The sequence below is a fragment of the Aegilops tauschii genome, chromosome 3, assembly GCF_002575655.3.
Source record: "Aegilops tauschii subsp. strangulata cultivar AL8/78 chromosome 3, Aet v6.0, whole genome shotgun sequence".
Lineage (NCBI taxonomy): Eukaryota > Viridiplantae > Streptophyta > Magnoliopsida > Poales > Poaceae > Aegilops > Aegilops tauschii.
Window position 1 is genome coordinate 367,220,418 of NC_053037.3, and position 71,392 is coordinate 367,291,809.

General features: G+C 45.3%; 4 protein-coding genes across 5 annotated transcripts; 1 reads left to right on the plus strand and 3 right to left on the minus strand.

Moving 5' to 3' along the window:
* Window positions 1–16,892: 16,892 nt before the first annotated feature.
* LOC109785310 (myb-related protein Hv33) lies at window positions 16,893–18,440 on the plus strand. Its single transcript, XM_020343907.4, has 3 exons — window positions 16,893–17,210; window positions 17,331–17,460; window positions 17,551–18,440. Exons 1-3 carry the CDS (start codon window positions 17,063–17,065, stop codon window positions 18,128–18,130), a joined length of 858 nt encoding a protein of 285 aa, XP_020199496.1. The 5' UTR covers window positions 16,893–17,062; the 3' UTR covers window positions 18,131–18,440.
* Window positions 18,441–22,723: 4,283 nt separating this feature from the next.
* On the minus strand, window positions 22,724–23,798 carry LOC109785304 (dehydrin Rab25-like). The gene is made up of 2 exons (XM_020343900.4): window positions 23,313–23,798; window positions 22,724–23,187 (listed from the first exon to the last, which is right to left on the minus strand). Exons 1-2 carry the CDS (start codon window positions 23,760–23,762, stop codon window positions 22,990–22,992), a joined length of 648 nt encoding a protein of 215 aa, XP_020199489.1. The 5' UTR covers window positions 23,763–23,798; the 3' UTR covers window positions 22,724–22,989.
* Window positions 23,799–24,001: 203 nt separating this feature from the next.
* On the minus strand, window positions 24,002–29,365 carry LOC109785305 (chaperone protein dnaJ 10-like). Of its 2 annotated transcripts, XM_020343902.3 has the most exons (9): window positions 28,663–29,086; window positions 28,519–28,578; window positions 28,131–28,213; window positions 27,791–27,953; window positions 27,575–27,704; window positions 27,170–27,328; window positions 26,910–27,082; window positions 26,684–26,764; window positions 24,002–24,350 (listed from the first exon to the last, which is right to left on the minus strand). In XM_020343902.3, the coding sequence occupies exons 1-9, from the start codon at window positions 28,747–28,749 to the stop codon at window positions 24,273–24,275; spliced, it is 1,014 nt and encodes a 337-aa protein (XP_020199491.1). In that variant the 5' UTR covers window positions 28,750–29,086; the 3' UTR covers window positions 24,002–24,272. The 2 variants fall into 2 exon arrangements, with proteins under 2 accessions (XP_020199491.1, XP_045090801.1); XM_045234866.2 differs by having other exon boundaries at window positions 26,910–27,328; window positions 28,663–29,365.
* Window positions 29,366–29,388: 23 nt separating this feature from the next.
* On the minus strand, window positions 29,389–44,300 carry LOC109785316 (uncharacterized). The gene is made up of 13 exons (XM_073511866.1): window positions 44,136–44,300; window positions 37,407–37,490; window positions 37,238–37,341; window positions 36,834–36,942; window positions 36,146–36,579; window positions 35,367–35,451; window positions 35,028–35,210; window positions 34,906–34,959; window positions 31,034–31,126; window positions 30,881–30,946; window positions 30,724–30,770; window positions 29,922–30,593; window positions 29,389–29,775 (listed from the first exon to the last, which is right to left on the minus strand). The coding sequence occupies exons 1-13, from the start codon at window positions 44,298–44,300 to the stop codon at window positions 29,391–29,393; spliced, it is 2,481 nt and encodes an 826-aa protein (XP_073367967.1). The 3' UTR covers window positions 29,389–29,390.
* Window positions 44,301–71,392: the final 27,092 nt, after the last annotated feature.

Below are 71,392 nucleotides of genomic sequence, written 5' to 3' on the forward strand. Positions count from 1 at the left end.
GGATAAAAAGATGGGGTTTATATCATATTGCTTGAGTTTATCCCTCTACATCATGTCATTTTGCCTAATGCGTTACTCTGTTCTTATGAACTTAATACTCTAGATGCATGCTGGATAGCGGTCGATGTGTGGAGTAATAGTAGTAGATGCAGAATCGTTTCGGTCTACTTGACACGGACGTGATGCCTATGTTCATGATCATGCCTAGATATTCTCAAAACTATGCGCTTTTCTATCAATTGCTCGGCAGTAATTTGTTCACCCACCGTAATATATGCTATCTTGAGAGAAGGCACTAGTGAAACCTATGGCCCCCGGGTCTACTTTACATCATATAAGTTTCCAATCTATATTTCTAGTTTAGTATTTATTTTGCAATCTTTACTTTTCAATCTATACAACAAAAATACCAAAAATATTTATCTTATTATCTTTTATCAGATCTCACTTTTGCAAGTGGTCGTGAAGGGATTGACAACCCCTTTATCACGTTGGTTGCAAGGTTCTTGATTGTTTGTGCAGGTACTAGGCGATTTGTGTGTAGTCTCCTACTGGATTGATACCTTGGTTCTCAAAAACTGAGGGAAATACTTACGCTACTTTGCTGCATCACCCTTTCCTCTTCAAGGGAAAACCAACGCATGCTCAAGAGGTAGCACCTTAGCAAAGGAATCCAGATTTCACAAGAGAACTAAACACATCAGGAGATGCTTCAACTCCATCCGCGATCAAGTCAAGGAGGGAGACATAGAGATTTGCAAAATACATACGGTTCTGAATGTTGCAGACCCGTTGACTAAGCCTCTTCCACGAGCAAAACATGATCAGCACCAAGACTCCATGGGGGTTAGAATCATTACAATGTAATCTAGATTATTGACTCTAGTGCAAGTAGGAGACTGAAGGAAATATGCCCTAGAGGCAATAATAAAGTTGTTATTTATATTTCCTTATATCATGATAAATGTTTATTATTCATGCTAGAATTGTATTAACCGGAAACTTGATACAGGTGTGAATACATAGACAAAACAAAGTGTCCCTAGTATGCCTCTACTTGACTAGCTCGTTAATCAAAGATGGTTAAGTTTCCTAACCATAGACATGTGTTGTCATTTGATGAACGGGATCACATCATTAGGAGAATGATGTGATGGACAAGACCCATCCGTTAGCTTAGCATAATGATCGTTAAGTTTTACTGCTATTGCTTTCTTCATGACTTATACATGTTCCTCTGACTATGAGATTATGCAACTCCCGAATACCGGAGGAACACCTTGTGTGATATCAAACGTCACAACGTAACTGGGTGATTACAAAGATGCTCTACAGGTGTCTCCGAAGGTGTTTGTTGGGTTGGCATAGATTGAGATTAGGATTTGTCACTCCGAGTATTGGAGAGGTATCTCTGGGCCCTCTCGGTAATGCACATCATGATAAGCCTTGCAAGCAATGTGACTAATGAGTTAGTTACGAGATGATGCATTATGGAACGAATAAAGAGACTTGCCGGTAACGAGATTGAACTAGGTATGAGGATACCGACGATCGAATCTCGGGCAAGTAACATACCGATGACAAAGGGAATAACGTATGCTGTCATTGTGGTTTGACCGATAAAGATCTCCGTAGAATATGTAGGAACCAATATGAACATCTAGGTTCCGCTATTGGTTATTGACCGGAGATGTGTCTCGGTCATGTCTACATAGTTCTCGAACCCGTAGGGTCCGCACGCTTAACGTTCGATGATGATTTGTATTATGAGTTATGTGTTTTGGTTACCAAAGATTGTTTGGAGTCCCTGATGAGATCACGGACATGACGAGGAGTCTCGAAATGGTCGAGAGGTAAAGATTGATATATTGGACGATAGTATTTGACGCCGGAATGCTTTCGGAACGTTTTGGATATTTATCGGAGTACCGAGGGGTTACCGGAACCCCAAGGGATAGTAATGGGCCTACATGGGCCATAGAGGAGAGGGGGAGGCAGCCCACAAGGGGTGGCCGCGCCCCCTTCCCGTAGGGAGTCCGAATTGGACTAGGGGAGGGGGCGCGTGCCCCTTTCCTTCTCCTCTTCCCTCTCCCTTCCCTCTTTCCCCCCTCCATGAGAAGGAAACAAAGGGGGGGGGGCGAATCCTACTAGGACTGGAGTCCTAGTAGGACTCCCCTCTCCTTGGCGCGCCCTTGGTGGCCGGCCTCCTCCTCTCCCTCTTTTATATACGTGGGCAGGGCACCCCTTGGAGACACACCAATTGTTCCAAGCCGTGTGCAGCCACTAGTAGAAAAAGGGTCAAATGTCAAGCACATTAGTGCCGGCTTGCTTTTGAGCCGGCACTAATGTGTGCATTAGTGCCGGTTCCAATGGCTAGCCGGCCGCTTTCATTAGTACCGGTTCGTGGCCGACCTTTAGCACCGGTTCGTGCCACGGACCGGTACTAAAGTGAGTGGTGGCAGGATGTTGTCAGTCTGGGGCCCCTCCAGCACCTTTACTACCGGTTCGTGGCACGAACCGGTGCTAAAGGTCGTCCTACATAAACCCTTCGTCCAACCGAGCTCGCTCTGTTCTTCCCCTTTCCCCTCTCCTCTCTGTTCTTCCCCTCTTCCTCTCGAGCTCATCACACATTTTGCCCAAAATTTGTCAAGATTTGAAGGCCCCCATCCATTCAAATGATCACAAAGGTTAGCAACTTTGTCCTTTCATCTCTCATTGCTAGATTAGCTCTTGCAATGCTTTGTATAGTGATTAATTTATGAGTTTAGTAATTTGGGAGGAAATATATGTGCTAGTATTTGATTTATATGCAATTTGAGGTAAAAAAATAACACTTAGTTTGCATATGTAGGTGTGTTTACTTAGTGCCATCTAAATTTCCATCGTAACCACAGTCGATCGCCCGCACCGTTCCGTCGCCGGCACCACCTTGTGGTGAGCCTCTTGTTCATGAATGTTTTACATTACCAAATTGATGTTTGTGTGGTTTGGATATATAGTTACTCGTATAATTATCTTACCCGCACGTTGTTTGTTATACATAGTGCCATGGTTTTGATATCCGCCCCCGTCGGCCCTCGTCCTTGTTATGATTCGGATGTGGTATATTCTCTTTTAAAACTAGTTGTTGCATTTCGTGTTTATGACAAATTATGCCCATCAAGTTGACATAGATATTTTTGTCTAGGAGGTTTGTGAACCAGAAATTCCAACCGACCCTATTGTCGAGAGGTTAAATTTAGTTGAAAGAGAAAATGAGTATTTGAAAGAAAAATTGAAAAGAATTGAGGGGGAGAAGATGGAATTGGAGTTGCATGTTGCCGATGTCGTCGATGATCACAAGATCAAGATGGAGAAAATGCGCTTGAAGATTAGAAAGATTAGAAAATGTGCCATTGATAGTGAGGCTTGGTATCATTATGTTGTTGGATCAATTGTTACCTTAGTTGCGATCTTGATCGCATTTGTTGTTGCATTTAAATTCTTTAGTTAGAGAGTTATTTGTTTGTTGCATTTAAGTCTTGTATGAACTTTATGTATGAAATTTATGTATGAACTTGTATTAATTTGGTCTTTTCGGTGTTGTGTAATGAAGATGAGCCGACAATGGATGTACGATGACCGATGCTCTCCCGAGTTCATTAATGGCGTGCAAACTTTTCTGCTTGCGGCTGAGGCAAACAAGCGGGCGGATGGTTTTATGCCTTGTCCATGTTTAGTCTGTAAGAATGATCACAATTACTCTACGTCAAGAACCATTCACGTCCACCTGTTTAAGTCCGGTTTCATGCCCCACTATAATGTTTGGACCAAGCACGGAGAAAGAGGGGTTATGATGGAAGACAATGAAGAAGAAGAGGACGACGACAGCTATCCTGGCCATGGGTTCCCTGAATACGATGATACAACAATGGGGGAAGAAGATGAGCCGGCAATGCGGGAAGAAGCTAAAGAAGAGGCATCAGATGAGCCCGCTGATGATCTAGGTCGGGCCATTGCCGATGCAAAGAGAAATTGCGCAAGTGATTTGGAGAAGAAGAAGTTGCAGCGCATGTTAGAGGATCACAAGAAATTGTTGTACCCGAATTGCGAAGCTGATAAGAAAAAGTTGGGCACCACACTGGAATTGGTGCAATGGAAGGCAGAGAATGGTGTATCTGACAAGGGATTTGGAAAGTTGCTGGTAATGATAAAGAATATGCTTCCAAAGGACAACGAATTGCCCGAGAGTACGTAGGAAGCAAAGAAGGCTGTCTGCCCTCTAGGGTTAGAGGTGCAGAAGATACATGCATGCCCTAATGACTGCATCCTCTACCGCGGTGAGTACGAGGATTTGAACGCTTGCCCGGTATGCGGTGCATTGCGCTATAAGATCAGGTGCGATGACCCTGATGATGTCGAGGGCGAGCGCCCCAAGAAGAAGATTCCTGCCAAGGTGATGTGGTATGCTCCTATAATACCACGGTTGAAACGTTTGTTCCAAAACAAAGAGCATGCCAAGGTGGTGCGATGGCATAGAGAAGACCGTAAGAAAGATGGAAAGTTGAGAGTACCCGCTGACGGGTCGCAGTGGAGAAAAATCGAGAGAAAGCATGGGAAGGAGTTTGCAGATGACGCAAGGAACGTATGGTTTGGTCTAAGCGCAGATGGCATTAATCCTTTTGGGGAGCAGAGCAGCAACCATAGCACCTGGCATGTGACTCTATGTTTCTATAACCTTCCTCCTTGGTTGTGCATGAAGCGGAAGTTCATTATGATGCCAGTGCTCATCCAAGGCCCTAAGCAACCCGGCAACGACATTGATGTGTACCTAAGGCCATTAGTTGAAGAACTCTTACAGCTGTGGAATGGAACAGGTGTACGTGCGTGGGATGAGCACATGGGGGGAGAATTTGACCTAAAGGCCTTGCTGTTCGTGACCATCAATGATTGGCCTGCTCTCAGTAACCTTTCAGGACAGACAAACAAGGGATACCGCGCATGCACGCACTGTTTGGATGATATCGACAGTATATATTTGGACAATTGTAGGAAGAATGTGTACCTGGGACATCGTCGATTTCTTCCGAGCAGGCATCCCGTAAGAAAGAAAGGCAAGCATTTCAAAGGTGAGGCGGATCACCGGACGAAGCCTCGCCACCGTACTGGTCCTGTACATGATATGGTCAGGGATTTGAAGGTAGTCTTTGGAAAGGGTCCTGGCGGACAACCTGTTTCGAATGACGCTGACGGACGCGCACCCATGTGGAAGAAGAAATCTATATTTTGGGACCTGCCCTATTGGAAAGACCTAGAGGTCCGCTCTGCAATCGACGTGATGCACGTGACGAAGAATCTTTGCGTGACCCTGCTTGGCTTCTTGGGCGTGTATGGGAAGACAAAAGATACACCTGAGGCACGGGAGGACCAGCAAGGTATGCATGGAAAAGACGGCATACATCAGGGTCATGCCAGCTACGCTCTTACCAAAGAAGAGAAGGAAATCTTCTTTGAATGCCTGCTCAGTATTAAGGTACCGTCTGGCTTCTCGTCGAATATAAAGGGAATAATAAACATGGTAGAGAAAAAGTTCCAGAATCTAAAGTCTCATGACTGCCACGTGATTATGACGCAACTGCTTCCGGTTGCATTGAGGGGGCTTCTACCGGATAACGTTCGATTAGCCATTGTGAAGCTATGTGCATTCCTCATTGCAATCTCTCAGAAGGTAATCAATCCAGAAATCATACCAAGGTTAGAGAATGATTTGGTGCAATGTCTTGTCAGTTTCGAGTTGGTGTTCCCACCATCCTTCTTCAACATCATGAGCACATCCTAGTTCACCTATGCGAAGAGATTAACGTTTTGGGTCCTATATTTCTACACAATATGTTCCCCTTTGAGAGGTTCATGAGAGTCTTAAAGAAATATGTTCATAACCGTGCTAGGCCAGAAGGAAGCATCTCCAAGGGCCATGAAAATGAGGAGGTCATTGAGTTTTGTATTGACTTTATTCCTGACCTTAAGCCGATTGGTGTTCCTGAATCGCGGCATAAGGGTAGACTGGATGGAAAAGGCATGCTAGGAGGGAATCAAAAAATATGTATGGACGGACATTCTCTCACTGAAGCACACTACACAGTTCTACAGAATTCCACCTTGGTGGCTCCGTATATGGACGAACACAAGAATTTTCTACGCTCCAAACACCCGGAGTGGTCTGATGACTGGATTACACGTGAACAAACCAGGAGTTTCGCCGGCTGGATGCAGACACGTACCATGCATGACGCCTCTATTGAAGATGACCTGTACTCGCTGTCCCAGTTACCATCTTCGAATATAATGACTTTCAAAGGGTACGAGATAAATGCTAATAAATTTTACACGATCGCCCAAGATAAGAAGATCACCAACCAAAACAGTGGTGTCCGCTTTGATGCAACAACCAAAACGGGAAAGGAAACATATTATGGTTACATAGAGGACATATGGGAACTTGACTATGGACGTGGTTTGAAGGTCCCTTTGTTTCGGTGCAAATGGGTCAATATGACACGAGGCGGGGCCACGGAAGACCCGCAGTACGGAATGACAACAGTGGATCTCAACAATCTTGCGTATGCAGACGAACCATTCGTCCTAGCCAATGATGTGGCACAGGTTTTCTATGTGAAGGACATGTCTACCAAGCCGAGAAAAAGAAAAGATAAGGAAGCGAATGCATCATACGATGAGCCAAAGCGCCACATAGTTCTTTCTGGGAAGAGAAACATCGTGGGAGTGGATGACAAGACAGACATGTCAGAAGATTATGAAAAGTTTGATGAAATTCCTCCATTCACAGTGAATATTGACCCGAGCATCCAGTTAAATGATGAAGATTTTCCATGGCTACGGCGCAAAGGGACACACGCGAAGAAAAAGTTTCACACCCAAAGATCTGGGATGTGATCGGCTTCACTATCATCACTTTCTTCTGTGTTTCACACCCAGGAGGGAATCTCTGTAATAGTTAGGGTAGTTATGTGTTTTGGCATTTGAAACGCGAAGAAATTTTATGTGCAAACAAATTCTTTCATGCATTTACTGATTTTTTCAGCTAAATGACCCTGAAATTGAAAAGCATTTCAAATGAACTCAGAAAAGGTTGAAAGTTGGCATGGTATCATAATTTCACCCACATAGCATGTGCAAAAAAGTAGATAGGGTTACCGCAAAAACTGGATGCACTTCGTGTATAAAATGGACAATCTCTTTCGAAGTATCAGGGTTTCGGACGAAAACCCATCTGTTACAAAGGCATTTCATTTTTTAAATAACCTAAGCATTACCAAATTGAATATAATGATAAAACACACTAATATTAAACATAAGAAAAAAGAATCACTGAAAAATCTATTTTCAAAGTTAAGTTATTCACAAACTAGTGATTCACACAAATTTCAAATAATTCAAAATTTAAACTATTCAAATTTGAAAACTACCGGCACTAACAGAAAGTTTGTAATTTTTTGTACCTAAAGCAAAAATATTCACAAAGAAACTCTAAATACAGCAAAAAACAACTCAAAAACAAATAAACCAAAAATAAATAAAGCAAAAAATAAGAAAATAAAAAAGCCCACCTACTGGGCCAGAGCGGCCTGCATACGACTAGAAACCCAACCTGTAGTTGGGCCAGGATGCAGGCCCGCAAGCCTAGTAGGCCCACAGGCAGAGTAGGAGAGGTAGGCCCAGAAGGCCTGCTTTTGAGAGGAGCTCAATGCAGTGCCCGCGCCGGGGCTTATAAACTGGTCTTGGCGCTCCTCAACTAGCAAGGTGGGACTAAACTTCTGCGCCCCTCGCCTGGCAGTGCACCCCCTTTAGTACCGGGCCATGGCTCCAACCGGTACTAAAGGGGGGTCTTTAGTACCGGTTGGTGCCACCACCCGGTACTAAAGGGGGGCGCTTCCCGCCGCTTGGCCTGGCCAAAACAGACCTTTAGTACCGGTTGGTGGCTCCAACCGGTACTAAAGGGTTGTTCTATATAAGAAAATACTTCAAAAAATTTCAGTTTCTCATCTCTCCCTCTGCTTCTTTCTCCCGTGCCCCGTCGCCGCCGCCCCTCGTCGCCACCCCCGTCGACGTCCCCGTCGCTGCGCCCCGCCCCGTCGCCGCGTCGCACCCGCCCGGCCCGGCCCCGTCCCCGTCGTCGCCGCCCCGTCCCCATCCCCGTCGTCACCGCCCGTCTCCGTCCCCGTTGCCGCCCCCCGTCGCCGCGCCTCGCCGGTGAGCTCCTACCCCGGCCGCCGTGTCCACACACACACACACACATTGTTTTTTAGTTTTTTAGTTATAAATTTTAGTTATAGAAATTTTTCTGTTTTTTAGTTATAGAAATATTAGAAATGTTAGTTATATAGAAATGTTATAAATTTTTCTGTTTTTTAGTTATAGAAATATTTATAGAAATGTTAGCAATTTTTCTGTTTTTTAGTTATAGAAATATTAGAAATGTTATAGAAATGTTAGTTATATATATAGAAATGTTAGAAATTTTAGAATTAGTTTTAGCTAGATGAATTAGATTAATGTCAAATTGTTAGAATTTGCATATAGAATTTTAGTTATCACAATCCAATCATTTAAAAATGTTACTTTTTGCGGGCATATAGTATTTGTTCTCGACGATGCCCGGCCCGCATCCTCGCCGTCGACCCGTTCGCGACGACGTCCGGCTGACCCATGTCCGGGATTGGGCTCCACCGGGCTGGCACTGGGAGGTGCTACCTGGAGGGGCGCGCCGCTTAGTGAGGAACCCGGCCTCGGGTCCCGTCGTCGACCCTGATCTCCTTTGGTGGCGTTCGCGTGGGCAACATTCGGTGCAGAGGAAGCCGGCCCCGCCGGAGGTGGTGCATCGTCGTGTCAGGGAGGAGGGCGAGCACGTCCATCGCTACATGGCTGCTATGGACGTCAGGTTCTCCAATACCTGGCAGGTTCTTTGGGCAGATGACCGGAGATATGATCCTGTGATGGTTCCTTGTCTTTGGGTGTCCACCGCCCGCGCCCCAGGAACCGCGAGTGGCCTAGATTCTTCTATAGTATTCGATCTTTATTAGCTACCTAGCCAGTGATGTATTCGAGATTATATATTATTCGAGACGATGTATTCGAGATTATATATTATTCGAGATGATGCATATTATGTACTATATGATTCAGTTTTTCCTTATTGATTGCATCCATGCATTGTAATTTGAATACTAAATTGTTTTATATTTCTTCTGTATTAGTTAAATAAAAGCTATGGCGGACAATACCGGCAGAGAGGGAGAAGAGGCCCTGTTCGAGACCATACGCAGCCCTAACAGGCCAGATGATCTAAATGAAGCAAATGACGGCTCCCAATATCTGAACAATACCGGGGAGGGTGATGATAAGATATTCGATCTCGACGAGCGAGCTGATGAAGTCATGAACTATGATTATGATTATGATGATGCAGACAATGATTATGATGACGAATACAATGTTGATCTTGAAATAACAAAGACTACCGGCGAGGTATATTTATATAAGCAGGCATCTTTTGATCATCACATGTTTTTTTATTTGAAGATATATTAACGAATTGATTTTTCTTCTTTCGGCCCTCCAGATCGAGCAAATCTGCTTCTACAGATAGCAGGACAAAGCGCGGCCTGGGCAAAAAGTTGAAGGAGGGTGTAAAGTAAAACATCGATTCCATCAAAGCTAGTGGCGAACCCCTCACGCCTAAGAACATTGCGAACAAGTTCGTTCGTCAGTGCGGAGTTCTTGTGAAGGACCAACTCCCGATCTCCATTCAAGAATGGAAAGAGCCAAAAATTAAACGCCCAGATGTTACTTGGGTCGACGACAGAGCAAAACAAAAGCTTTGGGAATCTCTGATGGAACATTTCACCCTACCAGATTATTTCACTGATGCAGATGTGCAGAAAGTCAAGGACGCTGCTCTTAAGAAGATGGCAATTGCATTCAACACCCACAAGAAAACTATATGGGCCAACTACCTCGCTGCAGAAAGGAAGACTCCAGAATTCAAGGGAACACTGGAGAAGCAAAGAGAACACTGGCCCGCTTTCGTGAAATTCAAGGAATCGGAATTATCTAAGGAACGGTCAAGAAAAAACAAGGCCAATGCCGCAAAAAAGACGCAGTTCCATAGGATGGGTCCAGGTGGCTACGCGGTGGCAATGCCTAAGTGGGATAAGTCTGAGCAAGAGATGGAGGATGCAGGGGTCACTCCGGTAACTAGGAGCTGGCCCCCCAAGTGCAGAACTTGGTTCTATGCGCATGGGGGCGTTGGCCCCGAAGACAGGCCTGGTTTCGAAGAAGGCAAGTCTAAAAGGAGCAGAACAAAAGTTACTTGACGCAATAGAAGATGCTCGAAAGGGGGTGTTCACGCCCAACAGAGAGAACGACGAGCTTACGCGCGCCCTGGGAAATCCTGAACACCCGGGAAGAACACGAGGCAAGGGCGTTATTCCCTGGTATGAGGGCTTTTCGGAATGGAACGACGACTACAGGACCCGTGCAAGAAAGAAGATGGAGGAGGAGAAGAAGAGGAAGCTGGAGGAGGAGCAGAGGAAGCAGGACGCGGAACGCCTTCAAGGCCTAGAAGCAAGGCACGCGGACTTGGCACTCAAATTCCAACAGCAGCAGCAGCAGATCGACTCACTTAGCCAGGAAAGGGGGTCTCAGCAGCGGCAGTAGCAAGCGAATGATCATCCAGCATTGGATAGCACCGTCCCATCCATGCCGAGAAGCAGCGTTGGTTCCGCCCCGGGCGACGCACTGCTGGATACATACCCTGTAGATGACATCATAGAGAACACTAACTGTGAGCTACACTTCAAAATGAAGAACATATCCATGAAGGTGGCGGACGCCGTTGCTTTTACAATTACCCCCAAAGCAACCTTCCATTGCGCCCCGATTCCAGTGGGCTATGCTCGTGTCTTGGTTGATGAGGTGGTGGACCCATATTCGGGGCTAGAGCTTGACATTCCTGGAGGTGACAACGAGCACACACTGGGAGAGGCCATACATCGTATCATCCTATGGAGAAAGGATTGCATCATCTTTCGAAGTCCCCCGACACCGCGTCTGCCGACTCCTCCTCGAAGTCCGCCACCGTGTCAGCAGACTCCCGCTCCTCCAAGTCCACGAACGCGTGAGCAGACTCCTGCTTCAAGTCCGGCACAGCGTCAGGCCACTCCTCCTGTTTCAAGTCCGACACCGTGTCAGGCCACAACTCCTGCTTCAAGTCCGGCACAGCGTCAGGCCACACCTCCTGCTTCAAGTCCGACACCGTGTCAGGCCACACCTCCTACTTCAAGTCCGGCACAGCGTCAGGCCACTCCTCCTGCTCCAACTAAGCCACGTCAGCCGTCTCCGCCGCCTAAGCAATCGCAGAAGAGACACGCCGCAGCTATGGTGCGTAGCGGTACGAGTCGAGGTAGTACAGGAAGTACAGGCGGAGACAAGCGATATAAATATGGTCCAAGCAGCCTCGCTCCTCTTCCTCAGAGGCCTTACGACATGACCGAGGAGCAAAACGATGCAATAGTGCGGGCCGAAGTGGACGCTCATTTTGGACCGAAACCGGCAACGCCGCCGAGGGAGAAAGTGCCTGAGGAAAAGATTGACCACTTCATTCGTATGGCTAGACCACCAGCTCCCAAGCCTATTGACTCAGACTATGAGCGCCAAATCAGGAAGGCACATCGAGCACGACTACAGAAAGAAGCGAGCTCGAGCTCGAGCCAACAAGCAGCTGTCAAAAAATGCGGGAAAACTGTTCCCCAGCTGGGACAACAGGCGGTGCAATCGACCCCCCCCCCCGCTTGTTGTGCCAACAACACATGAGAGTACGTGCGCCCAATATTATTGTGGGCAAACCGTTTACGTTCTCGAGCTGGGCGATGTGGTAATAACTGAGGAGCATATAATGCAGGCTGAAATGCTCAAGATCACTATTGGACAACTCCTCGATATCGAGCCCGTGTCTCCGCTTAGAGAGGAGGAAATAAAACGGAAATATGTCTGGGGCCAACCTTTGGTCGAGCCCGAGGAGGTCAAGAACCTCCCAACGAGAATGTATGAATTGCATGATTGGTACATGAAAATTACCAAGATTTCCAATCGAGGGTCCCTCATGGTGCAAGTCGAGGAAGATCATTACTTCAATAAGAAAGCTCTGTCCATTGAGTATTCAGAACTATTTCAGTTATTCAATCAAGATGCACTCGACAAATCTATCGTCAGTTGCTATTGTCTGTAAGTGATTTCTTTCTGTAATTTAAGTCTCAAGCTAGCTCTAGTGCTCATTGATTGATCATTAATTACCTGTAATTATATATCCTCACTATATATTCTTTTCTGTGGTATTATGCAGGATGAAGATGTATGAAATGAAAAAAGCTGGACGCTATGGCATTGGGTTCATTGACCCAAATATCGTTAATGAATACACATGGAAATTGGAATGGTGTAGACAAGATGTAGAGAAAAACATGGTAGAGTTCTTGAAGCGCCTCAATAGCAATGAAGATATACTACTTCCTTACAACTTCGAGTGAGTCACACTGTCTTGTACTACAAATTCTGTTTTTGCTTACTAGCTAGATGTTAATAAGTGTATAGGGTTTAGGGTTGTAGTTGATTAGTGTTATGCACATGCCCGCTTAATTTATACATGCAAACGTATGCGCATGCAGCTTCCACTGGATCTTGTTAGACATTAAAGTTGACGAAGGAAAAGTTGAAGTACTGGACTCACTACTTAAAAAAGATAGTGACTATAGCATCGTGAAGGGGATAGTCAACAGGTAATTTCAATCATTATTAACTATATCTCGACCTATTTAGTTCATCATTTCCTGATATGAACTATTTTTAATAACCCCTTTATTAATTTTCTTTGACGGCGGGCAGGGCTTGGGCAAAGTACATCAAGGTGACTCCAGGAAAATGACGACAAAAACTATGTTGGTATCGACCCAAGGTAAGTAATTAAGTAGTACTAGCTAGCTAGCTACCATCTCTTTAATTCTTGTTTCAATACCATTAATTAATTAACATGCTTGATTAATTATTATTTGATTAAATTCTATTCTCGTAAAGGCCCTGAAGCAAGCGCCGGGGACTGAAGTGTGTGCACACTATGTTTGCGAGAACATTCGCATGATGGCGTCCGAAAGGAGCAGATCTGATAGACAGGACTAGGTACGTTTGCCAGAACACTATTCACAAATCTTATATGATTGTCGATATCTAGTCACACAACTAATACACATGCATATTGATCTCCTTCTTAACAGTTCAAAGAGGTGCGGGACCAGCTCCTACCAGAGTAGCGCATACGAGCACTTCAAGAGGAAATAGCGGGATTTTTGCTCGACCAGGTCATAGATCCTAAAGGAGAATACTATTACCCGCTACCGCCCCCATGAACCACTTGTCATCATGCTCCGAAGGCACCAAGGCAACATGTAGGAGAAATTGTATATATATACATGTGTATGTGTGAATAATTAATGGTGGTTGTGAGACATTTGATTATATATATATGATCAGTTTTATGAGAAAATCTATTTATATATATGCATAACGTGTACAATATGTAGTATCGTAAAATACCAACAAACAAAAAAGAATTAAATGGAAAACGCAAAATTAATGGAAAAATAAAAATTAAAACCAAACCCCCCCCCCAAACATTTAGTACCGGTTGGTGCTACCAACCGGTACTAATGGTCTACCAGCACCCGGGCCTGGCTCGTGCTACGTGGTGTCACTTTAGCGCCGGTTCGTGCCGAACCGGTAGTAAGGGGGGGCTTTAGTCTCCACTCTTTAGTGCCGGTTGCAGAACCGGCACTAAAGGCCCTTACGAACCGGCGCTAAAGCCCGGTTCTGCACTAGTGAGCGTCTCCCTCCACGGTTTACTCCTCTGGTCATATTCACGTAGTGCTTAGGCGAAGCCCTGCACGGATCACATCACCATCACCATCACCGTCACCACGCCGTCGTTCTGACGAATCTCTCCTTTGACCCTCTGCTGGATCAAGAGTTCGAGGGACGTCATCGAGCTGAACGTGTGCCGAACTCGGAGGTGTCGTACGTTCGGTACTTGATCGGTTGGATCGCGAAGACGTTAGACTACATCAACCGCGTTAAACTAACGCTTCCACTTTCGGTCTACGAGGGTACGTGGACACACTCTCCCCCTCTCGTTGCTATGCATCTTCTAGATAGATCTTGCGTGATCGTAGGAAATTTTGAAATTGCATGTTACGTTCCCCAACATTGTCTACATAAGTGTTTTGAGAAACAGAAATACTATAATCGAATGCCACATTTGAGTAGTCTAGTCGTAGCCCCCCTCTCTCACCCAAGTAGGAGAGCCTTTCCGCAGACGTACCCATTAGGTTCTTGATTTTGGTTTTAAGTCTTTAATCCTAGCTCACCTCATTATCCAAAGAAGACATATTTAATTCGTAAGCAGTAAAGTCTACTACAATAGTAAAAAAATTGAACTTATGATACCCGTTCATTGTGTTTGGAGACACACAAAACCACTGGTGTATGCACAACCAATGGTTTTGACTAGCTATCTCAGGTCCCACGGTTGTACAAAATTGCTCTGGCTTGCGCATCGGAGTTGGTCATCAATAGTTGTATTGGTACATGTTTGGAATCAGCATATACTTATGCACTACCTTAACGATTGTTGCTCAAAGCAGAAGAAAAAACTATGCATCGATATTGCCTCAGTGGTAGAACTTAGCAAAAAAGTGCTTTCAACAGGCAGCTAGACAGATACTAGGTGTCTTCAACTCACAACTAGGATATATACTAGGCGCTTTTAGCCACTATCCTCAAAAGTGCAGCAACAACATCGACACACACAGACACCATGTTTTAACGTGAAGAACCCCCTATGCGGGTTAAAACATGGGTCGGTGCCACACCTAGGCATTCTTCCACAATTACCAAAATATGGGATACATCAAGTCTTCTTTAGGTAGCATTAGAGGCTCTTACGCATCAAAATTTCACATTGATAATAGTGAGATTTGAGGCTGCAAGATTTAGAGATTGGAACTCACTAATTATTGTACAGCCACAATTGAAGGATACAAGATGGTGGATCTGAACTTCACAATCTTGGAACAAACTCACTTTTCTTGATGGAGGGTTTCTTCTTTCAGTCACCCTTGTTTTGTTTTATTTTCTTTTTTGGTGGAGGCTAACCTAATTTTTTTTGTCACACGTCTTACTAGTTGTTGGATGGAGGCTAAACATTCTCTTCTCTTGAGTGCAAACTCCAAAATACCATAAGGTCATAACGTTAATGAGTAGGGAGCTCTTGTACATATTTGGATATCTATAAGACTTTAAAGTCATCTTCTCATGCCCCACATAAGAAGGATATCGTACAGTATGAGTGATAGTCAATTATAGAAAAATGGTTTAAAAATTTATTATGATGTATGCCAGAAAAATCATGCATATGCATGCCGCCGCCTTCTCATTCTCGTTAGAGGGAAACTGATGCATATCAGTTTTGTTGTTTACTCCATTGATCCTTGACACCATTGTCACGGTTTTACTTCTCGAAAGGAGGCTCCTTCGTATAGCACCTTGTGGACATAGGCTAACAGGGTCCTCTGCAGTTAAAGATGTGACCACCGACACTTCTATTCCATCACCGCAAATGAGTTTTAGGGATAGTGAGCCGGTTAATATCATCCAAGAAATATCAAAACACCTATGTGTCAGGTGCTTGAAACACTTTTGCTTTCGGTCCATTCTTTGAGTTGTTGGATTGAAATCCAATTACGCTAGTTCATGTTCCTCCACCAGCCCTACCTCTTCCCGGTTGCTCCGCCTCCCACCCGAACCGGTAAAGCTTGTTCCTCCTCTTCGGTGGTGACATGATAGCAAGCCACGTTGTCCCCGCCCCCGATGAGGTCCTGGTTAGCCCTCGTTGGTGCCACCACGACGCCCCCGGCTTGCGTTTGTGGTTGCGCTACTCTTTTCTCTCCAAAATTGACTGATTTAATTTGTTTCCCAATTGCATGATGAATTACACGGGCTAATACGACCTCTGCTACAAAAAAGAAATTCCCTATGACGATGTGCCGCCACCTTTTCGACCCTAACTAAGCTTATCGTCAGTTTGTCACAGTTAACGAGCGTAGGGAGGCACGATGGGATCATCCATTTACAAATCAAGATGGATAGATGGAACGCGGAAGTCGGCAAAGGGTGTTGGTGTATGTCACGCATGGTTGGTGCGATTAGTGAATAATCTAAGCACAATTATACATCTAGCCTGTTAATTCAGTTTGGCATTATGGTGGCTTTTGTAAACCACTTATCATGAATAGCAGAGAGCACAGATGTTGGGTTTTTCTATAGCTTGCATTGTCGCAACAGTCCCCCTAGGTGATTAATACTGTACCCGTTCCCTATAATCATGCACTAATGAGAAAAATCTCAAGCCATACCTCCAATCCAACTAACCCAACTTTTGGCCCCTCATTTTCCATCCTGTAGCGTTGGGCCCTAGTCGATTCCTATCCCCGGCCGTGTCTCTGCCTCCTTTGCTGTTACTAGTACAACAGTAGAAGCTGCTCCTCTTCCTTGCGCCCGCACGCACCCAACTATTAGGAGTACTTCATTTTGATTAGTACGAAAATCCTAAGCCTACGGAGCACAAGTAAACGGGATGTATCTTGAGCTCCAATCCATTGCAGCGCAAGCACCTCAAAGCGCACACACACTTACACACGTCCTACTCCTCGGCTAGGTTGCTTGAGACCTACTACTTGATTGCTGCGTCGTCTTCCCCTCCCCGGCCCCCGTACGTGCGCAGCTCTTGGCACGCACGCTTCCCCATATATACCACGGCCAGCCTTCCCGACCGAGATAGATAGATACACAGGCAACGAACCAACAACCATCACACTGACGAGGTAGCTCGCCGGTTGCTCGGTCGTTTGTTCGTTCGTCCCTTGAGCCGGCCGCGCGCGCGTGCCGGGCGGGCGGGAGAATGGGACGGCACGCGGGCACCGGCGGCGGCGGCGGCGTCCAGCAGAAGCTGCGCAAGGGGCTGTGGTCTCCCGAGGAGGACGAGAAGCTCTACAACCACATCATCCGCTACGGCGTCGGGTGCTGGAGCTCCGTGCCCAAGCTCGCCGGTACGCTCCCCGCGCGCGCACACACACTTCTCTCCCCTCTTCTGTTTACCTGCATGTGTGCTGCTGCATCGTTCTAATCTAACAACCGTTGGCGCTTAATGCGTGTGCTGAATGATCCAGGTCTGCAGAGGTGCGGCAAGAGCTGTCGGCTGCGGTGGATCAACTACCTGCGCCCCGACCTCAAGCGGGGAAGCTTCTCGCAGCAGGAGGAGGACGCCATCGTCGGCCTGCATGAGATCCTGGGGAACAGGTACATACATTACGCCTTCCTTTTTTTTTTTGAAATTTTAGCAGTGTGACATCTTGCGAATTGCTGACGAACGGGACGGGATCAATGCAGGTGGTCGCAGATAGCGTCTCACTTGCCGGGCCGGACGGACAACGAGATCAAGAACTTTTGGAACAGCTGCCTCAAGAAGAAGCTGCGGCAGCGCGGCATCGACCCCAGCACCCACAAGCCCATCTCCGGCGTGGCGGGGTTGGAACCCGACCAGGCGTCCAAAGACGAGAGGCCGCAGGCGGCCGACGGTCTCGCCCTGAAGCAGCAGCAGCAGCAGCAGCAGGTGTTCGACCCTTTCCCGGTGGCCGACACCTTCGGCGCCGGCTTCGACGGGGCAGGCATGCCGCTGTACGACCACCTCGGCGGCAAGGACGCGGCCGGGTTCGTGGACTACAGCAGCGTGCTGGACGTGTCGGAGAACCTGGGCTACGGCGAGAGCTCCAGCAACAGCAGCAACTGGAACAGCGCTCCGGAGGCGAGCAATGCGCTGGAGGGCGAGGCGCTGCATTGGGCCTCGGAGAGCAAGGTGGAGCCTTTCGCCGGCTACGCCGGCGACGAGGACGACAAGTTCGCGCTGCCCTGCCACGGCCAGCAAGAGCACAGCATGGCGCATTTTGACTTCAACCTCGAGTACTTCTGAGGCCTTTTCTGATCTAGCCATCGTCGTATATATTGTTTTTACACACGGGCACGGGCAAGACCAACCAACCGGGAGATTAGCGACTGTACTTTGTCATTTTTTTCTAGTCTTTATTACTCCTTTTAACACTGTTTCTTTTCTTTTCACCGTCTGTTTATGGTTCTTATATATATATGGCTGAAATAAGAGGTATAGAAACGTGAACACTCTGTAATTTACCATGAGATTCTGCTCTCTTTTTATTTTTTGTAAAGATAAGGAATAAGATTCTTACTCTTTTGCTCGGTAAGTTGCTACTTATTACCTGGAAGATTGTGTGTTGTGTATTCCTGAAGGAGAAACTATCATGGCTCGTGCTAATTTATCTGGCAGGTCGCCGTCCTGTATTAGCTTCTTTTTTCCCTTGATTTGTGTCTAACGAAAGCAATGAGAAAGAAAGATGCTGCTGTTACAGTACTATAAGTTGGAATTAGGAGCAGCTGCCGTACGTGCGAGTCAATTTCAGTGATTAGTTTGGGAGCAGTACTGCGTGCACTGTTGTTGCACAGCCATTTCGTGGCATTATTAATGCTGGTGTTAGCTTGTAACCCAATTTTTCTCAAAAGGGTCCCTTTTGCTAAAAGGTGTGTTTGAATTACTCCCGTGACAACATGGCTCCAATAATCTAGCGGTGTTGGTGGAGAAAAGAAAAGAGAGAGACGAGTGGAACTAAAGAAAGACGCTAACCACCTTGCCGCCCGTTTGGGATTCCTTTCTACGGAACCGACCGAACGTGCCAGTTTCTTCTTCTTTGTTCTTGCGCCGGCGATTCGCGGACCGTAATTTATTTTGTTTACAAATGTGATGTGATGGCGCGCAGAGCCATGATATGATGCCAAGACTCTGACCGCGGCTGGCCTGGCGGCAGAAGCACTGCACATGATGGCTGGGAACATCCATCCATCATCGTCCTTCAAATCCAATGTGGATTTTCAGGGGGCTGTAAAAAGGTGCCAAAACGGAGGGGCCAGCCATCGGGTTGCGTGTTCCAAAGAAGGGCCGTGTCCGGTGTATGAATCATCGCCCCATTGAGGGGATGACCCACGGGATCAACGACGACAGGATCGAGCACCATACATGCTAGTGGTACTTGGTAAACTGCTAGGCACGTTCGTCAGTTGTTGCTGGCATCGTTCCATCCCCTCAGGAGCTCGGGACCAGGTTAGTATTGGTTCATCAAAGGTACTAGTACTAGTATAACAGCAGACCACCAGACACCTGATCTGACGTTCTGAGATCATACCTGTCATGCACCGGGATGATGAGCAGCAACCAGTGGACGTGGACCAGGCGGAGGGAGCATTATGGCGAGAGACCACGAGGAATAAACCAGTCGCGGTGTTGCCTTGCCGCGGGGCCGGGGCCAACCGGTCGGAGCGACGTGGCTCGGCTGCTCGCCGGGCGTCGCCACGAGCACGGAGCCAAGGCGTCGCGCGCTCTTCTGCCGCAGGGTACGGCGTTTGGCGGGAACAGAAGCTGCACTGGCCGCGCTCTGTAAGCCGCTCGATCTCGTGCGTACGTACTGTTCCGGGTCCAAGCAGCCGGAACGACATGGGCGATGTACGTGCGCCAGTGCCGCTTCTGTGCTCGGATCCTTTCGTGCGCGGGCAAGCACGCGCTCGGAAACTTTGCGGCAGCCCGTTTCAGCCTTTCAGGTGAAAAAAACTAGCGGCAGCGTAATGTAACTAACACGCCTCTAAACCTTATGGATGATACTGAACGGCCATGCGTGAGCTGCGACTGTGATGCAGCTGCGCGTCCGGTCGTCCCTTGTCGCCGGACAAGCTGGCTGCAGACGAGTTTGGATCAAAGAGCCGCGGGCATGGCTACAGGCCACTCTCTATCTCTAAGGAACGAGCATTCTTTTTTCCCTTTTGAGGGAATGTGGAACGAGCATTCTGTTTCACGCTGATTGGGGTGTGTATTTATTTGCAAGCCGGGCAATATCACCCTTTCTAAAAAAATTGCCACTGATTCATTCATCACAAGTGGCGATACAACGCACAAACGTGGATAGTAAGGTCTTTCCAAACCTAGCCGCCATGGTCAAATCTAGGTGAAGGAGATTTGAAAATTGCTCATGAATGAAAAAAATGTCCATCTATTAGAAAACTGTTCACAACTTTTATTTTTTAAACATAGATTCCGAATATTTCATGAATTTGAAAAAAAGTACCCATGTACTTAAAAAAGTTCGCGAGTTCAAAAACTACTAGAGAATTTAAAATAGGATCATGCCGAATTCTAAAAATATTTACGTATTCAAACAATGTTCATGGATTAAAAAATATACATGAATTTAAAATTTGTTCGTGAATTCAAATTATTATCACGGTGAATTCAAAAATATTCGTCAATAAAAAAATCACGTATTACAAAAATACTCAGGAAAATTGAAATTTTTTTTTTCATAAATTCAAAAAATGATCGTGAACTAAAAAGTGTTAGCGAGTTAAAAATATAATCACATTGAATTCAAAAAATGTTGATGATTTCAAAAATATTCCATGTTGAAAAAACAAAAGTTCACTCGTGGGTTAAAAATGTTATCTAGCAAGCTAAAAAAATGTCCATGTATTCAGAAAAATATTATAAACATAAAAAATATTCACGAATTTAAATTATTTGTAAATTTGTCAAAATTATTAATGAATTTATTAGTAAAATGAAAAGGAAAATCAAGCAAAATGACAGATCAAATAAAAAAAGAGATTTAAAACAAAAAGGATGAGAAAGCACGAAGAAAAGAAAAAAGAACAACCAGAAGCTTCTGGAAAATGAATCAACCGCTCAACAGGAAGGAAAATGCAGTTATTGGGCCGGCCGCTCGGAGCGCTCGTGTAGTTTTTTTTAGTGGTTTCATTTTGATAGAGGCAAAGGTGTCCCGTCTTTCGATGAGATGTTGGCTATCGTTTTTGTGAAGTAAACTTTGACAATTCGACTACAATCGTGCGAGGACGTCGCCTTAGCTATCGCTAAACCAACTCCGAGAGGTTATTGACCACGCCGGAACACGATCAACCTGACCACGAGGATTTGTTTCCTCCACGCAAACAAAGAACATGCAAGAAACGGAAATTACAATCCAGATATTACGAATATAAAAAAAAGCTTTATTAATAAATGTGAGGTTATGTGACGTCATTGTCTGATTGTTGAACACAAACAAAATACGTGAAGTTGCAACTATGAAGAAATTTAATCTAAACAAAATTTAAAGTCTAAACGATACCATAAAGGCTATATATATGGATTTGGGGGTGGGATTTCATGACCCCTTAAAAAGGGGTCCGAAACCAACCCTAACTTTATTTCTTCACACATACAAACTCTAAAAATAGTCTATACTTACTAAGTATAGGTGATCGAGAGATATCGCTCAGCGACCCCTTGGAGGAGTGTTTGTGTAGGTGATCGAGACGATATGGCTCACAACGATCGATATATATCACCGACGGAGCGAAAATGCCTCTTCATTAAATCCAAGCACGCACGATCGAATATCTTCTAAATTTAGCCTTTTATATACTCCTTCCGTTTTAAAATAAATGACTCAACTTTAGTAAAGGAAATATGTTCTTAACTCACTCCGTAGTTGATTTTTTCAAAGTTTAAGGTTCGTCCTGGAGCCTCAAATTCCAGCCCCTACATACTACTCCCTCTGTTGTAGACTGAGAAACGTCTTATATTTCGAGATATATGTAGTAGTATAGAGGCATTATGTGTAGAAAAAAGCTATTTTGAGAAAGATATAGTAGTATAGAGGCATTATGTTTTTTAGAAAAGCACTACATGAGACACCTTTTTTTAGAGAACTTACAATCTATACATTCGCAATACAAGAAACATCGAAGATAATGAAAATTACAAGCAGATTCATGCACCATCTAGCGAAGACTACCAATACTACGCGCCCCATCATCGCTCCTTTTTTATCAGAGTCAGGCAAATTTTGTTGTAGTAAATAATTAGAAAACCGTCATGTGTAGTAAATAATTAGAAAACCGTCGTGCTAAGCCCATAGTCCCACCGCATTAGGAAAGATCATCGCCAATTAAGAAAATTGTAGATTGAAAGGATGAAACCTGTAAACAGGTAAAAGACAAACGACCAGATCCAAACAGGCCCACTGAAAACTAGTACCGACCGAATCCCATAAGACCCGACAACCGAATCCCATAAGACCCGACAGAGACTGAAAACTAGTACCGACCGAATCCCATAAGACCCGACAACCGAATCCCACAAGACCCGACAGAGACTCCACACGCCACAACTCCACACGCTCTTCAGTGAAGCATGAGACTCGACGAAGAGACGCCTCCACATGCTCTGAGGAGACGCACAATCAAAATCGAAACGGGGATAGAACATGAAAGACAATATTCCTACTTTGAAACATCACCGTCGCCACACAGCCCCATCCAATCCAAGACAATGAACCTAGCAAGAACAAGACCAGGTCCTCCCGCTGGCTAGGAGCCGAGGTCCCCTGCACCTCCATGGCCCAAAGGAGGTCAGAGGTGAGGCGGAGCGGCCGCGGCGACGGAGGCAGGAGGAAAGACTTCTATTGTGAGGAAGGAAAGAACTTTGACTTGTCCGGTAGCACAGACATTAGCCATACACCAACTCGAATGACCCCAAATCTAGCTCGTACAACTATCAACACCGATCACACACGAAGAAGGCAGAAGGAAATACCCTTGATCATTATACAGAAGGCTAGCGAGCTCATTATACACCAGCGAGTGATCATTTAGGTCATACATGGTCCAAGAAGCGAATCCGTGTCAACTGAGGCGCGCAGATGTCGACGTTGCTCAGTGGTGTCCAGGGAGCTTCTCCTTGATCTTCTCCATGATGCCCTTCTTCTCGTGCGTCCCAGTCCCAGCCGGCGGCATTGCGTGCCCGGCCTTGTGCTCCTCCTGCTTGTGGCTGCCCGGGAGCTTCTCCTTTATCTTCTCCTTCATGCTCTTCTTCTTCCTCTGCCTCCCGCCCTGCCCGTCATCCTCGGACGACTGCACCACACGTAACTCATTAGCAAGTCAGTGAGTCAACTAGGACGGCAACTAGTATGTGCCGTCCTATGACCAAATAAAGCCCCACATGCCGAACAAATTAAACGAGCGAAAAATGTAAGTACCGAGCTGGAGCTAGAGCTGGAGGAGCGACGCAAAGTCTCGCCCAGCGTCGTGTGCCCCTCTTTGGTGGGCTGGATCTGGTCGCCGGTGCCGCTGCTGACCATGCCCTCATAAGCGTATGCCGTGGTCTCTCCAGGGGCGAGGCTGCCGCTTAGCGCGCCCTCGTGCGTGTGCGCCACGCCGGACGGGGAAACGGCACCGCCTACCACGCTCTCGTGCGGGTGCACGGCGCCTCTCTGGCCGTAGCCAGGCGTGACGCCCGCGCCATAGTCGGCCGACGTCACCGCGCCGGCAGAGCCGTAGGACGGAGCGGCGCCCCCCGAGCTGTACGCCGGAACCTGGCCCGGCTCCCTCGGGATGGGGTTGCCGTACTGGTCGACCGGCGGCACTGGGTTGCCGTACTCGTCGACGCGCGGGTACGGGTGCCCGTACTCCCCACCGTAGTCCGCCATTAGATGCTCTCACAATTTGGGTCGGTGGCTTCAGTGTGCCACCATGGTCCACGACACCACGTATAAGTACGAGGAGCAACTCGGTAGAGCGATAAGGGCAGGGACGCCACGTGTGCATGCATGCCGCCACGAGTTCACCGTCTACCTGAGGAGAACGACACGTATTCTGAGGGCGTGCCACGTTTTGGGCCGACCTGGGAGGAAGCACCAGCTGAACAGTGAAAGAGCACATCCCAAAATATCCGAAGTTGATTGTACGCATTATGTTGGAGTATACATGCCATCTGTTCGAGTTCAGGTCGCAGCCATATCTATACTTGCTGACATTTTTCTGATCAGATCAATAACAGTGCCTGAAATATTATTAGTACTACCACAACAAAGATGTCCTGAATCGACCTGATGCATCGCGTTTATACAGATCACAAGAAAGAACCACCATGGACTCTCGACGGTGCTCTGGGGCAAAGCCTCGGCCGCCGGTGGGCGGTGGCACAGGATCCGTCCCGGTCAGTTCGACGGCGTCTCTTCCGCTGTGCGACGTTCAACACGCAGGCTGTTCTCGCGATGGTAGGGTGATTTCGCGCCCTGGTTTTACATGGGAAATGATCATGTACTTTCAAATTATTCAGTATGATTTTGCAACCTATAACATTAGTACTACTAAGAGATAAGCATACTGAGCTACTCCCTCCGTTCCAAATTACTCGTCGCTGAAATAGATGTATCTAGAACTAAAATATATCTAGATACATCCATACGTGCGACAAGTAATTCAGAACGGAGGGAGCAGGTGTAAAAAATCAAAACTGAGGACTAAAAGGATTAGATGTTACCCCTCCGTTCCTAAATATAAAATCTTTTAAGTATTTCATTAAAGACTACACATGAAGCAAAATGAGTGAATCTATACTATAAAATATGTCTATATACATCTGTATATAGTTCATTGTGAAATCTCTAAACGGTCTTGTATATATTTAAAAATGGAGGGAGTAACTAAGAGTAGTGCCAATAAATCAAGAATGGTGTGCTTCTCGACTATTCTGCATTTATTTTGATACCTAAATAAACTCCAAAAACCAATAAGGTTGACCCTTAATAATACAATTCAGAAGAGCACTGAAAGGCCAAACGTACTCCCTCGTACTAAAATTGAGACACTTGTTTTGAAACGAGGGAGTAGTACAATACACATATGCTCAATTCCAAACTTCCAGCGTGTGCACATAAATCAGTCCTGAACACGTGTTTGCTTGAGGTACATGCAGTGATGCAAGTAGAAGGCAAAAATAATTTTTAAGCAACAAAAACAGTTTTGAACTAGTTTCCAACAGTGAAAAAATTATGAAATGGTTTATTTGAAAGGCAAGCTACATTGATCCTTACACATGTGATGTATTTTATTCTATTTTGAAACGGAGGCAACAACTGTTACCGGGTTGGGACGGAGCGGGAGGAGGGGGTCCGGATTGGGATAATCCCTAGGTCGGCTCCTGCCGGCCACGACAACGACGACACCCGAGGGTGCCGTTTTCTTCCTAGAGATGTCATTCGGGTTTGCCCCACATTTTCCCACCTCACGATCTCTCGGGTGAAAACCCTAGAGCGGCGACAGCGCTCTTGGCGCCGTGTCCTCAAAGGCGTCGTCCTGAGAGCTATGCGGCAGTGGGCACTGGTTGGGTACATCGGCAGTTGCAGATGGCGTGCCCCTCTTCCTCCAGGTGGCAGTTATTCCGGGGGAAACCCTAGATCTGGGTCTCCCGAAATTAGATGATGACAGAGACTTTGGTGCCGTTCTCCCTCCTGGAGGCATCGTCTTGGAGAAGTGGTTCACTTGGGAGGCCATGGGTGGAGCGGTGTTACATCGACCGCATTGAAGATGGTGGGTCTCGGCGGCGTGGAGCGGTGGAGTCTTAGTGTTGGACGCGATTTGATCGATGCACGTAGGCTGGTGGCGTTGTCTGGTGTCGTGGTGACATCGACGGCCGATGGGACTAGCAGGATCTTTGTGGTGGTTCCTCCTGAAGACGGGATGGCGGAAGATGGCAGCGACGTATCCTAGAGCATGCGCAGGCGGTGCACGTTATGGGATCCCTAGACCGGATGGTCTTAAGGCCATTGGATTAGACTGTGTCTGTTATGCGGACAGGGCACATCTGGGCACTTGTAGGCGTAGCCGCTTTGTTCGCCTAGAAGGTTGCTTCGGGTTGATCCTTGTATTCATTTAATAATTAATAAAGATGGTTGTGGTTGTGTGCATCATGCTGATGTAAAGGCAGAGGGTAATCCTCCTTTTCGAAAAAAAATGTATAGATGTCCTCAATATTCTATAAACAAAAACATATTTAGGGGATGGGATTTCATACTCTATAAAAATGCAAAGCTTCAAAATCAGATTAAGTAGCATTTAAAACATACAAAAGGACCAATTCAACACGAATAGTGTGAATTTATTTTCCGCGAATACGCTGGATGCGTATCTTTGCATTGATAGAAGAGGAGAAATTACAGGGTGCAGTCCTCTAGGCGGCATACACAATTAGGTGTCACCGAGGATGCTAGGCGAGCAACGAGAGGGTTTGCTCGGACCCGGAACAACAAAGTTCATTTTTCTACCTTGTGCTTTTTTCATATTTATTATCAAATGAAATTGGGTTTGACCTTGAAATTTTTACAGGTTTATAGAATATCAACTTCCTTTCACTTGTATATCCAGGAGGATTTACGTATACCATCCAAGCAGTTTTTACGCAGGGGGTGGTTTCGACGGTTCCACTTCATATGTCCATCCATGGATTACTCAGAAAAATTAACTCTCAAAGCAGTACAAAAAAAAAGAGATTTTTTTTACTTGGATTAGCTTGTAATTTCTGTCCGAACACACTACCCGGAGAAGTAACAAGGTTAAAGTAACTTACTTGGAATATTGTCCCCAGCTTTTTCAGTCCTTTTGCTCGCAACGTGAGAACATCTTTGGAGACAGCATTCTCTCTCAAAAACTAGACAAAGAAGTAAATCACGATAACGTGAAATAGCTGCCAAGAGTATTTATTGTCTACACATGAACATGATGAATATGCAAATATAAGCACACGTGCATGCTACTGTAAAAATCTTGGACGAACATATATGAACAGTGCTTACTGCTCGACAGACACGCCATAGCGTTGACTCAATGTCAACCACATTAATTTTCCACAAAGAATTAAGCATGGCACCCTTTTTCTCCTCAATACTCTTCAGTATCTGCTCTTCCTTGTTGTCACCATCCTCAATCTTTTTCATCCCCTCTTGTAATTGTATCAGAGCAATTGCACCTATAATAGAGCTTGTCATAGGATCAGGCTCATTGTTAACACAAAGAAAGTAAATTGACCAAAGTAAAATAACATACTGAGATGTACCTGAAGCTGCATTAACCTGTGACTTTACATGGTGGCCCTTGTCTCTTACCCACTCAGCAATGAATGGCACGCCCATATACATTTTGCTTTTTCCAAGTTCTCTTGCTGCTTGTCGAACATATATGTAGCCAATGGTGTGGAGCATAGCCTCACCAAAAGCTGAAATATTATTTGACACAAATGAACCCCATGAGAAGCTCTAGTGGAATGTGTGTCATGTTCATAAAGAATGGAAGTGAGCCTTCTGGATGTCATGCAACATACTTAATAAGCAATTAAGTGTCCTAGAAGCACTTTTTAAACAGCAGAAACACAAAGGAATCAAAATAAATATATCAAAATGAGCATATGTGGAGCCACACAACTTTGAATGAAATTCCTACGCTTCTAAGAAAATGGGGATACCGGCTTGAGACAAGCGTTCAGCTTCTGCACTTGCCCAATCACCAAATTCCTTGTGCTTTCCATCGACGTATGGTTGAATTCGATTCTTAAGGCTCAGGATAAGTTTCTGCTCTCTTTCCGTTTGCATGGCCTGCAATCCAGAGGAGCTATTATGGTGCTGGTGTCGGGCATCAGCTGCTGACTCTGAGGTGACTAACTATTATGGGAGCAGTATACCTTTATTTTCTCTTGAACCCTTGCCCTTGCCTCTGGAGTATCCGAATCTTCCTCACTCTCCACAGAAGCCACGGATGCCAGTGCAAGCTGACCAACATAATCTTCAAAATAGTCGCTCCCAAAAAGCATCCCAAAGACAGCAGTTGGATCAATCATGTTATCCCTGAAATGTCGTCGTCAAAATTCAGTGGCAGCTTCAACTAAAAGTCTTGACAGTAGGATAATAAAATGCACGTGCAACTTGGTTTGTTCTCTGTTATATATACCAAAAAAGGTGTTGAGCTTTATCATATCTCAAAATACAGGTACATATGATATAAACAAATGGTACAGGACTTACTGAGATAGACCTTCTTTTCCATGCTTATCATAAGATTCCCTTTTCGCAGGATCACTTAGGACTTGATAGGCCTCACCTAATTCCTTGCAACAGTAACCGATTTAAATCAGTATTTGTGGCGAGGTAGTAACTATCCTCTAAAGTCTACAAAGATAATGGCTGCGGCGATGAGATTATGAAGACTTTTTTTTTAACATAACTGGAATTCGTGCAATATAAATAATTCTATTACTATGAAATAAAACAGTACTACCATGGACAGAAAATGTAACCAAACTACCAGAGGGAAAATCTCTTCTTCTTTTTCCGCTCTGCATTCCTGAATCCAGTAACAGGGGTATGGGGGGCGGAACACACGACGCAATTGAACAGAAGCCTGAAAATGTACCTGAAACTTGCGCGCGGCATCAGGGTTCCCGGGATTCTTATCCGGGTGAACCAGCTTGGCCTGTAGAAACCCAAACATCGCCAGCGCAGTTAATTCAGGAGCCGTCAGCATCCGATCGCTCATCAAGGATCGGTTACTACGCACCTTGAGGTAATACGCCTTCTTGATCTCGGCGGCGGGGGCGTCGGTGCTGACCCCCAAGGTGTCGTAGTACGCGGTGTCCTTCACCATCGCAGCCCCCTCTCCTCCTCCTCCTCCTGGATCGTATTGCAGCTGCAGCTGGACGAATGCCAACCTGATGATGATCGAATGGGAGGGGCGGATACCATTACCGAGATCGGTTATCTCATCTGGGAGAGGTAGCTAGGGCAAAGGGCGATCAAGAATCGGAAAGGCCGAGGAGGGACTGGGTGGTTTTCTCACTTGGCCAGGCGTCCGGAGATTATGGGGGTTGATATGGGAATGATGTGATCGACGCGGGGAAGCTTCCTGGGTCGGACCAGTACGGCTCAACGGCCCCCGCGTTCCGTTTAGGCAGGCAAAACAGAAAGTTCCCGTGCCGAAAGCTATGCCTTGGCTGGTTTTCCATTTTTCCAGTTAAGTTGGCGGTGGCCGTCGAGGAATGACGGGGGCGTGCATGCACGCAGCCGAGCCATGGCGGAGTATTTATCATAAGAAAAAATCTCGATATATGCTTTATTGCCTAGCAGTACTATGAGGGGCTACACGAGGAACATGTCACCATACTGTTACTTAAATCCACACTTGTTTCGCCGCAGACTACAAGCAGCGTCTACTAACAACAGGCGCACACTACTGCAAAGGAAGAAGAACTGGATGTAACACTTGGAACTGGGGAGTCCCACTAGCTTCTACAACGGGGAGACGGAGAGCAGGAACGCCGGTGCCGACCTCTGCAGCACTATGCCGCAGAAGGGGCAAAGTGGAACGGCAGGTGACGATAAGCAAAGCGATTCACTGTCATTGTCAGCATCCAGAGGGGATGCCGTCATGGTGAAGAAGGCCTCCGGCACCAGTTTCTCAACCATTCCTCCGCAACATGCGCAGTGCCAGGCTGGTTGCAGGACGGAGCATAGGCGCATCGACGCTGCGCACCTCGACAGCCTGTGCCTTTCAGCTGGGACCGTATCAGGAACCCCGCTCCCGCACAAGGCTGCTTCAGGTGACTCGAAGGGCACTGGCGCAGAGCAGTAGGGGCAGGTTTCTTCAACCGAATATTCACACACCGAGTCGATCCTGCGAGAGGAGAACAGTTTTAGAAACACGCGACATCCAAATTTTGGTTTTAGTAAGCTATTGAAAAAAGTATGCATGTTTTATGTCCTTTCAGGAGTGAAACTGGCTAAAGGGAGGATAGTCGATTAACTTGGCAAAACGAATACCTGCTTCCTAAGTCTTTGATCCTCGATTTCAGAGACTTGAGCTCATTGTGCACTTCTCCACTATTCATAGATACCCAAGAATCCATCTGGGCAATACCAACAGGAAACCACCGGTTGTCATTAGAGACACCCTTCCGCAAATATGATATTCGACCCAAGACAGCAGCAAAAGTGAAAGCCAAAAGCCTCTCCAGCAGCTCTGTTTCGCTACTCACTAGAAGATTGGTCCATAAATCAGTTGCCGCATTGTTACCCTCTTCTCCACCAGGAGAATACTGCAGATGGTCGCTAAGCATTACTTTCCTACAAACGATATTCAGCAAGTGTAACTTCCGCAAGCTGGCCTTGGATATCATGTAATTTCTCGAACGATGCGAGATAATGATAGAATCACACTGATCATATGAAAGCAGACTTGGGACCCATTTATGCATTAACGTTTCCAGAAAGGTCGGTGCGGATTTCTTTAGCACTTGTAGCGCAACTATGATATCCCATAAGATCAGTCCTCGTTCACCATTTTCATATTTCTTCAATGACCAAACTATGTTGGATCCCCACCATAAGAAGTTAGTGCCAGATTGTGGACTGCAGATATAAATGCCCTTGTCTAGTGGAAGACCAAGGAACTGACCACCAATCCAAATGAACTCAACCACTGCTTTTTGTGTCCTGTTTTATACATTAAAAATTGTTACAAGCAACTAAGCATTCCCTAATGTTATCTTAAAAATGTGACAATTGTATGAAGATTTTTACAAAAACACCTGAGTACTTTTCAGTGAACTGTAAGCAAAATTACCTGGCTTGATACATCTGATCTAACAGATTTGGATCCAAAGTGCGGACCTGAAGGAAACAATGTTCATCAATTTGTACTCACGTATATGTATAGAAGCTCAAGTACAAAATTGTGCAGTTGAGCAACAAATGTATATAAGAAAAGACCTACAACATACCACAGCAACCATTAGTTGTCCTGGTGCAATTGAAAGTCCAAAGCATTGATCAGATACTTCTGATAGCTGCATGCACATTGCATATGCCAATCAGAAAGAATAAAACACACATTCAGAGAAAAAAGAGGGATTAGAGGATGCTGATTTTCTTACATCTGTTGACTCTTTTAGCTCCTGAAAATTTGTGTGCACGGGAATTTCTTCAAGTTTCTGTTTCTCGAAAATCCAACAGTGTGCAGAATTATCCTGATATAAAGAAGAAAATATTATGCATTAGCATGAAAAACAGGGTTTAAGTAATGAACAAAGCACATATGCTAAAACTGCAACAACTGCACCAGATACCTAGAACTGTAATTTTTCAGTAATTATTACACAAGAAAGCTCAGCTTGATAGTGTCAAAAGGTATTGTCCCAGCAGATGGGCACATGGCCTGATGGCCATCAGCATTACTGGTACAATAAATTAATTGTTAACGGGTCAGGATAGTGGTCATTTTAGCCATAACAAGGTCAAGTGGTCGACTAGCTTCCCGCTTGAGGGATTTTTTGACCATAGGCCCCTGCTCTGTTTTCATTTTGACCAACAACAACAACAACAACAACAAAGCCTTTAGTCCCAAACAAGTTGGGGTAAGCTAGAGGTGAAACCCATAAGATCTCGCAACCAACTCATGGCTCTGGCACATGGATAGCAAGCTTCCACGCACCCCTATCCATAGCTAGCTCTTTGGTGATACTCCAATCCTTCAGGTCTCTCTTAACGGACTCCTCCCATGTCAAATTCGGTCTACCCCGCCCTCTCTCGACATTCTCCGCACGCTTTAGCCGTCCGCTATGCACTGGAGCTTCTGGAGGCCTGCGCTGAATATGCCCAAACCATCTCAGACGATGTTGGACAAGCTTCTCTTCAATTGGTGCTACCCCAACTCTATCTCGTATATCATCATTCCAGACTCGATCCTTCCTCGTGTGGCCACACATCCATCTCAACATACGCATCTCCGCCACACCTAACTGTTGAACATGTCGCCTTTTAGTCGGCCAACACTCAGCGCCATACAACATTGCGGGTCGAAGCGCCGTCCTGTAGAACTTGCCTTTTAGCTTTTGTGGCACTCTCTTGTCACAGAGAATGCCAGAAGCTTGGCACCACTTCATCCATCCGGCTTTGATTCGATGGTTCACATCTTCATCAATACCCCCATCCCCCTGCAGCATTGACCCCAAATACCGAAAGGTGTCCTTCTGGGGAACCACCTGGCCATCAAGGCTAACCTCCTCCTCCTCACACCTAGTAGTACTGAAACTGCACATCATGTACTCGGTTTTAGTTCTACTAAGCCTAAACCCTTTCGATTCCAAGGTTTGTCTCCATAACTCTAACTTCCTATTTACCCCTGTCCGACTATCGTCAACTAGCAACACATCATCCGCAAAGAGCATACACCATGGGATATCTCCTTGTATATCCCTTGTGACCTCATCCATCACCAATGCAAAAAGATAAGGGCTCAAAACTGACCCCTGATGCAGTCCTATCTTAATCGGGAAGTCATTAGTGTCGACATCACTTGTTCGAACACTTGTCACAACATTATCGTACATGTCCTTGATGAGGGTAATGTACTTTGCTGGGACTTTGTGTTTCTCCAAGGCCCACCACATGACATTCCGTGGTATCTTATCATAGGCCTTCTCCAAGTCAATGAACACCATATGCAAGTCCTTCTTTTGCTCCCTATATCTCTCCATAAGTTGTCGTACCAAGAAAATGGCTTCCATGGTCGACCTCCCAGGCATGAAACCAAACTGATTTTTGGTCACGCTTGTCATTCTTCTTAAGCGGTGCTCAATGACTCTCTCCCATAGCTTCATTGTATGGCTCATCAGCTTAATTCCACGGTAATTAGTACAACTCTGAACATCCCCCTTGTTCTTGAAGATTGGTACTAATATACTCCGTCTCCATTCTTCTGGCATCTTGTTTGCCCGAAAAATGAGGTTGAAAAGCTTGGTTAGCCATACTATCGCTGTGTCCCCGAGACCTTTCCACACCTCAATGGGGATACAATCAGGGCCCATCGCCTTGCCTCCTTTCATCCTTTCTAAAGCCTCCTTGACCTCAGACTCCTGGATTCGCCGCACAAAACACATGTTGGTCTCATCAAAGGAGTCGTCCAGTTCAATGGTAGAACTCTTATTCTCCCCATTGAACAGCTTGTCGAAGTACTCCCGCCATCTATGCTTAATCTCCTCATCCTTCACCAAGAGTTGGCCTGCTCCGTCCTTGATGCATTTGACTTGGCCAATATCCCTCGTCTTCCTCTCTCGGATCTTGGCCATCTTATAGATGTCCCTTTCACCTTCCTTCGTGCCTAACCGTTGGTAGAGGTCCTCATATGCCCGACCCCTTGCTTCACCAATAACTCGCTTTGCGGCCTTCTTCGCCATCTTGTACTTCTCTATGTTGCCTGCACTCCTATCTAGGTATAGGTGTCTGAAGCAATCTTTCTTCTCTTTAATCGTCTTCTGGATATCATCATTCCACCACCAGGTATCCTTATCTTCGCTTCTCCTTCCCCTGGACACTCCAAACTCCTCCGAGGCCACCTTACGAATGCAAGTCGCCATCTTCATCCACACATTGTCCGCATCCCCTCCTTCCTCCCAAGGGCCCTCCTTAATGACCCTCTCCTTGAACGCCCGAGCTACCTCCCCCTTGAGCTTCCACCACTTCGTTCTAGCGACTTTGGCACGCTTATCCCGCTGGACACGAATCCGAAAGCGGAAGTCAGCAACCACCAGCTTATGCTGGGGTACAACACTCTCTCCAGGTATCACCTTACAGTCTAGGCACGCACGCCTATCTTCTCTTCTCGAGAGGATGAAATCAATCTGGCTAGAGTGTTGGCCACTACTAAAAGTCACCAGATGTGATTCTCTCTTTCTAAAGAGGGTGTTAGCTACAATCATGTTGTAGGCTAGAGCAAAGCTTAAGACATCTTCTCCTTCTTGATTCCTGATGTCATAGCCAAAGCCCCCATGCGCCCCTTCAAAACCTGTGTTAGATGTACCCACGTGGCCATTGAGGTCTCCTCCTATGAAGAGCTTCTCACCAATCGGTACACTCCTAACCATGTCCCAGAACTCCCTCTTGGTGTTCTCATTGTGGCCTACTTGCGAGGCATACGCGCTGATAACATTGAGAACCAAGTCTCTGTTTTCATTTTGACCCAAATCCTCAAAAAATTATTAGCTTTAATCATGTCCATCATCTCTCTGATGAGTTCCAATCAGGACAATAATTGGTGATTTCTTTTGGATTCAAGAAAAGAGAAATATATGCTGTGCTTGTACTGTTATAGGCAACGGATGTTCATGTGGTAAGTCCAATTGAGATTGTTGCTCATCTCACAATATTAGGGCCTGATTCGATTGTCGTTTTCCACACGTTTACACCTGTAAAAGATACAGACCTCAATTGGCCGTTTTCTTTTCCGGTGGGAAATCACATATGGCTGGTGATATACACCTGTAAAAGTAATACGGGTGTATAAATTTACCCCCATTCCAAGCGGGGCCTTAGTAGCAAGTGTTTTTTTTTAGGGAAAAGTAGCAAGTTTGTTAATTCCAGTATTGAAGATCTGGAACAAATGGAAACTTCAAACTTGTACTTTGGGTCAATTCGAACTGCATGGAAAGATCTAGAATCCGATTGAAGCAATTGTGAATTTGTGGCCTCATGAAAAATATAGACAGAAAATGTACGACTTGATGTGAAAATCACCTATTGCTGCTGTTACATGCAGTCACCGAGTGAGGGTATACAAACACAGAATGAACCTCACCAACGTAGCTCTTTCAGATAGGTAATCAGCAACTAGTCAAAATGCAAAGCTACATGCTATGAGTATGAGTAGGTTAACTTCAGAGAACAAACAGATTTTACTCGAAGGTAGACAGCTAATAAAATAAATAATGATAAACCTGTACCTAAACAGTGCCATGATAATTCAACTGACCTGGCTGCAGCTGTATAAACAATGGCCATCCAAACCCCACGATAAACCTGTCACCTCAGGTAAAGTTAGAAAAAAGATCCTTTATTGAAGAGAAAAGATGCTGAAATGCAATGAAGCTTTACCACTTGATCATGTGCATGACATGCACTGGTATTCTCAATTTTGTTTCTACATGGATCCCACATCCATGTTTCCAGTGACCCGGATACTCTTCCGATTGCCAAGTTAAAACTAACCCCATGTTGAGGCTGAGCTGGTACAGATAATGAAACTGACGAGACTGGTGCTGACAAATTAGTAGTGACCTGACCAGTAGACCATTTTGAGTTGAATAACATTAAACTGAAAAGACATGCAGGCCCATGTCCATTGGATGTTTCATCAATTGCTAGTCGAACATCAATTATGTGCATAAATAAAAATATGAAGAACATAAAAACAAGACAATGCTTATTATATACCTCAACCAATAATGAAAATGGCAATTCTTTTACATATGTACATTGATTTAATCCTTCGGTATTACCGGACCATATCTTCACACTGAAAAGATATAATTTCCCACGGTGAGATATGAAAGGGTTTCTAGTGAACTATCATCAATGTAGGGACTAGGGAGTGACAAGGAATAATAAGCATATACACTTTCAATTTGGACATGGTCTCCAATACGCAACTTTGACCGTTCTTTCACATGTATACGGCGATAAAAATCTAGTGACATTATGAATATATTTTTCATTTTTCAAACTAAAAAACATATGTTGCATTCATTACAAATGTAATAATATCAATTTCAACGAGGAAACAAAATAAGTTTTGATATAATATGAGCCAAAGTTAGGGAAGTTTGACTGCACACATTCTAGGATGTCATCTATTTACGAACAGAGGTGGTAAAATTTATATTTGGTGCTGAAGACCAGGAAAATCATTTTCCAATGGGGATAATTTTCATCAATAAGTGGGTTTCACATGGTAAAGTAGTGAGTTTAGCTTTTTAATAATCTTTATAAAGAATTTTCATTTAAGGCAGAAGCATGAAAATGCATGTCTCGTGCTTATCTGGGAACTTGTTTGAAGCACTATTTACTAGCTCAAATGTCATGTTCAAACTTCATTGTTCATTATACACATTATCCTTCTGCCATTTAATGAATTATACAAGGAGCGAAGTCAACAAAAACATGTCAAGCACACAGTGGGAAAGACTGGAAAAGAATTGACGTGATTGTGTTCACCATCCGAACATCCAGTTGCTAAAAGTAGTGAGGACTTTGAAGAGTCTGGAAAGGAAACTTCCCAACTGATGGCACTAACCCATGAATTATGTGCTTTGAGAACCCCGATGAGTATTGGATCTCTGGTAACCATGCAAACATCTATGGTGTAATACTCGGGCTTGCATATTTTCCAAAATGAAACGTCCCCAGACTTGGAGCCAACAGCAAGAATGCACCAATTTCTCAACAAATATGAAGTCGTGCCGCGTGATGGCACAACTGGAGACCATGCAACTACCAGAGAAGACAAAATCGCATTTCGACGTGCATACTGTTCTGCGGTGATAAGAGGAAGACATGTGTTTTCTTTGTTGCAAGAGACTGCTGCTTTGGTATCCTGTGAGCCACCTAACCCATTTACGATAGCAGTTGTACGCCCAGAGTTGACAATCTGGAGACACAATTGGGTTAACTAGAATAGAACACCAAATAGATGTCTGGGGGTGTATGAAAAATAAAAGCCAAAACTCATATAGCCCGTGAAATAGTTTGGATTTTCAGGATAGTTGTTTCATTTGATAAGTTCTAAGGAAAGCAATTTCTATGCCTTTTACGACTCAAAGCTGAATCAATTTAACCCAAAATTTCAGCCTGCGTGTGAATATGCAGAGTAGATCCAAACATGTGAACATGCTAAGTCCATACCGTCTTCATAGATATCTTCTTTGACTTGCAGCATGGATTGAGCCAGAAGTCTGCATCCTTTGAAGCATCTAAATCACCTTCATCCTCATCATAAACATAGCTCTCAAATCTAAGATCAAACGAGATCTACTTAAAATAAACTCGGGCACAATATAACAATGCTTGCTTCATGCAAGGAAATACAACAAATAACCCTAACAGGGGCAGAGGAGAAAAATCTAAAGGGCTTCTTTGTTCATGCCATACACAAATGTCAAACCCTAATAATGTGTGACAATATTTCTAGTATATGAAATTCTTGGCTCAGGTTTTTGCCATACTTGGGGAAAAATGATGGTGCTTAACTGCAAAGCCACAATGCTGTGAAAAGAACTTGATGATGGAAATAGGAAAGCATCATTCACCTTGATGGTTTCCTTTTTCTCCGCCCAAGATCGCTGCAGGAAAGAGGTCCTTTCAATTCACCAGTACACTCCATCGCATGTGTCTGCTCACTATTTGCCTTTTCCTAATATATGAACAAAAACATTGAACAATAAAACTCTGAGGTAATTCGAGTGGAAGGGGGCACACCTGAGGAATTGAATCAGGACTATCATCCTCTCCAAAGTTTATACTTTTGTGATAGTTGAACAGCAATTTAGAAACATCTGCGACCTAGAGCAACAGAATAGAAGTTTATGAGCATAGTGGTATCTGCAACCTAGGCCATCTGTAGATGAACAAAAAGCAATGGACCGAAACAGAAAATTTAACTTCTGGCAAGAACAAAGCTGTAAACAAATGATAGAAAACAAAAAAAAAGTGTTTTAAATGACAAATCAAAACTGCAAAGTACTCCCTCCGTTCTTAAATATTTGTCTTTCTAGGTATTTCACGAGTAATAGGATGGCGGAATACACGACTCACCGCATCCAGGATTGGGGGGGGGGGGGGGGGCGTACTCCACGGTGTGGGCGTCGGCGTACAACGGCGGCAATGCCTTAGAAGGCAGCGGCGCGGGCAACAGAATGTCGCCGCAGATGGCCGGCGGCGGTGGCGAGGGTTTTGGCTGGTGGGGAACCAGCGGACTGGCGATTTGTCACATGTGAGAATCGATCGGACGGATCCCGATCCTCCTCGCGCCGATCGGACCGTGTACACCGCGTCCGTGCATCTGGATTTCCTCGGACGTGCTAAGGCAAACTCAAACGGCCAACCTATTTTGTCCATCTGCGTTCGTTTATATCCGCGCGAATGAAAATCATGCCCAATGCGGTGACACCACATAGATGTTTGTTTTGCTGTTCGTTTAGACTCATTTTCGGTCCAAAATTTAGTTGGGTTTGCATCCGCACGGATGCACCACGGACGTTGCCTTGTCTTCCCTTGGCCCGCCCATTAGTGGCACACATCTTCACTCCATACTTTTCTCTCTAAAAACCTGAAGGAAATATGCCCTAGAGGCAATAATAAAGTTATTATTTATTTTCTCATATCATGATAAATGTTTATTATCCATACTAGAATTGTATTAACCGGAAACATAATACATGTGTGAATACATAGACAAACATAATGTCACTAGTATGCCTCTACTTGACTAGCTCGTTAATCAAAGATGGTTAAGTTTCCTAACCATAGACATGAGTTGTCATTTGATTAACGGGATCACATCATTAGGAGAATGATGTGATTGACTTGACCCATTCCGTTAGCTTAGCACTTGATCGTTTAGTTTACTGCTATTGCTTTCTTCATGACTTATACATGTTCCTATGACTATGAGATTATGCAACTCCCGATTACCGGAGGAACACTTTGTGTGCTACCAAACGTCACAACGTAACTGGGTGGTTATAAAGGTGCTCTACAGGTGTCTCCGATGGTATTTGTTGAGTTGGCATAGATCGAGATTAGGATTTGTCACTCCGACTGTCGGAGAGATATCTCTGGGCCCTCTCGGTAATGCACATCACAATAAGCCTTGCAAGCAATGTGACTAATGAGTTAGTTGCGGGATGATGTATTACGTAACGAGTAAAGAGACTTGCCGGTAACGAGATTTAGCTAGGTATTGAGATACCGACGATCGAATCTCGGGCAAGTAACATACCGATGACAAAGGGAACAACGTATGTTGTTATGCGGTTTGACCGATAAAGATCTTCGTAGAATATGTGGGAGCCAATATGAGCATCCAGGTTCCGCTATTGGTTATTGACCGGAGACATGTCTCGGTCATGTCTACATAGTTCTCGAACCCGTAGGGTCCGCATGCTTAAAGTTCGGTGACGATCGGTATTATGAGTTTTTGTGTTTTGATGAACCGAAGGTAGTTCTGAGTCCCGGATATGATCACGGACATGACGAGGAGTCTCGAAATGGTCGAGACGTAAAGATCGATATATTGGACGACTATATTCGGACACCGGAAATGTTCCGGGTGGTTTCGAAAAAAACCGGAGTGCCGGAGGGTTACCGGAACCCCCCCGGGAGAAATAATGGGCCTTATGGGCCTTAGTGGAGAGAAAGAGGGCTGGCCTAGGGCAGGCCGCGCGCCCCCCCTCTGGTCTGAATTGGACTAGGAGAGGGGGGGCCCCCTTTCCTTCTCCCTCTCCCCCTTCCTTTCCCCCTCCTAGTAGGAGTAGGAAAGAGGGGAGTCCTACTCCTACTAGGAGGAGGACTCCTCCTCCTGGCGCGCCTACAGGGGCCGGCCGGCCTCCCCCTTGCTCCTTTATATACGGGGGCAGGGGGCACCTCTAGACACACACAAGTTGATCTATTGATCTCTCCCAGCCGTGTGCGGTGCCCCCCTCCACCATAATCCACCTCGATCATATCGTAGCGGTGCTTAGGTGAAGCCCTGCGTCGGTAGCATCATCATCACCGTCATCACGCCGTCGTGCTGACGAAACTCTCCGGTGAAGCTTTGCTGGATCGGAGCTCGCGGGACGTCATCGAGTTGAACGTGTGCTGAACTCGGAGGTGTCGTGCGTTCGGTACTTGGATCGGTCGGATCGTGAATACGTACGACTACATCAACCGTGTTGTGCTAATGCTTCCGCTTTCGGTCTACGAGGGTACGTGGACACACTCTCCCCTCTCGTTGCTATGCATCACCATGATCCTATGGGTGCGTAGGAATTTTTTTGAAATTACTATGTTCCCCAACAAAACCCTCACACCTCCACCCCCACCCACCGCTGCCATGGCTAACGTAACCGCACCCGCCCCGGTCATAGCCGCCCTCGTCCCCGCCGGGGTGCGCGCTCTGTGGCCCCGATGAAGCCGAAGAAAGAGCTCACGCCGAAGCAGAGACGTCCGAGTCGGCAGAGCAGTACAACCGGAGGAAGAGGCTCAAGATGAAAGAAGACACCGTCGTTGCTGCTGCCAGGCTGCAGTGCCGTTGTCGACACCAAGGTCATTATCATCAAATTCATGCAACATGCCCTCCTCATGTTAGGGATAGTCTATGAGCCGGTCGTTGTCACAGCCACGACCGCCGGCATGGCATAAAATATTCTCTTGGTACTATGGAAAAATGCTATATTTTTTACTAAATATGTTTGTTATCTCATTTTGATGGAAATATGCTAAATATTGAAAAAAAGACACGGGAGGACCAAATGGGTCATCCCCTTGTTGCAGCCAGGTAAGGGCTGACAGGGGTTTGACGCCTGCCCGTTTGGTCACCTAAACGGACAAATCTTATGTCTGTTTCGGCCAGCTCGTTGGAGTTTTCCTGAGGCCTTACAATGAAAGATGCTTAGGGAGGTGCTTAGTAAAATAAATTATTTTTTCTTAAACATCCGGTTTATCTCTAAAGAAGGGGTGCCTAACTAAGCATTTACCCTTTGCAATGAAGCACATTAAAAAAACTAATTTATTTCTCTAAGCACATCTCCTAGGCACCTTGCACTGCACAAGGTTTGGTAAAATAAACCGAGTTTTTCTCGAGCACCAATGTTTATCTCTACATAAGGGGTGCCTAATTAAGTGTGTAAGCTCTATAAATAAGCATGAATGGTTACAAAAATTGGCTTATTTTTCTAAGCACCTTGCATTGTAGAAGGCCTAAGCATTCTTGCACCTTGCCTCTCACCGAATGACGGCCATTAGTGGCACGCTATTCAAGAGTACATTAACAAGTTTGGTGGTGCATATTCACAAATGAAAAACCTGATACCAAGTGGCGTGGTACTCCACATGCTCATAAGTTTTGCTCTGTGTGTTGAGCATGTGATCGTTTTCCTCTACATTGCATTGTGGTGATAATGTGATTGTATTGCTTTGCAAAACCTCAGCCTCGCGGTGGTGTTGTAAAAAAAAGAACGAGGGAAAGCCATTCACGATGCATCATTTGTTGGACCAAGTTGAATGACCAAAACAAGTGGAGTGACATAGACAAGTCACTCAAGACCGCTGACGAAAAAGAGGGTGGAGTTGGTGAAACAAGTGGTGGAGTTGGAACAAGGCTCCCACCAGCCACCCGTGTGCCAAGGTCGAGGAAGAAGAAATGGGAGAATGAGAATGAGAAGCCCAATGGAGCGGCGACCAAGATGACGAACACATGGGATGACATGGCGAAGAAGAAGGAGGAGGTAAGTGACAAGCATAATGAGCTCGAAGAGGAAAAGAAGGAGGGGAGATTTAAAGTGTTCATGGGCATGCAAGAAAAGAAGAGCCTCAAGGAGAAGAATCTTGTTGTCAAGCAAATGTGCGAGGAGTCTAAGGTCTTGTATGTGAAAGCCGATGACGTAGATCACAATGTGGCGAAGTACGTTCACCAAATACATAGCCGCATCTTTGCACGCTATGCGGCGGGAAAAGAGGGCGTGGAGTGAAATGATTCATTCGATTCCGACATCATATGTCTTTTTCTTGTTTGATGGTTGCAAATTATGAAACTTTTTAAACATCCGATGCTTTTCACATTTGGTTGCACTTGTTTGCGAGTAGTATATGTATATGAGCGTCATCTGTCCGGACTTGTCCGTGAACATATCAGGGTGTGAACGTCCTTGAAGTAGTAGCAGAGTCAGCGCCTAGCGACCCTGGGCAATTGCCAGGGTTTGCTTTGCAAGCGACACTGTACGATGCCCAGGCATGCCCCCACCGAACGAGACTTATTCAAATCAGTTGATACTAGGGATACTATTAAAACATTTTACCACACCAAAGTTTTGGAAATGTCATTTTGCCTTGTGATATGTGTAGCACATTATTGGTATGTTTTGTCTGGCCATCTATATTCTTCCAAGCTATCTATTTTGAATATATTCAAAAATCACAACACTCAATTTATGTGAATTACAAGTTCATTTTTTATATTGTAGTGTCTTCTATAGCGTATGGGTGGTAATTTGGATACCTATACTTTCGTTGGCAACATGGCGAGTTTGGTTCTATGTATGGCCTACTTTTATGAATTATGTTGTATGTCTCAACTTTAGGTTGGGTCTTTTTAGCCTTTAAGTAGTAGTCCTGTTCGAAAGATAGTTATCATAGTGAAGTGAGTGAGTTATTACAGTTTGTCTAGTTTCTTGAAGGTCAGACAGTCAACCAAGGAAGGAAGTTATGGTGTGGAAGTCTTCTAGTCTGTCTTCCCCTTCAAGCTCTCGAGTACACTAGGGGAGAGGTATTGAAAGTCAAAGTGAAAGTAAGAAGTATACGTAGTAGGCTATCGATTAGGTTTTTCTAGTTATTAAGCTGCTTAGGCAAAGTTTTAGAATTTGTTCACATAGGCAGTGTGATTGGGGGCATATTCAACATCAACATCAGATCGCATCTAGCTCTCCTCGCGAGAAACTCCTCCCAAGATGGAACGAGATCCTCTAACTTAGATCGATCTACTGCAGAGGGAAGTAGTACGCCATGCGCCGTCCGTTGGCCATCCGATGGCAGGAACGTAGAACGGGCTCTGTTGCTCAGTTCGCCAGCAAAACTACCGGTCCATGCGGCCCAACGCGACGCAAGGGAGGGGAAAAGGGCACGAGAGGCCACAGAAAAAGGCGCGAGGATTACAGAAACGGCGGCAAAGTTCACTGGAAGGAGATCGCTGGCGCCCGGCGGGGACTGCTGCTCTGCTCGCCGATCTCAGGTATGTCTCCACAGTCCTTTCTCTCGACGCCTAACACATGAACAAAATTGATCGACGTTCCACCATCCCATTATTTTAGAACTTGATCAATTTTTCCTTTTTCTCATGGAAGAGCAGCCTGCTGAACTCTGATCAGGAACCCCTTTTTCTGATGAAAGAAGCAACTGAGGTGGAAAACAAGGCTAACACAGCACACCATGATTCTAATTCCAATAAGTAATTTTTCCTGATTTTTTTTCTTGTCCTCCTGAAGTTCGATACAGTGTGAAATCTGTAGTGATTCCCTGCATAGTAGTGAAATCTGTAGATACCCTGCATAGTAGTGAAATCTGTAGATTCCCTGCATAGTAGTGAAATCTGTAGATTCAAGAGATACATTGTTGTCCTGTCATGCGATTATTTCCAAGGCATGGAGTAATACTTATGACTCATTACCATGTTCTGTATTTTGTAGAATTTCCTTAGCACCTAATACCTATTGGTCCCAATCACCACTACTGTTTGCTTATTCTCTTGTAATAATCTTTTTCCAAAGGTATTACTCCCAATATTTTCTATACACTTCCACAAGTCTAATGTTCATGTTATTTTTCTATTTCCTTAACACCTAATACCTGTTGGTCCCTTTCACATTATGCCGAATGCTGTCAAACATCTACATGAAGAGAAGGGTAATGAGAAGAATGAAGAGAAGAAAAAGGAGAAGAATGAAGAGAAGAAAAAAGAGGAGAATGAAGAAACAAGTATTACATAAACACCTTTCTGACTTGTTGGCTAATGCATGCCTAAAGAAAAAAGATACCGAAACAAAAAGTGTGAAACGAAAAAGAACTTGGCTTGTTCTCTTCCAGAATTCCTTCTTCAATACTTTTAGTCATACTCCAGTTCTGCTCAATTCTGCACATTTAAGTTGCCTACCAGTTGCGCTCAGTTCAGCTCTGTTCGATTCTGCGCACACACACAAATTGTTTGTTCTTTTCTGCATAGGCACAAGTAGTTTACTCGAACTATTTTTCAGTCATAACAAACATTCAAGAAAGCATGAGCATTTGCCATTTACTAAGTCTGTTCAACTCTGCACATGTACAAGTACCATTCAAATCTGATCAATTCAGCAGAACTAGAGTAACAACAGAGCTTTTACAGCAGAACTACAACAGAGTAGAACACTAGTTCAGTCATACAGAGCTTTTCTGTTTTTACTCTGAAAAATTTCGTACAGCAAGACCAAATGCAAGCAGCCGAGCAGATGGCCCGCAGAAGCCTTGACGGCGTTGGCTTCGTGGCCTCGGCAGCTCGGCGGCGTTGACGGCGCCGGCTCCGCAGCTCCACGGCCTCGACGGCGCCGGATCCGCAGCTCCATGGCCTCGACGGCTCCGAGGCATCGCGTCTCGCTCTGAGGCACAGTTGCCTCCGCGGCTAGGCGGCGTCACACCCTGGACGGGGCAGAGGCTAGCTCCGCCTCCTCCACGGCTAGGCGAACTCGCGTCTTGCCGGAGCTGCTCGTCCCCGACGGCTAACCTAAGGCGAGGCGAGAGTTTTTTTTACAAGCGAGACGAGAGCTCAAGCGAGCGATGAATCGGTGGATGGCGTAGGATTGGGCCGCTTGTGTTCGTGTGGGCACGAACGAAAGAGCGCTTTGTTGTACTCCACCAGCGAATGCCGTTAGATCACCAACGGACGGCCCAGGGCGTACTACTTCCCTCTGCAGTAGATCGATCTAAGTCACAAGATCTCGTTCCCCAAGATGAGGGTGTTCTCGCCTCTCACCGGCGCCGCCGCTGATCTGCCTTGTCTTTGGTGGCCTTAGGGCCATGGAGGCGCGGTGGACCTCGGGCGGTGGAAGGGCTCCTACTTTGTTTTGAGCTCCTTTTTAGTTGATTGGGGTTTGTGTCCTACTCAGGAAGGCAGGACGGTGACAACTCCCTATAGTTGGAATAAGGTCTTCCCTGCCTAGTCCCCATTCTGACGGTGCGTACAAAATAGTCTGAAGGCATGTGGAGGTGTGTCTCTGGCGAATCTCGTGGGATTCGGTTGGTGTCGGTCTTCGGTGGATCTCAATGGATCCAATCTTGGTGCTTTTATGTTCGTGTGTCTACAGGTTGGATTATTCTGATCTACACGTCTCTTTATCCGCGACGATTGTTGTTCTGGTGCGCTGGTCCTGTGGGGCCTTAGCACGACGACTTCCCGACTGTCTACTACATTGGGTTTTGTCCGAATCCAGTGAAGGAGGGGTGATGACGGTGGCGCGCCTTCGGCTCGCTCCAGTGCTTGTAGTCATCGCTAGGTGGTCAATTGACTTGTATGTAATTTTTATTATTTCTAGTGTTCTTTGTACTAATGATACGTCAACCACATCGTGTTTTTCTACTGTTATTTATAATGTTTTGATCTTTATAACACTTTGTGATTCAATTCTAATGTCTTCTCTCTCTCTTAATTTGCAAGATTTACATGAAGAGGCAGATTGCCGGCAGCTGGAATTTTGGATCTGAAAAAGCCACATCGAAGATACCTATTCTGCACAACTCAAATGAGCTGAAATTTCACGGAGAATTTTTATGGAATATATAAAAAATACTGGAGCCACTACAAAAAAAGACACATCCGTGACATTTTGGGCCGAACGAATTTTTTATGTCATGCTTATGACACTTCTATGACGATAATTGTGACAAAACCCGGTATCATCATAGATGTGGTGGGCTCCTACTTCTATGACAAAAAATCATGACATAAAATGGGCTTTTCGTCCTGGGCGGGCTGGAGATGCAGCTGCATGACATTCTTTGGGCCGTCCATGACGGAAAAACATGGTAGAAGCGAGGGCGAGGAAAATATCGGGGAGTTCCCGGTTACGGTGGGTGGTCGGGGGCCGAGCGATGCGCGTTTCTCTTGTACACGTACGCGCGTGGGTGCAAGGCGTTGGGCTCTAACTGAACCCGAGCGAGGCGTTCGCCTACTGAACCCAAGCGATTGCACTGCAGGCTACGCGTTACTGAACCTGAGCGATCGATCTGGCTGTTAACTGAACCCGATCGAGCGATTCCTTCGCTACTGCTGCTAACTAAAGCCGATCAAACCTGCTGCCTCTTGATGAACAGTGAGCGTTGTTGGGGGGTTGGATGAACAGTTCCCAGTGGGGGTCGGATGAACAGGACCCCGTGGTAGTAGAGGTCGTTGCGGCTGGATGAACAGGACCCCGATCGAGCCGGTTGGGGGTGGATGAACAGGACCCTGTGGAGGGCTGGTGGAACAGTAGCCGGTGGAGGGCTGGATGAACAGTAGCTTGTGGAGGGGTGGTTGAATAGGACCCCGTGGAGAGGGCTAGTTGAACAGTAGCCGGTGGAGGAGCGGTGGAGGCTGGATGAACAGGAGCCGTGGATGAATAGTGGCTGGTGGAGGCAGGAGGGGAGACGCCGTGGATGAACAGTCGCAGGTGGAGGCTAGAGGAGGTCAACGGTGGATGAACAGTAGCCCGTGGAGGCAGTCGACAGTGGAGATGAACAGTAGCCCGTGGAGTCCCGTTTTGCGGTACGCCACACCCCTCCCGATGAATAGGACCCCCGTTTCGATCGTAGCGCTCCAACACAAGTCCGTTTCCTCCGTTTTGCGGTACGCCACACCCCTCCCGATCAACAGGACCTCGTTTCGACCGTAGGAGGTCCAAGAGAAGACTTTTTCCTCCGTTTTGCGGTACGCCAGACCCCTCCCGATGAACAGGATCCCGTTTCAATCGTGGCCGGTCGAACAGAAGGCCGTTTCCTCCGCTCTGCGGTACACCAGGTCTCATTTCGATCGGCTGTTTCATCCAAGCCGGTTGGCTCCCGATGAACATGACGACGCAGTTTCTCTCTTCCGACCCAACCATGTACACGAGCCCTGGCCGTACGTATGCGCGAGTAGGAGTTCGAGACCCCGCCTATATGTACGTACGTGGCCGTATTTACTTTCTTGCACCCTGGTTGTACGTACGTGTACACGATATTAACGGGACTGCGTGACATGCTACGTGCGCGCCTCTACTACGACACGTGCGCGCCTATACTACGACACGTGCCCTTCCTTACTCGGCCACGGTTCATCGCTGCAGCCTGCAGACAGACCGATCGTATGTACGTACACGTTCGCGACCAGAATGACAACGCTACGTACACTTTGACCAGGTGGGTCCCAACTGTCAGTAAGGATAAGGAGGCACTTCCTTGCGTGAGAAGATGTAGCTAGTGGATCACAGCAGTCCGGGGGAAATGTTTTTTTCACGAAATACGGTGGCCTGTCCGGTGGGTCCCTGCTGTCAGGTGGAGGAATCATTATTTTCCGCGTAATAAGGAGGCACTTCCTTGCTGCGGCCGTGGACCCAGCTGTCAGCCTCTCCACGTACAGTACTCTTCCGATGGAAGTCGTTCCTTGCCATGTTGACCACGCCACACCGAGAGCACCAGGGCGGTGGACGAGGTGAGGCCTAGGAAGGGGACGATGCGGAGCCGGGGAAGACGCGGCAGTGTATGCCCACGCGGAGAGGAGTATGAGGGTTCATTGGTTCGGCTGCGGTGTGAGGCTGCCGTTGCCGCAGAATAACAGGGGGTGTCGGTGAGTAGAGGGATGACCTGGCCAGCGGTGGTAGTAATAGGGGCGGTGAGGCCTTTGTGGCAGCATAGCCGGTCACGGGAGGCAGGAGCACGCGGCACGACCGGCGCTGGTTTGGGCGGCTGGAGCAAGAAGACCAGAGGTTGAAGAAGCACTACGGCCGTTGGATGGACATCGTACGATCACTGGAGCTAGAATCGTTCATATTGACTAAGTTGACAAAGCCCTCCGTCCCTGTCAACTTAGTAGGCCCACAAGTCATCCTCCCACTATGGTGGGTCCCAGCTAGCAGGGGGAGTATTCATTTTTTTGTGCGTAATAAGGAGGCACTTCCTTGCGTGCGAAGACATAGCTGGTGGGTCCGAGCTATCAGCGGGGGGAACATTTTTTCACGAAATACAGAGGCCCTTCCGGTGGGTCCCAGCTATCAGGTGGAGGAATCATTATTTTGCGCATAATAAGGAGGCATTTCCTTGTGTGCGGCCGTGGACCCAGTGAGGGAGTCCTAGACTAAGGGGTCCTCGGGCGTCCGACCTGTTAGCCATGGGCCGGACGGGATGGGCTGTGAAGGTACGAAGACCGAAGACTTTACCCGTGTCCGGATGGGACTCTCCTTGACGTGGAAGGCAAACTTGGCGATCAAATATGTAGATTCCTTTCTTTGTAACCGACCTTGTGTAACCCTAGATCCTCCCGGTGTCTATATAAACCGGAGGACTTAGTCCGGAAGAGATATTCATTACCATAGTCATACAGGCTAGACTTTTAGGGGTTAGACATTACGATCTCGTGGTAGATCAACTCTTGTAATACTCATATTCATCAAGATCAATCAAGCAGGAAGTAGGGTATTACCTCCATAGAGAGGGCCCGAACCTGGGTAAACATTATGTCCCTTGTCTCCTGTTACCATTGACCTTAGACGCACAGTTCGGGACCCCCTACCCGAGATCCGCCGGTTTTGACACCGACATTGGTGCTTTCATTGAGAGTTCCACTATGCCGTCCCCAAAAGGTTTGATGGCCCCTTCAATCGTCAACAATGATACTGTCCAAGGAGAAACCTTCCTCCCCGGACAGATCTTCGTGTTCGACGGCTTCGCACTGCGGGCCAACTCGCTTGGCCATTTGGAGCAGATCGACATCTACGCCCCTGGCCATCAGGTCAGATTCGGGAGCCTGAACTATGTCGCGGACATCCACGGAGACTTGATCTTCGACGGATTTGTGACCACGACAACCGCTCCCTATCCCTACGATGAACATGATTTTAATCTGTCATCGGATCATACTCAGGAAATTGCACCTGTAACCGCTCCGGCCTTAGATCCAGAGCAGACCGCGTCATCCGAGGACGGGAGGATCAACCCCACCACGGAGGCCGCAGATCCCACGGTGTTGGATCCGCGCAATGACTTAACCTCATGTGATGTCTATGTCACCGGAACTTCGGACTCGTCTCCGGCTATAAGCTCCGAACCATGTGCGTCCGCCGACGCCGAGCTTGATCAGTTATCGATCTTCGAATTCAGCGCAGCATACGTCTTCCAACACTCGCCTTTTGGCGATGTACTAAACTCATTAAGAAATCTGTCCCTAGCGGGGGACTCGCAGCTGAAAGTGCAACTATCCCTGGGTGGTTTTGGTAAGTCCTAACAACATATAGCTCATTGAGCTAATGCTATTTCAAGATAGATATTTCAGGAAAGCTCAATGATTGGCATGGCATGGATTAGAAAGTGGACCCTTCAAAATGCTAAAGACAAAAGATTGGCTCAACTCAAAGCACAAGACTCTACATTTTCTATTTTAGTGATCCAAGATCACATTGAGTCTATAGGAAAAGCCAATACTATTAAGAAGGGATGAGGTGTTGCTTAATGAGGTTCTTGCTCAAAATGCTTAGTGATATGCTCCAAAACCCTCCACTACTTTCTCATATCCACATATGTCCCAAACCAAAAGTCAAACTCGGCACCACCGATTCTTTCTATCCGGCGCCACCGAGTTCAGTTGACATAGCCACACCCAGAAACCCTAGTATTTTCGGTCTCACCGATGGGGATCTCGGTCTCACCGAGATGGGATTGTAATCTCTCAGTTTCCCTTCGTAACGTTTCGGTCAAACCGAGATGAGCGATCGGTCCCACCGAGATTGCAATGCAAACACTCTGTCTCCTTTTCGTAACATTTCGGTCCCACCGAGATGAGCGAATCGGTCCCACCGAGTTTGCCTGACCAACTCTCTGTTTGACTATTACCAAAATCGGTCCCACCGAGTTTGTGTAATCGGTCACACCGAGATTACGTTATGCCCTAACCCTAATGATATCGGTCCCACCGAGTTGACATGTCGGTCCCACCGAAACACCTAACGGTCACATTATGAACCAATTCGGTCTGACCGAGTTTTCTGATTCGGTCCCACCGAGTTTGGTGATTTGTGTGTAACGGTTAGATTTTGTGTGGAGGCTATATATACCCCTCCACCCACTCTTCATTCGTAGAGAGAGCCATCAGAACATGCCTACACTTCCAATACATATTTTCTGAGAGAGAACCACCTACACTTGTGTTGAGGTCAAGATATTCCATTCCAACCACATAAATCTTGATCTCTAGCCTTCCCCAAGTTGCTTTCCACTCAAATCTTCTTTCTACCAAATCCAATCCTATGAGAGGGAGTTGAGTGTTGGGGAGACTATCATTTGAAGCACAAGAGCAAGGAGTTCATCATTGATACGTCTCCGTCATATCTACTTTTCCAAACACTTTTGCCCTTGTTTTGGACTCTAACTTGCATGATTTGAATGGAACTAACCCGGACTGACACTGTTTTCAGCACACTTTCCATGGTGTTATTTATGTGCAGAAACAGAAGTTCTCGGAATGACCTGAAACTCCACGGAACGTCTATTTGGAAATAATAAAAAATCCTTGCAAAAGATGAAGACCAGGGGCCCACACCCTAGCCATGAGGGTGGGGGGCGCGCCCCCTGGAGCTCCTCCGACCTCAACTCCAACTCTATATATTTGCTTTCGGGGAGAAAAAAAATCAGAGAGAAGGATTCATCGCGTTTTATGATACGGAGCCACCACCAAGCCCTAAAACCTCTCGGGAGGGCTGATCTGGAGTCCGTTCGGGGCTCCGGAGAGGGGGATTCATCGCCGTCATCATCATCAACCATCCTCCATCACCAATTTCATGATGCTCACCGCCGTGCGTGAGTAATTCCATCGGAGGCTTGCTGGACGGTGATGGGTTGGATGAGATCTATCATGTAATCGAGTTAGTTTTGTTAGGGTTTGATCCCTAGTATCCACTATGTTCTGAGATTGATGTTGCTATGACTTTGCTATGCTTAATGCTTGTCACTAGGGCCCGAGTGCCATGATTTCAGATCTGAACCTATTATGTTTTCATGAATATATGTGTGTTCTTGATCCTATCTTGCAAGTCTATAGTCACCTACAATGTGTTATGATCCGGCAACCCCGAAGTGACAATAATCGGGACCACTCCCGATGATGACCATAGTTTGAGGAGTTCATGTATTCACTATGTGCTAATGCTTTGTTCCGGTACTCTATTAAAAGGAGGCCTTAATATCCCTTAGTTTCCATTAGGACCCCGCTGCCACGGGAGGGTAGGACAAAATATGTCATGCAAGTTCTTTTCCATAAGCACGTATGACTATATTCGGAATACATGCCTACATTACATTGATGAATTGGAGCTAGTTCTGTGTCACCCTATGTTATGATTGTTACATGATGAACCGCATCCGGCATAATTCTCCATCACCAATCCAATGCCTACGAGCTTTTCACATATTGTTCTTCGCTTATTTACTTTTCCGTTGCTACTGTTACAATCACTACAAAACACCAAAAATATTACTTTTGCTACTGTTACTTTTGTTACCGTTACCACTACTATCATATTACTCTGCTACTAAATACTTCGCTGCAGATACTAAGTTATCCAGGTGTGGTTGAATTGACAACTCAACTGCTAATACTTGAGAATATTCTTTGGCTCCCCTTGTGTCGAATCAATAAATTTGGGTTGAATACTCTACCCTCGAAAACTGTTGCGATCCCCTATACTTGTGGGTTATCAAGACTATTTTCTGGCGCCGTTGCCGGGGAGCATAGCTCTATTCTTTGAGTCACTTGGGATTTATATCTGCTGGTCACTATGAAGAACTTGAAAGACGCTAAGACAACAATTTATCCCTCAACTACGAGGGGAGGTAAGGAACTGCCATCTAGCTCTGCACTTGATTCACCTTCTGTTTTGAGTAAGCTTGCGACACCTAAGCCTGCTTCTGCTATTCGTTCTGATATGTCGCATGTTATTGATGATGCCACTTCTGCTATGCATGATACTTATGATGAGAATACTTCTATGCTTGATACTACTGTGCCACTTGGTGAATTTCTTGATGAACAAATTGCTAGGGTTAGAGAGAAAGAAATTATTGAAACTGATTATATTGATGAAAGTGGTGATGAAGACTTGCCTGTTATTCCTGAGGGTTATGTTTTTGATAAAGAAGCTACTTTAGCTATTTTAGCTTGCAAAGATAGATATGAACTCAAGAGGTTATTAGCTAAATGGAAGCAGCAATCTCTTAATGATAGAATGAAACCTGACCCTGCTTTTGCTACTTCACCTATTTGTGTATCAGGATTATGAATTCTCTGTTGATCCTGATATAATTACTTTGGTTGAATCTGATCCTTTTCATGGCTATGAATCTGAAACTGCTGTGGCACATCTTACTAAATTAAATGATATAGCCACCCTATTCACTAATGATGAGAGAACCCGCTATCTTTATATCCTTAAAATATTTTCGTTCTCATTAAAGGGTGATGCTAAGATATGGTTTAATCTCTTGATCCTGGTTGTGTGCGTAGTCCCTAGGATATGATTTATTACTTCTCTGCTAAATATTTCCCCGCTCATAAGAAACAAGCTGCTTTGAGGGAAATATACAATTTTGTGCAAATTGAAGAAGAGAGTCTCCCACAAGCTTGGGGGAGGCTTCTCAAGTTACTTAATGCTTTGCCTGATCATCCTCTCAAGAAAAATGAAGTACTTGATATCTTTTATAATGGACTAACCGATGCTTCCAGAGATTACCTGGATAGTTGTGTTGGTTCTGTTTTCAGGGAAAGAACACCGGATGAAGCTGAAATTCTATTGAATAATATGTTAACAAATGAAAATAATTGGACACTTCCTGAGCCAGCTCCTGAGCCAATTCCTGAGCCAATTCCTAAACCAACTCCGAAGAAGAGAGGTGTTCTATTTCTCAGTCCTGAAGATATGCAAGAGGCAAAGAAATCTATGAAAGAAAAGGGTATTAAAGCTGAAGATGTTAAGAATTTACCTCCTATTGAAGAAATACACGGTCTTAATTTACCGCCTGTTGAAGAAGCATATGATCTTAATCCTTTACCTATTGAAGAAACTCATGGTCTTGATAACCCGACACAAGTAGTAAAGGTAAATTCCCTCTATAGATATGATAAAGCTGAAATCCCTCCTACTAAAATTGCTAGCCAATGCTTGGATGAGTTTGATAACTTTATGGTTAAGCAAGAAGATTTCAATGCTTATTTTGGTAGACAATTAAAACAAAATGCTTATATGATTGAACACTTGGGTGATTATATGGCTAATGTTAAAGGTGAACTTAAACTAATTACTAAACATGCTTCTATGGTTACCACTAAAGTAGAACAAGTACTTAAGGCTCAAAATGATTTGCTCAATGAAATGAATAGTAAGAAAAATGATTATGCTGTTAGAGTGGCTACTAGAACTGGTAGAATGACTCAGGAACCTTTGTATCCTGAAGGCCACCCTAAGAGAATTGAGCAAGATTCTCAGAGAAATAATATTGAGGTACCTAGTCCTTCTAAAAAGAAGAAAAAGAAAAATGATAGGACTTTGCATGCTTCTAGTGAACCTATTGCTGAACCACCTGAGAATCCAAATGATATTTCTATTTCTGATGCTGAAACACAATCTGGTAATGAACATGAGCCTAGTGAAAATGCTAATGATGATGTTCATGATGATGCTCAACCTAGTAATGATAATGATGTAGAAATTGAACCTGCTGTTGATCTTGATAACCCACAATCAAAGAATCAACGTTATGATAAGGGAGACTTTGTTGCTAGGAAACATGGTAAAGAAAGAGAACCTTGGGTTCAGAAACCCATGCCTTTTCCTCCCAAACCATCCAAGAAAAAGGATGATGAGGATTTCGAGAGCTTTGCTGGAATGATTAGACCTATCTTTTTGCGTATGCGTTTAACTGATATGCTCAAAATGAATCCTTATGCTAAGTATATGAAAGATATTGTTACAAATAAAAGAAAGATACCGGAAGCTGAAATTTCCACCATGCTTGCTAATTATACTTTTAAGGGTGGAATACCTAAGAAACCAGGAGATCCAGGAGTACCCACTATACCATGCTCCATTAAAAGAAATTATGTTAAAACTGCTTTATGTGATCTTGGAGCCGGTGTTAGTGTTATGCCTCTCTCTTTATATCGTAGACTTGATTTGAATAAGTTGACACCTACTGAAATATCTTTGCAAATGGCTGATAAATCAACTGCTATACCTGTCGGTATTTGTGAGGATGTGCCTGTTGTGGTTGCAAACGTTACTATTTTAACGGACTTTGTTATTCTTGATATTCCCGAGGACGATAGTATGTCTATTATTCTTGGAAGACCCTTTTTGAATACTGCAGGGGCTGTTATTGATTGCAACAAAGGCAATGTCACTTTTCATGTTAATGGTAATGAGCATACGGTACACTTTCCGGGGAAACAACCTCAAGTCCACAGTATCAACTCTATTGGAAAAATTCCATCGATTATATTTGGAGGTTTTGAATTTCCTCTTCCTACTGTCAAGAAGAAATATGATATTCTTATTATTGGGGATGTGCATATCCCCGTTGAGGTAACATAGTGTTATTCGAAATTTCTCCGGTTCCATGTTATTCGGAATGAGTTCGTTAACAAGACTTGATCAACCTTGTTAGTGGATTCCTTTTTATAAGCATGAGATGGATGAAACTAGAAGGCACAACCTTCTGTACCCTCTTTCTACTTTCTGTTATTTAGTTGAAATAAAGTAAAATAGTATTTTTTGTCTGTTTTCTGATTTATCTGTGCAATATAAAAATACCCCGAAAATAAAAGTTCTCCAAATGCCCTGAAAATGAAATATTATTTTTTCTAGAATTTTTGAGAATATCTGACACTGAGAACACAGCAGGAGGGGCAAGCACCTGGCCACGAGGGTGGAGGGCGCGCCCTACCCCCTGGGCGCGCCCCTGCCTCATGGGCTCACGGTGGCCCCCTCCACTTATTCCTGCACCCACACACTCCTTCTTCCTCCCACAAACACCAATATCCAGCTCAAGCACGAGTTCTAGCTCATTTTGCTGCGATTTTCGATCTCCTTTCTCAAATCACCTCTCACAAAACTACTTGGGGAGATTGTTCCTTGGTATGTGACTCCTCCATTGGTCCAATTAGTTTTTGTTCTAGTGCTTTATTCATTGCAAATTTGTGCTACCTAGGTGGCCATGTTCTTGAGCTTGCATGTCAAATTTATATGGTTCCAAGTAGTTCTAATGCTTGATATAGGCTCTAGGCACTTGTAGGAGTAGTTGCTATCAATTTTGTTGAGTTTGGTTCACTTTTATTTGAAGTTACTAAAAAATTCAGATTCTTTCAGAAAATAATGAAGAGATTTTTGAGGGGTTCATCGAGCCGAAGCTCAAAGGAAAAGCAAAGTGAGGAAGCACAGAGGCCCAAATATAATTTGCCTCGCACCGCGGAGGTCCGGCCGTGTGAATGGCCTTCCGACGATTTCTTGAGAGAAGTCGGGATTTATGATGATTTCTATTCATTGGCTGAGAATAATGGCCTCACCGACTTTCTCCGCGACCAACGTCATCAATATCTCTTACTCACCAATACTTTTGTGCAAAACTTCTACTATTTTCCTAAAGAAACACCTCCTTCAGTAGAGTTTCATTTATATGATGTTGTTAAGAAGATGCCACTAGATGAATTTTGCAAGGTTTGCAAAATACCCTTCGAGGGTACCTTAGATGAACCACATCGTAAAGATGTGGATGGGTTTATTGATACTATTACTGTAGGGGAAACTAGGAAGGTTTCCGATGCAAGAATCACTAGCATACATTTTCCTGTTTTACGCTACTTTGCCATATTTGCTAGTCGTTGCTTGATTGGTCGTGGAAACTGTGGAAACCTTAGTGTTCCTGATATTATCATTTTGTTCCATGGTTTATTTTCCGATAACACTGTTAGTATGGGTGGTATTATTGCTAAACGGTTAAGTCTGAACCGTACTAAGGGTCCCATCTTTGGAGGTATTTATGCTTCACGTCTTGCTGCACATTATAACATACCTATTAGGCTCTATGAGAAAGAAGAAAAATTGCTGCCCAATGCTTATTTAGATTATAAGAGTATGGTAGCACATGACTTTATTGTTAAGAACAAGGAAGGGGAGCTTAAATACAAATTGTTCTTTGATAAACATCACCCTGAGACTATTACCTTGCCTGCTCCTTCCTTGTTTAATTTATCTGAAGGTCCGTATCTCATTCCATGGGCGGCCATTTACGCTTACCGGAACCCTACACCAGCCCCAGAGCTGGAACCACAATTTGAGCCTCCACGACAGTCTGATTACTTTTGGGATCCCGAGATGACTGCCAGCCAGTGGCAGTCAGAGTCCTCTTCATCTCAGTACAACCCCGGCTACAACTACGGATATCCGCCAGGCCATCCTTGGCAATAAACCAACTTAGGCCAAAAGCCTAAGCTTGGGGGAGTACGTATCTCTCACCGACATTACATTTATGTTCACACACTCATTGCTAGATGTCGGTGCTCATACTTTTTCACTGTAATATCCATGCTAGTTTATTTCCTTTTTATGCTTTCTTCTTGTGTGTTTAAACCTTAAGAAAAACCAAAAAAATAGTTGTAGCTTTTAGTTAGTTTATCTTTCTTGCTGTAGTAGTAATAATTAAAAAGAAAACCCAAAAAGATTTCTTGTTCTTCTTTTGCTTGTTGGGAGCTTTCCCCTGTAAATAGTTTTTATTTCTTTTCTTTTCTTTGGGGGTCGATAGGAGAAGACCATAATTAAATTGTTGAAGTGGCTCTTATATGCATTATTGTTGATTTAACCAAGAGCCCATATTGCCTTGTCTTCTCCTGTTTATTGAATGCTCGCAGATTCCAGCTTAGTCCAATACACGTGCACTCTTATTATTTTCACATCGTTCGATCGTGCAAGTGAAAGGCAATTATGACGATATATGATGGACTGACTGAGATGAGAAAAGCTGGTATGAACTCGACCTCTCTTGTTTTTGTAAATATGATTAGTTCATCGTTCCTGATTCATCCTATTATGAATAAACATGTTTGCAATGACAATTAGAGATCATAGTTGCTCGTGCCATGCTTGATTAGCTATGAGTTATAATGGTTTACCTTGCGTGCCAACATGCTATTAAAATGGTTGTGATGTGGTATGATGGGGTGGTATCCTCCTTTGAATGATTTAAGTGACTCGACTTGGCACATGTTCACACATGTAGTTGAAACAAAATCAACATAGCCTTCACGATATTCATGTTCATGGTGGATTATATCCTACTCATGCTTGCACTCAATGTTTATTAATTTTAATGCATGTTCATGACTGTTGTCGCTCTCTAGTTGGTCCCTTCCCAGTCTTTTGCTAGCCTTCACTTGTACTAAGCGGGAATACTGCTTGTGCATCCAATCCCTTAAACCCCAAAGTTATTCCATATGAGTCCACCATACCTTCCTATATGCGGTATCTACCTGCCGTTCCAAGTAAATTTGTATGTGCCAAACTCTAAACCTTCAAATGAAATTCTGTTTTGTATGCTCGAATAGCTCATGTATCAACTAGGGATGTCCGTATCTTCCATGCTAGGCGGGTTATTCTCAAGAGGAGTGGACTCTGCTCCTCACTCACGAGAAAATGGCTGGTCACCGGGATGCCCAGTCCCATGCTTTATGCAAACTAAATCAAAATAATTGCAAACAAAACTCCCCCTGGGACTGTTGTTAGTTGGAGGCACTCGTTGTTTCGAGCAAGCCATGGATTGATGCTTGTTGGTGGAGGGGGAGTATAAACTTTACCATTCTATTTGGGAACCGCCTATAATGTGTGTAGCATGGAAGATATTGCCATCTCTTAGTTGTTATGTTGACAATGAAAGTATGCCGCTCAAAATATTATTTATCTCTATTTCAAAATCGAGCTCTGGCACCTCTACAAATCCCTGCTTCCCTCTGCGAAGGGCCTATATATTTACTTTTATGTTGAGTCATCACCCTCTCATTAAAAAGCACTAGCTGGAGAGCGCAGCTGTCATTTGCATTCATTACTATTAATTTATAGTGGGTATGACTATGATTGGATCTCTTTTACCATGAATTACAATGTCTAGTCAGTCCTTGATCTTTAAAGGTGCTCTGCATTTATGTTTTGCGGTCTCAAAAAGGGCTAGCGAGATACCATCTTATTATATCATATCATGATTGTTTTGAGAAAGTGTTGTCATCCGAGATTTATTATTATGGCTCGCTAGTTGATTATGCCATTGATATGAGTAAACATGAGATCTCAGAGTTATTGTGAATGTGGTTAGTCATAATCTTTATCACTTTCAGTTTATCAACTGAATTGCTTGAGGACAAGCAAAGGTTTAAGCTTGGGGGAATTGATACGTCTCCGTCGTATCTACTTTTCCAAACACTTTTGCCCTTGTTTTGGACTCTAACTTGCATGATTTGAATGGAACTAACCCGGGCTGACGCTGTTTTCAGCAGACTTTCCATGGTGTTATTTATGTGCAGAAACAAAAGTTCTCGGAATGACCTGAAACTCCACGGAACGTCTATTTGGAAATAATAAAAAATCCTTGCAAAAGATGAAGACCAGGGGGCCCACACCCTAGCCACGAGGGTGGGGGGCGCCCCCCCTACCTCATGGGCCCCCTGGAGCTCCTCCGACCTCAACTCCAACTCTATATATTTGCTTTCGGGGAGAAAAAAAATCAGAGAGAAGGATTCATCGCGTTTTACAATACGGAGACGCCGCCAAGCCCTAAAACCTCTCGGGAGGGCTGATCTGGAGTCCGTTCGAGGCTCCGGAGAGGGGGATTCGTCGCCGTCGTCATCATCAACCATCCTCCATCTCCAATTTCATGATGCCCACCGCCGTGCGTGAGTAATTCCATCGTAGGCTTGCTGGACGGTGATGGGTTGGATGAGATCTATCATGTAATCGAGTTAGTTTTGTTAGGGTTTGATCCCTAGTATCCACTATGTTCTGAGATTGATGTTGCTATGACTTTGCTATGCTTAATGCTTGTCACTAGGGCCTGAGTGTCATGATTTCAGATATGAACCTATTATGTTTTCATGAATATATGTGTGTTCTTGATCCTATCTTGCAAGTCTATAGTCACCTACTATGTGTTATGATCCAGCAACCCCGAAGTGACAATAATCGGGACCACTCCCGGTGATGACCATAGTTTGAGGAGTTCATGTATTCACTATGTGCTAATGCTTTGTTCCGGTACTCTACTAAAATGAGGCCTTAATATCCCTTAGTTTCCATTAGGACCCCGCTGCCACGGGAGGGTAGGACAAAAGATGTCATGCAAGTTCTTTTCCATAAGCACGTATGACTATATTCGGAATACATACCTACATTACATTGATGAATTGGAGCTAGTTCTGTGTCACCCTATGTTATGATTGTTACATGATGAACCGCATCCGGCATAATTCTCCATCACCGCTCCAATGCCTACGAGCTTTTCACATATTGTTCTTCGCTTATTTACTTTTCCGTTGCTACTGTTACAATCACTACAAAACACCAAAAATATTACTTTTGCTACTGTTACTTGTGTTACCGTTACCACTACTATCATATTACTCTGATACTAAATACTTTGCTGCAGATACTAAGTTATCCAAGTGTGGTTGAATTGACAACTCAACTGCTAATACTTGAGAATATTCTTTGGCTCCCCTTGTGCCGAATCAATAAATTTGGGTTGAATACTCTACCCTCGAAAACTGTTGCGATCCCCTATACTTGTGGGTTATCAATCATCAACACACCATTTGTTACTTCTTGGAGACTGGTGTCTCCTAGATTGGCTAGGTGTCACTTGGGAGCCTCCGACAAGATTGTGGAGTTGAACCAAGGAGTTTGTAAGGGCAAGGAGATCGCCTACTTCGTGAAGATGTACCCTAGTGAGGCAAGTCCTTCGTGGGCGACGGCCATGGTGGGATAGACAAGGTTGCTTCTTCGTGGACCCTTCGTGGGTGGAGCCCTCCGTGGACTCGCGCAACCGTTACCCTTCGTGGGTTGAAGTCTCCATCAACGAGGATGTACGATAGCACCACCTATTGGAACCACGGATAAAAAATCTCCGTGTCAACATTGCGTTTGCTCCCTCAATCTCATCCCCTTTACCTTCATATGCAATTGTTTTACATTCCGCTGCTATACTCTTAGAATTGCATGTGTAGGTTGGTTGCTTGACTTGTGCTAAGTTGCTAAAAATCTGCCAAGAACTAAAATTGGGAAAAGGCTAGATTTTTATTTGGTCAAGTAGTCTAATCCCCCCCTCTAGACATACCTTCGATCCTACAAGTGGTATCAGAGCTTTGGTTTCCATTTGCTTTGATTTCCATAGCTTTTGGTAGTCATAGCCTTGGTTTCACAACCTAGGAGAGTATGGCGTCTAGCGAGGGAAATTACCACCGTAGAGGTCCTTACTTTGATGGTACAAATTTTGCTAGTTGGAAGCATAAGATGAAAATGCATATTCTTGGACATAAACCCGCCGTTTGGGCTATTGTGTGTATTGGCTTGCAAGGTGAATTCTTTGATGGGAGAGAGCCGAACCGTGAAGCTACCGCGGAAGAGTTGAAGATGCTACAATACAATGCTCAAGCTTGTGATATTCTCTTCAATGGATTGTGCCCCGTAGAATTCAACAAAATCAGCCGTCTTGAGAATGCAAAGGAAATTTGGGATACTTTGATTCATATGCATGAAGGTACCGACTCCGTCAAGGAATCCAAATTGGATGTGCTTCAAAGTCAACTTGACAAGTTCAAAATGAAGGATGGTGAAGGTGTCGCCGAAATGTACTCTAGGCTTGCTCTCATCACAAATGAGATTGCCGGCTTAGGAAGTGAAGAGATGACCGAAAAATTCATCATCAAGAAGATCCTAAGAGCCTTGGATGGAAAATATGATACCGTGTGCACATTGATCCAAATGATGCCCAACTACAAAGATCTCAAGCCAACGGAAGTCATTGGAAGAATTGTTGCTCATGAGATGTCACTCAAGGATAAGGAAGAGCTTCACAACAAGTCAAGTGGTGCTTACAAAGCCTCGTGTGATGCTCCCACATCATCAAGTGAGAAGCAAACCTTTAATGAAGAATTGAGCCTAATGGTAAAGAACTTCAACAAGTTCTACAAGAGTAGAAGCAAAGAAAGAAGTTCCAAGTCAAGGTCCTACAATGACAAAAGATCTTCTAGTCGTGAGCGAAATTGCTACAATTGTGGAAGACCCGGACACTACTCCAATCAGTGTACGACCCCCTACAAAAGAAGAGAAGATTCCCCCAAAAGAAGAAGTAGAAGAGAAGAATCACCACCAAGAGAAAGGAGGAGTAGAGATGATCGTTATGAATGAAGACCCTCTCGGAGAAGCAAGGAAAAATCATCAAGGAGATACACAAAAAGAAGACATCAAGCTCATGTTGGTGAATGGGTATCCGGCTCCGACTCCGACAATCACTCTGAAAGAAGTTATCACTCTGACTCTGAATATACTCAAGATGAAGGTGTTGCCGGTCTAGCACTTGTGTCAACCAACTCCTACGATATATTTGACTCACCAAATGAAGGAATTGGAAGATGCTTCATGGCCAAAGGTCCAAAGGTAACACATCCCAAGTATGTTGATTTCAATAGTGATGAAGATGATTTGCTAGGTGATGATGATTTACTTGTTGACAACTCTAGTGATGAAAACTATGATGAAACGTCAATTAATCATGCTAATCAAGATAAAACGAATGATGATGATAAGAAGGAGATTGAGCGTCTAACTAAAGAACTTAACACTCTTAAGTTAGCTCATGAAACTACCTTGGAAAATCATTGAGAACTTTTAAAGACTCTTGATAAGCTACGGTTTGAAAATCTCAACCTTGAGCAAGAGCATGAGTTTTTAAAGGCAATCAATGATGATCTTCGCAAGAAAAGTTCTTCTTACATTGCCAAGCGTTTACTCTTATCAACGTACATGCCACAAGTTGAATCTAGCAACAAGCACAAGAAAGATGTTTCATCTAGTAGTAACAACAATCATGCTAAATCCAATGTTGTTGCTTCTAGTAGTTCTCTTGATTCCACTAATGATTCTCTTAGCCAAGTTGCACTTGAGCAAGAAAATAGCTTATTGAAGGGAATTATAGAGAAAGGTGTTTACAAGAGCCTTGCCGAAAGTAAGCAATTTGAGGAAATTGTACACAAGCAAGGAAGACACCGGAAGAATCAAGGTGTTGGTTTTGAACGAAAGTTCAATGCCAATGGAGTTGAGTGGGAAGAAGATCAATACCCCAAGACAAAGTTTGTTCCTCAACAAGAGAAGTATGATCCTACTTCTTTCAAAGGGACACAAGCTCAAGATGATCTTCCACCACAAGACCACAAGCAAAAAGGCAAGGACAAGCTTCAAGAGGAAATTGATGCATTTGAAGAAGCACCTAAGGCCTTGGTCAAGTGGGTTCCCAAGACTACATCAAGTTCTACCTCATCAAGTACAACTACAACTCCAAGGATTCCCATCAAGATGGTGTGGATCCAGAAGAAGAAGAACTAGAGAGTTCTTGAGGGTGACTCCATCAACATACTTCACTCTTATCATTTTGGCAAGGACAAGTGCAAACAACCTCCTTATCTTGCACTAGTTCAAGGAGTCACAAACCCTCTTGTTGATAAGACAAGGGACAAGGTAACCTAATGCTTTCATGGACATCATCTTGTGTATGCATCACTCTATGTATATGGATATCCTTGTTTGTTCCTTGTGGGACTAACCCGTGTAGGTATTGAAAGCGCAACTCACTCCAAAGGATTGCTCCAAATGATCTACATCAACATCGAGCATCCACATCTTCAACACCTACATGAAGTCATCATCGACAAAACCCAAGGTTAGTTCATCCCTCTTAGGGGGAATATCACATCTAGGGGGAGCTTTACTCTAATCAATGGAGCTAAAGCAACTCTAATGGTGTGAACACAACAATGCTTTATGTAAAAGTGGTAACCCCACTTGTGCTTAAACGATGAGTATGACCTATGATCAAATGTTCTCATTTGACTCCTATGTCAATATACTCATATATAGATGACCTAGTCATCGCCAAATTGCTTAATAGATGCTAGAGTGTTTGTGCATGCTTTGTGACATATTTCATTTGCCATTTTATTGTGTGAGCATGTTGGTTGCATGTTTTACTCATTCGAGGACATCCATTTGTTGCTTTGATTGTTTGGCTCTTTATCTTTTGCCAAATGGATGGACAAGAATGCCTAAGAACTCCCTCTAGCTATATATGCTTTCCTCGTCTCAAACTCTATTCATGCTACATCACAAAGTTTGATCAAGTCAGATTCGAACCACTCTGTGTGAGGAGTACTCGGAGTTCCCGATTCGTCATAGACTTAAACCTCCAAAACCTCTTTGTGCATCTCGGTTTGACCGATTCATCATTTTCGGTCCTACCGAGTCACTAAGTTGATCTAGGGTTTTTATCCCGGTGCAATCGATTAGAACTTTTCGGTCACACCGAGTTGCAATAACTGCTTGCAGTTTTGCATCTCGGTGCCATCGAGTCGTTCCACTCGGTCACACCGACAGGGTCAGGTTATATATACCGACAGGCCAAATTTTGGAAATTTTTCTGAACCCTCTCGCCCGCGCATAACTTGCTCTGCCTCTTCGGGTCTCCGGATCGTCCTCTCGCCGCCAGCGACCTCCCACCGCTGGTCTTTGCTGCCGTCAATGGAAATCTTCACCGCCGTTGCCGCCGTAGCAAGTTCGTCGCCGAACTAGGGTACGAACTTGATCATTGTGCTAATCCCTAACTCTGATTCTTAGCACATTACTTTGCCATGATTCTTGCCACGATTGAAATCATCATGTCCAGCAAAAACGTCCTGTAGATTAGATTTGATTTGAAAATTTAGGGTTAGGTCTCCGCCGAACTCATCTCGGACCGACCGAGTTGTAGAAATCGGTCTCACCGATTTTGGCACAGGCCAAAGCACACGCATTTTCGGTCCGACCGAAAATTGCAAATCGGTGTGACCGAGTTCGATTCTTTGTGAAACCCTAGCAGTCTCGGTACCACCGAACTGTGACTCGGTCCGACCGAGTTCACTAGTTTAGGTTCCAAAAGCTGCTTCGGTATCACCGAGTTTACAAATCGGTAGATCCGAAATGCTTTCTGTGAAGAACTAAAACTAAGTTTTTAAGTCATCCATTTTGCAAAACTCCTGTACTTTGTGATGCTCATCTACTCTACCTCATCTATAACCTATTCACAGGGTCTGCTGTCAGAGTATTTGCAGAGATGTCTGACCAAAGTGACAGCCAGAACAAGTCAGAAGAGCAGGTTCAGTTGAGTGAGGGCACTAGTCCCTTAGGCAGCTATGATGAAGGCAGCAGGAGCACTCCAAGCAATCTGCCAAAGGCTGCCACAAGGACAAGAAAGAAGAGGAATTCTGACTCTGAAGATGAAGATTATGTGGCTATTGAGGATGAAGCCACTTCAAAGAAGAAAGTGCTGAAGAAAGAGTATGGGTCAACTGCTGCAACCAAGCCAGGTCTGAAAACAAAGGTTCCAGCAAGAAGAGTTCCAATGTCAAAAGCCAGAGCCTCCACTCAAGAAACAATGGAGTTCACTCTTGAACCCAAGGAGACTGGAGATGGCAAGAAGAGAAAAGAAAGGGTCAAGAAGACCATTGCCAGAGTTATTGGGAAGCCATCAATGATGAGAGATTCTGAAGAAGAAGAAGAAGAGGAAGAGGATGCTGCACCAGCACCCAAAGCTCAAAAGCTTATGGGAGATGCAATCAAAGCAGGGGCTGCTCCATCAAAGCCCAAAACTGCTCCCAAGGCTGCTGCTCCAGCTCCAAAACCAAAACCCAAAAGGAGCACTAGGAACATACCTGCTGAAGAGAAGAACAAGGCCCCAGTGCCTCAAGCTGCTGCTGAAGAAGAAGATGATTCTGTTGTGTTGAGGAAGCTAAAGCCCAAGATCCCTGACCACACTGATGCACACCCAGTTGCAGATAATATGAAGATCAGGAAGGATTCAGGATTGAGACTATGGAGAGAGTCTGATCCCTATGCTATCAGGAGAAGGACTGCTGTGGACTACAGATTCCACACTAAGGAACAACAGGACTTCTATGAGACAATTTTGCTTGACAAGAAGCCCATTGTGTGTGATATGAGATGGGTTGACTGCGAATTCATCAAGGAAAATGAGGATCACTTCCCTGGAGTGCTTGATAGCTTTAAGGCATGTGGAGTGGATAAATTTGTTGCCCAGAAGCTCACCAAGTGGAATGATGAGCTCATCATGCAGTTTTACTCCACTTCCCACTTCTATCCAGACGGATGGATTGTATGGATGTCTGAGGGTACTAGGTACCAATCTACAGTTGATGAGTGGGCCAAGCTCATAAATGCTCCTGAGGAACATGAGGATGACTTGGACATTTATGCAGAGAAGAAGAAAGACCACAACACTATGGCTAACATGTACAAGGAGATCCCAGATGCTGCCTTGGATGCACATAAGTTTGGATCTGTCCACTACTTGTTGTCTGGTCTGCCAACAATCAACTGGATCTTAAGGCACACACTGCTACCCAAGTCAGGTGATCACAACATGATCAGAGGGCATGCCATCAACTTGTTGCACATATTTGATGTCCCACAGGAGTTCAAGGTTATGAGCCTGATTGTTGAGACAATCAAGAGGACTGTTGCTGACCAGAAGAGAAGTTGTGGGTATGCCCCACACATTCAGGAGCTAATCAACTCAAAGATGGTCAAAGGCAAGTACATTTTGGATAAGGAGCACCTACACATCTATCCTGAATTTGAAGATAACACTGTTGTGATGAATGAGAATGAACCATCTTCAGCTCAAGCACATGAAAAGAGAGAGAAAGCTAAGGCAGAGAAGGCTGCAAAGATGCCAACTGTGGAAGAGGCATCTCAAGTATTCTTGAAGAGCAAGCAGGACCAGCTAGGATATCTGATCCAGTCCACCCTGAGGATTGAGAAGGGCTTGGCCACCCTGACCAAGAACCAGGAGAGCTTGGAAAGGATTATTGAGACAAAATTCTATGACCTTGATGTCAAGGTAACAGAGATCCAAACTGCAGTTGAGCAACTTCAGGAGGAAGCAGAGGAGAAGAAGGGCAAGTCTACCACAGATGCTTTTGCCAGAGTGCCCAGAGGACAAAGATCTGCTGCAATGCAAGTGGCTGACACCAAAGCTACAACATCAGCACCAGCAGCTACAGCTCCAGTTCCAGCTCCAGCTGCTACTCCACCAGCTCCAGCTACTTCATCAGAAGCCTTCATCCTTGGAGTTCTCTCAACACCACCTCCCGAAGATCAAGCCTGAGAGTCGTTTAGCACTATGCATTTTTAAACTTTTTGGTAACTTGTTGCCAAAGGGGGAGAAAATGTATAGATCATAGGCTTCGAGTGAGAGAGAGTGTTGGTTTTTATCTCTCTTTGCACTTTTTTGGTTTGATTTGAAACTTTATTGCGTGCTTGTGTGAGCTACTTATGAGATACTTGTTTGATCATGTGTTTGATCATATGCTACTCTTAATGCTTGTTGGATGATATTATTTCTTATATCCTTATATGATCATTCACTTGTTTTTGTGATGAGTGCATGCTTTAACTTCTATCATTTTGAGTGCTCCACCAGGATGTATGTGACATGGAAGAGTAACCCATGATCCTAATCAATTGTGCATTTGCATTCAAAAGCAAACTTTAAATAATGCACAAATTTAGGGGGAGCTCTTGCTTATCACATACTTCTCAAAGCGACGATGTTTTTTAATCTTACTTATCATTTGTCGAAGCTTTGATCTATATGTTGTCATCAATTACCAAAAGGGGGAGATTGAGAGTGCAACTATCCCTGGGTGGTTTTGGTAATTCCTAACAACATATAGCTTATTGAGCTAATGCTATTTCAAGATAGATATTTCAGGAAAGCTCAATGATTGGCATGGCATGGATTAGAAAGTGGACCCTTCAAAATGCTAAAGACAAAAGATTGGCTCAAGCTCAAAGCACAAGACTCTACATTTTCTATTTTAGTGATCCAAGATCACATTGAGTCTATAGGAAAAGCCAATACTATTAAGAAGGGATGAGGTGTTGCTTAATGAGGTTCTTGCTCAAAATGCTTAGTGATATGCTCCAAAACCCTCCACTACTTTCTCATATCCACATATGTCCCAAACCAAAAGTCAAACTTGGCCCCACCGATTCTTTCTATCCGGCGCCACCGAGTTCAGTTGACATAGCCACAGCCAGAAACCCTAGTCTTTTCGGTCTCACCGATGGGGATCTCGGTCTCACCGAGATGGGATTGTAATCTTTCTATTTCCCTTCGTAACGTTTCGGTCAAACCGAGATGAGCGATCGGTCCCACCGAGATTGCAATGCAAACACTCTGTCTCCTTTTCGTAACGTTTCGGTCCCACCGAGTTTGCCTGACCAACTCTCTGTTTGACTGTTACCAAAATCGGTCCCACCGAGTTTGTGTAATCGGTCACACTGAGATTACGTTATGCCTTAACCCTAAAGATACCGGTCGCACCGAGTTGGCATGTCGGTCCCACCGAAACACCTAACGGTCACATTATGAACCAATTCGGTTTGACCGAGTTCTCTGATTCGGTCCCACCGAGTTTGGTGATTTGTGTGTAACGATTAGATTTTGTGTGGAGGCTATATATACCCCTCCACCCACTCTTCATTCGTGGAGAGAGCCATCAGAACATGCCTACACTTCCAATACATATTTTCTGAGAGAGAAGCACCTACACTTGTGTTGAGGTCAAGATATTCCATTCCAACCACATAAATCTTGATCTCTAGCCTTCCCCAAGTTTCTTTCCACTCAAATCTTCTTTCTACCAAATCCAATCATATGAGAGGGAGTTGAGTGTTGGGGAGACTATCATTTGAAGCACAAGAGCAAGGAGTTCATCATCAACACACCATTTGTTACTTCTTGGAGAGTGGTGTCTCCTAGATTGGCTAGGTGTCACTTGGGAGCCTCCGACAAGATTGTGGAGTTGAACCAAGGAGTTTGTAAGGGCAAGGAGATCGCCTACTTTGTGAAGATCTACCCTAGTGAGGCAAGTCCTTCGTGGGCGACGGCCATGGTGGGATAGACAAGGTTGCTTCTTCGTGGACCCTTCGTGGGTGGAGCCCTCCGTGGACTCGTGCAACCGTTACCCTTCGTGGGTTGAAGTCTCCATCAACGTGGATGTACGATAGCACCACCTATTGGAACCACGGATAAAAAATCTCCGTGTCAACATTGCGTTTGCTCCCTCAATCTCATCCCCTTTACCTTCATATGCAATTGTTTTACATTCCGTTGCTATACTCTTAGAATTGCATGTGTAGGTTGGTTGCTTGACTTGTGCTAAGTTGCTAAAAATCTGCCAAGAACTAAAATTGGGAAAAGGCTAGATTTTTATTTGGTCAAGTAGTCTAATCCCCCCTCTAGACATACTTTCTATCCTACAGCAGCCGAACTATGTCCAGTTCGAACCGGAGGCTGATAACGGGGAATTTCGCTTCCCACCCGCCACCCACTACATAGCCACCGTCGAGGACTTAACCGACACGCTCGATTACGGCTCCGAAGACATCAACGGTATGGACGAGATGCAGAAGAAGAGCATGGCCAAAACCTGCCGTTTAGCGGACGCTGGACGGCCACTTCGTCGTACGACGTATACATGGTGGATACACCCAAAGAAAATAGCGACGAGGATAAGGAGAACCCAGCGAAGGATGACCCTCCTAAAACACAACCAAAGCGCCGTCATCAGCGGCGCCGCTCTAAATCGCGCTGCAGCAAGGACAACAACACCGGCACATGAGACGATAACACTCCGGATGGTGCCAAAGACATAGAAGACCACGACGAACAAACTGCCGAACAAGACAATCGGGAAGATGGGCAAGTCAGCCCTGATGAACAGGACATAGAAGAAGACTCGGAGGACGGTAGTTATCATCCGCTCTCTGAGGAGGAGGTGAGCCTCGGCAACGAAGACTTCATCGTGCCTGAGGAACCTCTCGAGCAGGAGCGCTTTAAGCTTCAGCTAATAGCCACTGCGAGGAGCCTGAAAAAGAAGTAGCAGCAGCTTCAAGCTGATCAAGACCTGCTCAATGACAGATGGACCGTTGTCCTGGCAGCCAAGGAATACGGCCTTAAATGTCCAGCCAAAAGTTACCCGAAGCGCAAATCGCTACCTCAATTCGATGACGAGGCGCTAGAGCCCGCACCAGCATCGCGCAATGCGGCCGACCGACCGCCACGCGGTCGGGATAAAACAGCAACTCGAGCCGAAAACCAGACCGTCCCTCCTTGCTGTAAAGGTAGCGATAAGACGGCTCAGGGTTATACATATGACCTTCGTCAAGACCTGGACAGTAGGGCAGGACATACAAGATCGATCTACGGATCGCGAGGACGTGCCTTGAAACGCGAGGACGGCTGTCTATTCGGACGTAACAAACCTAGTCACGCCCGGGCCGAAAACCGCAGACGGTCTCCATCGGAGCTACGTCGCGAGGCGGCCCGATATAGATGCGCCGCACACCCTCTTTGTTTCACTGACGAAGTAATGGATCATGAATTCCCAGAAGGGTTTAAACCCGTAAACATCGAATCATACGATGGAACAACCGATCCCGCGGTATGGATTGAGGACTTTATTCTCCACATCCACATGGCCCGCGGGGATGACCTTCACGCCATCAAATACCTCCCACTAAAACTCAAAGGGCCAGCTCGGCACTGGCTAAATAGCCTGCCTAAAAATTCTATTGGCAGCTGGGAGGACTTGGAGGAAGCTTTCCTTGACAACTTCCAAGGTACTTATGTCCGGCCACCAGACGCCGATGACTTAAGTCACATAGTCCAACAGCCTGGAGAGTCAGCCAGGAAATTCTGGACTAGGTTCCTAACTAAAAAGAACCAGATCGTCGACTGTCCGGATGCCGAAGCCCTAGCGGCCTTTAAGCATAGCATCCGTGATGAATGGCTAGCCCGCCACCTCGGCCAGGAAAAGCCAAAATCCATGGCAGCCCTCACGACACTCATGACCCGCTTCTGTGCAGGAGAGGATAGTTCGCTGGCCCGTAGCAAAAATACAGCAAGTGACACGGGCACCCTCGAGGCCAAAAACAGCAACGGCAAGCTCCGACGCAGTAGACACAAACGCCGAAGTAATGGTGACAACACCGAGGACATGACAGTCAATGCCGGATTCAGTGGTTCCAAGTCCGGTCAGCGGAAGAAGCCATATAAAAGAAACAATCAGGGACCATCTAGCTTGGACCGCATACTTGATCGTCCGTGCCAAATCCACGGCACCCCGGACAAACCTGCCAATCATACCAACAGTGATTGTTGGGTTTTCAAACAGGCCGGCAAATTAAATGCCGAGAACAAAAAAAGGGATCGCAAAGCGAGGACGATGACGAGGAGCCCTAGCAACCGAACACAGGGGGACAAAAGAAGTTTCCCCCCCAGGTCAAAATGGTGAACATGATATATGCTACACACATCCCCAAGAGGGAGCGCAAGCGCGCGCTCAGGGACGTCTATGCGATAGAGCCAGTCGCCCCAAAATTTAATCCATGGTCATCATGCCCGATCACTTTTGATCAACGGGACCATCTGACCAGTATCCGTCATGGCGGTTCAGCCGCATTGGTCCTTGACCCAATAATTGACGGATTCCACCTAACGCGAGTCCTTATGGACGGCGACAGCAGCCTGAACCTGCTCTATCATGATACAGTCCGCAGAATGGGCATTAACCCATCACGGATCAAGCCCACAAAAACTACCTTCAAAGGAGTCATACCAGGTCTAGAGACCCGCTGCACGGGCTCAATTACGCTAGAGGTTGTCTTCGGATCTCCGGACAACTTCAGCAGCGAAGAGTTAATCTTCGATATCGTTCCTTTTTGCAGTGGCTATCACGCACTGCTCGGACGAACCGCATTTGCTCGATTCAATGCGGTGCCTCATTATGCTTACCTCAAGCTCAAGATGCCCGGGCCACGCGGCGTCATAACGGTCAATGGAAACACGGAACGCTCCCTCCGTACCGAGGAGCACACCGCTGCCTTAGCAGCAAAAGTACAGAGCGGCCTTCTCAAGCAGAACCTCAATTCAGCGGCCGAACTCTCGGACACTGTTAAAAGAGTCCAGACTGCTGTGCAGCATGACAGCTCGGCTCATCGAGAGCTCGATTAGCAATTCGGCCTCTGTCCCAGTCCCGATCAGGTGGCGGCATTTGTATCGCACATACATAACTACGCACTCAAAATACCATGGGC

What these genes read in the sequence shown, in the direction of transcription:
- LOC109785310 (XM_020343907.4), top strand. Translation starts at nt 17,063, where the DNA reads ATGGGACGGCACGCGGGCACCGGCGGCGGCGGCGGCGTCCAGCAGAAG. An exon ending in CTCCGTGCCCAAGCTCGCCG is followed by an intron (nt 17,211 to 17,330) that starts GTACGCTCCCCG and finishes TGAATGATCCAG; the next exon opens with GTCTGCAGAGGTGCGGCAAG. An exon ending in CATGAGATCCTGGGGAACAG is followed by an intron (nt 17,461 to 17,550) that starts GTACATACATTA and finishes GGATCAATGCAG; the next exon opens with GTGGTCGCAGATAGCGTCTC.
- LOC109785304 (XM_020343900.4), bottom strand. Translation starts at nt 23,762, where the DNA reads ATGGCGGACTACGGTGGGGAGTACGGGCACCCGTACCCGCGCGTCGAC. An exon ending in CCAGCTCTAGCTCCAGCTCG is followed by an intron (nt 23,188 to 23,312) that starts GTACTTACATTT and finishes CGTGTGGTGCAG; the next exon opens with TCGTCCGAGGATGACGGGCA.
- LOC109785305 (XM_045234866.2), bottom strand. Translation starts at nt 28,749, where the DNA reads ATGGTGAAGGACACCGCGTACTACGACACCTTGGGGGTCAGCACCGAC. An exon ending in GGAAAAGAAGGTCTATCTCA is followed by an intron (nt 27,954 to 28,130) that starts GTAAGTCCTGTA and finishes ACGACATTTCAG; the next exon opens with GGATAACATGATTGATCCAA. An exon ending in AGCTGGGGACAATATTCCAA is followed by an intron (nt 24,351 to 26,683) that starts GTAAGTTACTTT and finishes ATGTAAAACCAG; the next exon opens with GGCGCGAAATCACCCTACCA.
- LOC109785316 (XM_073511866.1), bottom strand. Translation starts at nt 44,300, where the DNA reads ATGCCTCGGAGCCGTCGAGGCCATGGAGCTGCGGATCCGGCGCCGTCG. An exon ending in GCAACTGGATGTTCGGATGG is followed by an intron (nt 35,452 to 36,145) that starts TGAACACAATCA and finishes ATTATATCTTTT; the next exon opens with CAGTGTGAAGATATGGTCCG. An exon ending in CATTTTCATTATTGGTTGAG is followed by an intron (nt 35,211 to 35,366) that starts GTATATAATAAG and finishes TCTACTGGTCAG; the next exon opens with GTCACTACTAATTTGTCAGC.